The 62,318-nt window shown below is 47.1% G+C and overlaps 3 protein-coding genes and 2 non-coding genes across 5 annotated transcripts; 1 reads left to right on the forward strand and 4 right to left on the reverse strand.

Moving 5' to 3' along the window:
* The first annotated feature begins 18,873 nt into the window (after positions 1-18,873).
* Positions 18,874-21,182, forward strand: LOC125532898 (endo-1,3;1,4-beta-D-glucanase-like). The gene is made up of 7 exons (XM_048696763.2): positions 18,874-19,273; positions 19,375-19,396; positions 19,564-19,687; positions 20,060-20,150; positions 20,409-20,498; positions 20,638-20,738; positions 20,813-21,182. The coding sequence occupies exons 1-7, from the start codon at positions 18,997-18,999 to the stop codon at positions 20,981-20,983; spliced, it is 876 nt and encodes a 291-aa protein (XP_048552720.2). The 5' UTR covers positions 18,874-18,996; the 3' UTR covers positions 20,984-21,182.
* A 256-nt stretch (positions 21,183-21,438) lies between these two features.
* TRNAE-CUC (transfer RNA glutamic acid (anticodon CUC)) lies at positions 21,439-21,511 on the reverse strand. Its single transcript has one exon. It is a non-coding gene; the product is annotated as a tRNA-Glu (tRNA).
* A 1,343-nt stretch (positions 21,512-22,854) lies between these two features.
* On the reverse strand, positions 22,855-24,189 carry LOC125517267 (cytosolic sulfotransferase 5). Its single transcript, XM_048682449.2, has 2 exons — positions 23,646-24,189; positions 22,855-23,442 (listed from the first exon to the last, which is right to left on the reverse strand). Exons 1-2 carry the CDS (start codon positions 24,158-24,160, stop codon positions 22,947-22,949), a joined length of 1,011 nt encoding a protein of 336 aa, XP_048538406.2. The 5' UTR covers positions 24,161-24,189; the 3' UTR covers positions 22,855-22,946.
* A 4,617-nt stretch (positions 24,190-28,806) lies between these two features.
* TRNAE-CUC (transfer RNA glutamic acid (anticodon CUC)) lies at positions 28,807-28,879 on the reverse strand. The gene has a single exon. It is a non-coding gene; the product is annotated as a tRNA-Glu (tRNA).
* A 789-nt stretch (positions 28,880-29,668) lies between these two features.
* Positions 29,669-31,970, reverse strand: LOC125517276 (ubiquinol-cytochrome C reductase UQCRX/QCR9-like family protein). Its single transcript, XM_048682460.2, has 3 exons — positions 31,758-31,970; positions 31,613-31,660; positions 29,669-29,960 (listed from the first exon to the last, which is right to left on the reverse strand). The coding sequence occupies exons 1-3, from the start codon at positions 31,848-31,850 to the stop codon at positions 29,910-29,912; spliced, it is 192 nt and encodes a 63-aa protein (XP_048538417.1). The 5' UTR covers positions 31,851-31,970; the 3' UTR covers positions 29,669-29,909.
* Positions 31,971-62,318: the final 30,348 nt, after the last annotated feature.

Genomic DNA, 62,318 nt, shown 5'->3' on the forward strand with positions numbered 1-62,318 from the left:
CTCGTTAATCAAATAACAACTCTTTGTTCATGGTTAGGAAACATAACCATCTTTGATTAACAAGCTAGTCAAGTAGAGACATACTAGTGATACTCTGTTTGTCTATGTATTCACACATGTATTATGTTTCCTGTTAATACAATTCTAGCATGAATAATAAACATTTATCATGATATAAGGAAATAAATAATAACTTTATTATTGCCTCTAGGGCATATTTCCTTCAGTCTCCCACTTGCACTAGAGTCAATAATCTAGATTACACTGTAATGATTCTAACACCCATGGAGCTTTGGTGCTGATCATGTTTTGCTCGTGGAAGAGGCTTAGTCAATGGGTCTGCAACATTCAGATCCGTATGTATCTTGCAAATCTCTATGTCTCCCACCTGGACTAGATCCCGGATGGAATTGAAGCGTCTCTTGATGTGTTTGGTCCTTTTGTGAAATCTGGATTCCTTTGCCAAGGCAATTGCACCAGTATTGTCACAAAAGATTTTCATTGGACCCGATGCACTAGGTATGACACCTAGATCGGATATGAATTCCTTCATCCAGACTCCTTCGTTCGCTGCTTCCAAAGCAGCTATGTACTCTGCTTCATATGTAGATCCCGCTACCACGCTTTGTTTAGAACTGCACCAACTGACAGCTCCACCGTTTAATGTAAACACGTATCCGGTTTGCGATTTAGAATCGTCCGGATCAGTGTCAAAGCTTGCATCAACGTAACCTTTTACGGTGAGCTCTTTGTCACTTCCATACACGAGAAACATATCCTTAGTCCTTTTCAGGTACTTCAGGATGTTCTTGACCGCTGTCCAGTGATCCACTCCTGGATTACTTTGGTACCTCCCTGCTAAACTTATAGCAAGGCACACATCAGGTCTGGTACACAGCATTGCATACATGATAGAGCCTATGGCTGAAGCATAGGGAACATCTTTCATTTTCTCTCTATCTTCTGCAGTGGTCGGGCATTGAGTCTGACTCAACTTCACACCTTGTAACACAGGCAAGAACCCTTTCTTTGCTTGATCCATTTTGAACTTCTTCAAAATCTTGTCAAGGTATGTGCTTTGTGAAAGTCCAATTAAGTGTCTTGATCTATCTCTATAGATCTTTATGCCTAATATGTAAGCAGCTTCACCGAGGTCTTTCATTGAAAAACTCTTATTCAAGTATCCCTTTATGCTATCCAGAAATTCTATATCATTTCCAATCAGCAATATGTCATCCACATATAATATCAGAAATGCTACAGAGCTCCCACTCACTTTCTTGTAAATACAGGCTTCTCCGAAAGTCTGTATAAAACCAAATGCTTTGATCACACTATCAAAAAGTTTATTCCAACTCCAAGAGGCTTGCACCAGTCCATAAATGGATCGCTGGAGCTTGCACACTTTGTTAGCTCCCTTTGGATCGACAAAACCTTCCGGTTGCATCATATACAACTCTTCTTCCAGAAATCCATTCAGGAATGCAGTTTTGACATCCATCTGCCAAATTTCATAATCATAAAATGCGGCAATTGCTAACATGATTCGGACAGACTTAAGCATCACTACGGGTGAGAAGGTCTCATCGTAGTCAACCCCTTGAACTTGTCGAAAACCTTTTGCGACAAGTCGAGCTTTGTAGATAGTAACATTACCATCAGCGTCAGTCTTCTTCTTGAAGATCCATTTATTCTCAATTGCTTGCCGATCATCGGGCAAGTCAACCAAAGTCCATACTTTGTTCTCATACATGGATCCCATCTCAGATTTCATGGCTTGAAGCCACTTTGCGGAATCTGGGCTCACCATCGCTTCTTCATAGTTCGTAGGTTCATCATGATCTAGTAGCATGATTTCCAGAACAGGATTACCGTACCACTCTGGCGCGGATCTTACTCTGGTTGATCTACGAGGTTCAGTAGTATCTTGATCTGAAGTTTCATGACCATCATCATTAGCTTCCTCACTTATTGGTGTAGTTGTCGCAGAAACAGTTTTCTGTGATGTACTACTTTCCAATAAAGGAGCAGGTACAGTTACCTCGTCAAGTTCTACTTTTCTCCCACTCACTTCTTTCGAGAGAAACTCCTTCTCTAGAAAGGATCCATTCTTAGCAACGAATGTCTTGCCTTCGGATCTGTGATAGAAGGTGTACCCAACAGTCTCCTTTGGGTATCCTATGAAGACACATTTATCCGATTTGGGTTCGAGCTTATCAGGTTGAAGCTTTTTCACATAAGCATCGCAGCCCCAAACTTTAAGAAACGACAACTTTGGTTTCTTGCCAAACCACAGTTCATAAGGCGTCGTCTCAACGGATTTTGATGGTGCCCTATTTAACGTGAATGCGGTCGTCTCTAAAGCATAACCCCAAAACGATAGCGGTAAATCAGTAAGAGACATCATAGATCGCACCATATCTAGTAAAGTACGATTACGACGTTCGGACACACCATTACCCTGTGGTGTTCCGGGTGGCTTGAGTTGCGAAACTATTCCACAATTTTTCAAATGTACACCAAACTCGTAACTCAAATATTCTCCTCCACGATCAGATCGTAGAAACTTTATTTTCTTGTTACGATGATTTTCAACTTCACTCTGAAATTCTTTGAACTTTTCAAATGTTTCAGACTTATGTTTCATTAAGTAGATATACCCATATCTGCTTAAGTCATCTGTGAAGGTGAGAAAATAACGATATCCACCACGAGCCTCAATATTCATCGGACCACATACATCGGTATGTATGATTTCCAACAAATCTATTGCTCTCTCCATAGTACCGGAGAACGGTGTTTTAGTCATCTTGCCCATGAGGCACGATTCGCAAGTACCAAGTGATTCATAATCAAGTGGTTCCAAAAGTCCATCGGTATGGAGTTTCTTCATGCGCTTTACACCGATATGACCTAAACGACAGTGCCACAAATAAGTTGCACTTTCATTATCAACTCTGCATCTTTTGGCTTCAACATTATGAATATGTGTATCACTACTATCGAGATTCATCAAAAATAGACCACTCTTCAAAGGTGCATGACCATAAAAGATATTACTCATATAAATAGAACAACCATTATTCTCTGATTTAAATGAATAACCGTCTCGCATTAAACAAGATCCAGATATAATGTTCATGCTCAACGCTGGCACCAAATAACAATTATTTAGGTCTAATATTAATCCCGAAGGTAGATGTAGAGGTAGCGTGCCGACCGCGATCACATCGACTTTGGAACCGTTTCCTTCACGCATCGTCACCTCGTCCTTTGCCAGTGCCCGCTTATTCCGTAGTCCCTGTTTCGAGTTGCAAATATTAGCAACAGAACCAGTATCAAATACCCAGGTGCTACTGCGAGCTCTAGTAAGGTACACATCAATAACATGTATATCACATATACCTTTGTTCACTTTGCCATCCTTCTTATCCGCCAAATACTTGGGGCAGTTCCGCTTCCAGTGACCAGTCTGCTTGCAGTAGAAGCACTCAGTTTCAGGCTTAGGTCCAGACTTGGGTTTCTTCTCCTGAGCAGCAACTTGCTTGCTGTTCTTCTTGAAGTTCCCCTTCTTCTTCCCTTTGCCCTTTTTCTTGAAACTAGTGGTCTTGTTAACCATCAACACTTGATGCTCCTTCTTGATCTCTACCTCCGCAGCTTTCAGCATTGCGAAGAGCTCGGGAATAGTCTTGTTCATCCCTTGCATATTATAGTTCATCACAAAGCTCTTGTAGCTTGGTGGCAGTGATTGGAGAATTCTGTCAATGACGCAATCATCCGGAAGATTAACTCCCAATTGAATCAAGTGATTATTATACCCAGACATTTTGAGTATATGCTCACTGACAGAACTGTTCTCCACCATCTTGCAACTATAGAACTTATTGGAGACTTCATATCTCTCAATCCGGGCATTTGCTTGAAATATTAACTTCAACTCCTGGAACATCTCATATGCTCCATGACGTTCAAAACGTCGTTGAAGTCCCGATTCTAAGCCGTAAAGCATGGCACACTGAACTATCGAGTAGTCATCAGCTTTGCTCTGCCAGACGTTCATAACATCTGGTGTTGCTCCAGCAGTAGGCCTGGCACCTAGCGGTGCTTCCAGGACGTAATTCTTCTGAGCAGCAATGAGGATAATCCTCAAGTTACGGACCCAGTCCGTATAATTGCTACCATCATCTTTCAACTTTGCTTTCTCAAGGAACGCATTAAAATTCAACGGAACAACAGCACGAGCCATCTATCTACAATCAACATAAACAAGCAAGATACTATCAGGTACTAAGTTCATGATAAGTTTAAGTTCAATTAATCAAATTACTTAAGAACTCCCACTTAGATAGACATCCCTCTAATCTTCTAAGTGATTACGTGATCCAAATCAACTAAACCATAACCGATCATCACGTGAGATGGAGTAGTTTTCAATGGTGAACATCGTTATGTTGATCATATCTACTATATGATCCACGCTCGACCTTTCGGTCTCCGTGTTCCGAGGCCATATCTGCATATGCTAGGCTCGTCAAGTTTAACCTGAGTATTCTGCGTGTGCAAAACTGGCTTGCACCCGTTGTAGATGGACGTAGAGCTTATCACACCCGATCATCACGTGGTGTCTGGGCACGGCGAACTTTGGCAATGGTGCATACTCAGGGAGAACACTTCTTGATAATTTAGTGAGAGATCATCTTATAATGCTACCGTCAATCAAAGCAAGATAAGATGCATAAAAGGATAAACATCTCATGCAATCAATATAAGTGATATGATATGGCCATCATCATCTTGTGCTTGTGATCTCCATCTCCGAAGCACCGTTATGATCACCATCGTCACCGGTGCGACACCTTGATCTCCATCGTAGCATCGTTGTCGTCTCGCCAATCTTATGCTTCCACGACTATCACTACCATTTAGTAATAAAGTAAAGCATTACATCGCGATTGCATTGCATACAATAAAGCGACAACCATATGGCTCCTGCCAGTTGCCGATAACTCGGTTACAAAACATGATCATCTCATACAATAAAATTCAGCATCATGCCTTGACCATATCACATCACAACATGCCCTGCAAAAACAAGTTAGACGTCCTCTACTTTGTTGTTGCAAGTTTTACGTGGCTGCTATGGTCTTAAGCAAGAACCAATCTCACCTACGCATCAAAACCACAACGATAGTTTGTCAAATAGACTCCGTTTTAACCTTCGCAAGGACCGGGCGTAGCCACACTTTGTTCAACTAAAGTTGGAGAGACAGTCACCCGCAAGCCACCTGTGTGCAAAGCACGTCGGGGGAACCGGTGTCGCGTAAGCGTACGCGTAATGTTGGTCCGGGTCGTCTCGTCCAACAATACCGCCGAACCAAGTATGACATGCTGGTAGGCAGTATGACTTATATCGCCCACAACTCACTTGTGTTCTACTCGTGCAAATAACATCAAACCATAAAACCTAGGCTCGGATGCCATTGTTGGGGAATGTAGTAATTTCAAAAAAATTCCTACGCACACGCAAGATCATGGTGATGCAAAGCAACGAGAGGGGAGAGTGTTGTCTACGTACCAACGCAGATCGACTGCGGAAGCGATCACACAACGTAGAGGAAGTAGTCGTACGTTTTCCTGATCCAACCGATGCAAGCACCGTTACTCCGGCACCTCCGAGTTCTTAGCACACGTACAGCTCGATGACGATCCCCGGGCTCCGATCCAGCAAAGCGTCGGGGAAGAGTTCCGTCAGCACGACGGCGTGGTGACGATCTTGATGTTCTACTGTCGCAGGGCTACGCCTAAGCACTGCTACAATATGATCGAGGTGGAATATGGTGGCAGGGGGCACCGCACACGGCTATGGAACGATCACGGGGATCAATTGTGTGTCTAGAGGTGCCCCCTGCCCCTGTATATAAAGGAGCAAGGGGGGAGAGGTGCGGCCAGCCTTGGGGCGCGCCAGGAGGAGTCCTACTCCCTCTGGGAGTAGGATTCCCCCCCCCCCAATCCTAGTTGGAATAGGAATCCTCAAGGGGGGAAAGAGAGAGAGGGGGGCCGGCCACCTCTCCTAGTCCTAATAGGACTAGGGGAGGGGGAGGCGCGCGGCCACCTAGGGCTGCCCCTTTCTCCTTTCCACTAAAGCCCACTAAGGCCCATTTAGCTCCCGGGGGGTTCCGGTAACCTCCCGGTACTCCGGTAAAATCCCGATTTCACCCGGAACACTTCCGATATCCAAACATAGGCTTCCAATATATCAATCTTTATGTCTCGACCCTTTCGAGACTCCTCGTCATGTCCGTGATCACATCCGGGACTCCGAACAACCTTCGGTACATCAAAATGCATAAACTCGTAATAACTGTCATCGTAACGTTAAGCGTGCAGACCCTACGGTTCGAGAACAATGTAGACATGACTGAGACACTTCTCCGGTCAATAACCAATAGCGGGACCTGGATGCCCATATTGGCTCCTACATATTCTACGAAGATTTTTATCGGTCAGACCGCATAACAACATACGTTGTTCCCTTTGTCATCGGTATGCTACTTGCCCGAGATTCGATCGTCGGTATCCAATACCTAGTTCAATCTCGTTACCGGCAAGTCTCTTTACTCGTTCTGTAATACATCATCCCGCAACCAACTCATTAATTGCAATGCTTGCAAGGCTTATGTGATGTGCATTACCGAGAGGACCCCAGAGATACCTCTCCGACAATCGGAGTGACAAATCCTAATCTCGAAATACGCCAACCCAACATCTACCTTTGGAGACACCTGTAGAGCTCCTTTATAATCACCCTTTACGTTGTGACGTTTGGTAGCACACAAAGTGTTCCTCCGGTAAACGGGAGTTGCATAATCTCATAGTTATAGGAACATGTATATGTCATGAAGAAAAGCAATAGCAACATACTAAACGATCGGGTGCTAAGCTAATGGAATGGGTCATGTCAATCAGATCATTCAACTAATGATGTGACCTCGTTAATAAAATAACAACTCTTTGTTCATGGTTAGGAAACATAACCATCTTTGATTAACGAGCTAGTCAAGTAGAGACATACTAGTGATACTCTGTTTGTCTATGTATTCACACATGTATTATGTTTCTGGTTAATACAATTCTAGCATGAATAATAAACATTTATCATGATATAAGGAAATAAATAATAACTTTATTATTGCCTCTAGGGCATATTTCCTTCAGTAGAAGCCCTCCGTGATGACGGCCCTCTCCGGCGGAGCTCCGGAACAGGCCCCAAGATGGGATCTCGTGGATACAGAAAGTTGCGGCGGTGGAATTAGGTTTTTGGCTCCTGTTCTGATCGTTTGGGGGTACATGGGTATATATAGGAGGAAGGAGTACGTCGGTGGAGCACCGAGGGGCCCACGAGGCAGGGGGGCGCGCCTTGTAGGGGGGGGGGCGCCCCCTACCCTCGTGACCGCCTCCGGTACTTCTTGGAGTAGGGTCCAAGTCTCCTGGGTCTTATCCGAGAAGAAAATCACGTTCCAAAAAGGATTTTTCTGTTTGGACTCCGTTTGATATTATGTTTCTTCGAAACACTGAAATAGGCAAAAAACAGCAATTCTGGGCTGGGCCTCCGGTTAATAGGTTAGTCCCAAAAGTAATATAAAAGTGGAAAATAAAGCCCAATATAGTCCAAAACAGTAGATAATATAGCATGGAGCAATCAAAAATTATAGATACGTTGGAGACGTATCAGGCATCCCCAAGCTTAATTCCTGCTCGTCCTCGAGTAGGTAAATGATAAAAAGAGAATTTTTGATGTGGAGTGCTACTTGGCATAATTTCAATGCAAAATTTCTTAATTATGGTATGGATATTCAGATTAGAAAGATTCAAGACAAAAGTTCATATTGACATAAATAATAATAACACTTCAAGCATACTAATAAAGTAATTATGTCTTCTCAAAATAACATGGCCAAAGAAAGTTATCCCTACAAAATCATATAGTCTGGCTATGCTTTATCTTCACCACACAAAGTATTTAAATCATGCACAACCCCGATGACAAGCCAAGCAATTGTTTCATACTCTAACTTTTCAAAACTTTTTCAATCTTCATGCAATACATGAGCGTGAGCCATGGACATAGCACTATGTGGAATAGAAGAGTGGTTGTGGAGAAGACAAAAAGAGGGAAGATAGTCTCACATCAACTAGGCGTATCAACGGGCTATGGAGATGCCCATCAATATATATCAATGTGAGTGAGTAGGGATTGCCATGCAACGGATGCACTAGAGCTATAAGTATATGAAAGCTCATCAAAAGAAACTAAGTGGGTGTGCATCCAACTCGCTTGCTCACGAAGACCTAGGGCAATTTTGAGGAAGCCCATCATTGGAATATGCAAGCCAAGTTGTAAGATGAAAAATTCCCACTAGTATATGAAAGTGACATAACGAGAGACTCTCTATCATGAAGATCATGGTGCTACTTTGAAGCACAAGTGTGGTAAAAGGATAGTAACATTGTCCCTTCTCTCTTTTTCTCTCATTTTTTTATTTGGGCCTTTTCTCTTTTTTTATGGCCTCCTTTTTTCGTCCGGAGTCTCATCCCGACTTATGGGGGAATCATAGTCTCCATCATCCTTTCCTCACTTGGGACAATGCTCTAGAAAATGATGATCATCACACTTTTATTTTTCTTACAACTCAACAATTACAACTCGATACTTAGAACAAATATGACTCTATATGAATGCCTCCGGCAGTGTACCAGGTTATGCAATGTATCAAGTGTGACATGTATGAAAGAATTATGAATGGTGGCTTTGCCACAAATACGATGTCAACTACATGATCATGCTAGCTATATGACAATGATGGAGCGTGTCATAATAAACGGAACGATGGAAAGTTGCATGGCAGTATATCTCGGAATGACTATGGAAATGCCATGATAGGTAGGTTTGGTGGCTGTTTTGAGGAAAGTATATGGTGGGTGTATGATACCGGCGAAAGGTGCGCGGTATTAGAGAGGCTAGCAATGGTGGAAGGATGGGAAAAAGTGCATATAATCCATGGACTCAACATTAGTCATAAAGAACTCATATACTTATTGCAAAATCTAGAAGTTATAAAAGCAAAGTATTACGCGCATGCTCCTAGGGGGATAGATTGGTAGGAAAAGACGATCGCTCGTCCCCGACCGCCACTCATAAGAAGGACAATCAATAAATAAATTATGCTCCGACTTCATCACATAACGGTTCACCATACGTGCATGCTACGGGAATCACAAACTTTAACACAAGTATTCTTTAAATTCACAACTACTAAACTAGCATAACTCTAATATTATCACCTCCATATCTCAAAACAATTATCATGCTTCAATCTTATCTTAGTATTCAACGCACTCAAAAGAAAATTTCACATATCTTGAACACCAAGCATATTTATATTAAGCAGATTACCATGCTATTAAGACTCTCAAAATAATTTTAAGTGAAGCATGAGAGATCAATAGTTTCTTTAAAACAAACCACCACCGTGCTCTAAAAGATCTAAGTGAAGCACATAGAGCAAAATTATAACGCTCAAAAGATATAAGTGAAGTGCATAGAGCAAAACTACATAGCTCAAAATATTTAAGTGAAGCACATAGAGTATTCTATAAAATTTCAATTCAAGTATGGCTCTCTCAAAAGGTGTGTACAGCAAGGATGATTGTGTCACACTAACAAACAAAGACACACATAATACAAGACGCTCCAAGCTCCAAGCAAAACACATATCATGTTGGTGAATAAAAATATAGCTCCAAGTAAATTACCGATGGAAGTGGACGAAAGAGGGGATGCCTTCCGGGGCATCCCCAAGCTTTGACTTTTTGGTGTCCTTGGATTATCTTGGGGGTTCCATGGGCATCCCAAAGCTTAGGCTATTTCCACTCCTTGTTCCATAATCCATCAAAAGAACTCACCCAAAACTTGAAAACTTCACAACACAAAACTCAATAGAAATCTCGTGAGCTCCGTTAGAGAAAGAAAACATAAAACCACTTCAAGGTACTGTAATGAACTCATTCTTTATTTATTTTAGTGTTAAACTTACTGTATTCCAATTTCTCTATGGATTATAAACTATTTTACTAACCATAGATTCATCAAAATAAGCAAACAACACACGAAAAACAGAATCTGTCAAAAACAGAACAGTATGTAGTAATCTGTAACTAGCGCAAACTTCTGGAACTCCAAAAAACCTACCAAAATTATAAGACCTAGATAATTTGTTCATTGATCAGCAGAAATTGGAATCAGTATTTTATCACGTTCTGATGATTTTTAGTAATTCGGGCACTGAATGCAAAGTTTCTGAAAATTACAGCAAGATCAAATAACTATCATCCAAGAAGATCCAATAGGTCTAGCTTGGCACAAACACTAATTAAAACACAAAACCACATCCAAACAGAGGGTAGATGGGTTATTTATTACTAAACAGGAGCAAAACACAAAAAACAAAAAATAAAATTGGGTTGTCTCCCAACAAGCGCTATCGTTTAACGCCCCTAGCTAGGCATAAAAGCGAGGATAGATATAGGTATTGCCATCTTTGGCATTGGGAAAGAAAAGAGCAAATTTCCTTTCTATGGCATTTATTCTCCTATTTTGGGAAAGCACATGGCCATTAATGGATGAAGTAATATTAAGCACGTTACGGGAATTTGCATCTATACTAGATTTCATCTCTTTGATAATTTCGTTTTGATAGAAGCATAAGAGGGTGGTAGATTCAACTTTATCATTCATGGGGTGCCAAATATAGTTTTCATCCTTTCATAAGTATCTATAGCATCCCCTTCAAGAAAACCCTCTTCAAAAATAGAATCTAGCACTTGTTTAAAAGAGGTAGGTAATCAGACATAAAAACCTTTTAAGTAAACCTCAATTTGATATTGTGGTATATAGCTAGCCCTAATCCTTAATAACCTATCCCAAGCATCTTTTAAAGACTCATCAATTAAATAGCGAAAAATTCCAGAGTCATCTTCATCAAGATTATTTAAACTCTCATTGGTGACCCCGGTGGGTCTCTCAATAGCATCATTATTTCTGAGTTTAGAGAGAATAGAGGGATCATCCAGGGTACTAAGACCTTGGAAAGGACCCTTTGTTCTATTTGATTCGACCATGGAAACAGGAAGACACGCGAGAAAAAGGCAAACGGAGAAGGAGGAGGAGAAAGAGAGGGTGAATAAAATGGCAAGGGTGAAGTGGGGGAGAGGAAAACGAGAGGCAAATGGCAACTAATGTAATGCGGGAGATAGGGATTGTGATGGGTACTTGGTATGTTGACTTTTTGCATAGACTCCCTGACAACGGCGCCAGAAATCCTTCTTGCTACGTCTTGAGCTTGCGTTGGTTTTCCTCGAAGAGGAAGGGATGATGCAGCAGAGTAGCGTAAGTATTTCCCTCAGTTTTTGAGAACCAAGGTATCAATCCAGTAGGAGCCCACGCTCAAGTCCCTCGTACCTGCACAAAGTGATAGCTACCCGCAACCAACGCGATTAGGGGTTGTCAAGCCCTTCACAGTCACTTACGAGAGTGAGATATGATAGATAGAATATTTTTGGTATTTTTGATATAAAGATGCAAAGTAAAAAGTAAAAGCAAAGTAAATAGCAAAACAATATAAAAGTGATGGAGATTGATATGATGAGAATAGACCCGGGGGCCATAGGTTTCACTAGTGGCTTCTCTCGAGAGCATAAGTTTTCTACCGTGGGTGAACAAATTACTGTTGAGAAATTGACAGAATTGAGCATAGTTATGAGAATATCTAGGCATGATCATGTATATAGGCATCACGTCCGTGACAAGTAGATCGAAACGATTCTGCATCTACTACTATTACTCCACTCATCGACCGCTATCCAGCATGCATCTAGAGTATTAAGTTAAAAACAGAGTAACGCTTTAAGCAAGATGACATGATGTAGAGAGATAAATTCATGCAATATGAAATAAACCCCATCTTGTTATCCTCGATGGCAACGATACAATACGTGTCTTGCTGCCCCTTCTGTCACTGGGAAAGAACACCACAAGATCGAACCCAAAGCTAAGCACTTCTCCCATGGCAAGAACTACCAATCTAGTTGGCCAAACCAAACAGATAATTCGAAGAGACTTGCAAAGATAACCAATCATACATAAAAGAATTCAGAGAAGATTCAAATATTGTTCATAGATAGACTTGATCATAAACCCACAATTCATCAGTCTCAACAAACACACCACAAAAGAAGAAGATTACATGGAATAGATCTCCACAAGAGAGGGGGAGAACATTGTGTTGAGATCCAAAAAGAGAGAAGAAGCCATCTAGCTACTAACTATGGAACCGAAGGTCTAAGGTAAACTACTCACGCTTCATCGGAGGGGCTATGATGATGTAGAAGCCCTCCGTGATGACGGCCCTCTCCGGCGGAGCTCCGGAACAAGCCCCAAGATGGGATCTCGTGGATACAGAAAGTTGAGGCGGTGGAATTAGGTTTTTGGCTCCTGTTCTGATCGTTTGGGGGTACATGGGTATATATAGGAGGAAGGAGTACGTCGGTGGAGCACCGAGGGGCCCACAAGGCAGGGGGCGCGCCCTGTAGGGGGGGCGCCCCTACCCTCGTGACCGCCTCCGGTACTTCTTGGAGTAGGGTCCAAGTCTCCTGGGTCTTATCCGAGAAGAAAATCACGTTCCAAAAAGGATTTTTCTGTTTGGACTCCATTTGATATTATGTTTCTTCGAAACACTGAAATAGGCAAAAAAACAGCAATTCTGGGCTGGGCCTCCGGTTAATAGGTTAGTCCCAAAAATAATATAAAAGTGGAAAATAAAGCCCAATATAGTCCAAAACAGTAGATAATATAGCATGGAGCAATCAAAAATTATAGATACGTTGGAGACGTATCAAGAAGCCATCTAGCTACTAACTATGGACCCGTAGGTCTGAAATAAACTACTCACACTTCATCGGAGGGGCTTGGATGATGATGTAGAAGCCCTCCGTGATCGATGCCCCCTCCGGCGGAGCTCCGGAACAGGCCTCAAGATGGGATCTCGTGGATACAGAAAGTTGCGGCGATGGAATTAGGTTTTTGGCTCCTTCTCCGATCGTTTGAGGGTACGTAGGTATATATAGGAGGAAGAAGTACGTCGGTGGAGCTTCGAGGGGCCCACGAGGCAGGGGAACGCGCCCTAGGGGGGGCGCGCCCTCCACCCTCGTGACCGCCTCGTGGCTTTATTGACGGAGGGTCCAAGTCTCCTGGATCTTATCTGATGAGAAAATCACGTTTCCGAAGGTTTCATTCCGTTTGGACTCCGTTTGATATTCTGTTTCTCCGAAACACTAAAATAGGCAAAAAAAACAGCAATTCTAGGCTGGGCCTCCGGTTAATAGGTTAGTCCCAAAAATAATATAAAAGTGGAAAATAAAGCCCAATATAGTCCAAAACAGTAGATAATATAGCATGGAGCAATCAAAAATTATAGATACGTTGGAGACGTATCAGTATTTCTTCAACAGGCGGTAAATTAAGACCATGTATTTCTTCAATAGGAGGTAAATTCTTAACATCTTCAGCTTTAATGCCTTTTTCTTTCATAGATTTCTTTGTCTCTTGCATATCTTCAGGACTGAGAAATAGAATACCTCTTTTCTTTGGAGTTGGCTTAGGAGTTGGTTCAGGAATTGGATCAGGAAGTGTCCAATTATTTTCATTGGTCAACATATTATTCAATAGAATTTCAGCTTTATCTGGTGTTCTTTCCCTGAAAACACAACCGGCACAACTATCCAGGTGGTCTCTAGAAGCATCAATTAGTCCATTATAAAAGATATCAAGTATTTCATTTTTCTTAAGAGGATGATCAGGCAAAGTATTAAGTAATTGGAGAAGCCTACCCAAAGCTTGTGGGAGACTCTCTTCTTCAATTTGCACAAAATTATATATTTTCCTTAAAGCAGCTTGTTTCTTATGAGCAGAGAAATATTTAGCAGAGAAGTAATAAATCATATCCTGGGGACTACGCACACAACCAGGATCAAGAGAATTATACCATATCTTAGCATCACCATTTAATGAGAACGGAAATAATTTAAGGATATAATAATAGTGAGTTTTCTCATCATTAGTGAACAGGGTGGCTATATCATTTAATTTAGTAAGATGTGCCACAACAGTTTCAGATTCATAACCATAGAAAGGATCAGATTCAACTAAAGTAATTATCTCAGGATCAACAGAGAAATCATAATCCTTATCATTAACAAAGATAGGTGAAGTAGCATAAGCAGGATCATATTTCATTCTAGCATTTAGAGTTTTTTGTTTCAACTTAGCTAATAATTTCTTAAGATCACTCCTATCATTGCAAGCAAGAAAATCTCTAGCAATTTTTTCATCCATAACATAGCCCTCATGCACAACAGGTAATTCATATCTAGGGGAGAATCTTCATCATCACTTTAATCAATATTATCAGTTTCAATAATTTCATTCTCTCTAGCCCTAGCAAGTTGTTCATCAAGAAATTCACCAAGTGGCATAGTAGTATCAAGCATAGAAGTAGTTTCATCATAAGTATCATGCATAGCAGAAGTGGCATCATCAATAACATGTGACATATCAGAATTAATAGCAGAAGCAGGTTTAGGTGTCGCAAGCTTACTCAAAACAGAAGGTGAATTAAGTGCAGAGCTATGGCGGTTCCTTACCTCCCCTCGTAGTTGAGGGATAAATCTTGGTTCTTGGATCTTTCAAGTTCTTCATAATGATAAGTAGATATAAATCCCAAGTGACTCAAAGAATAGAGCTATGCTCCCCGGCAACGGCGCCATAAAATAGTCTTGATAACACACAAGTATAGGGGATCACAACAGTTTTCGAGGATAGAGTATTCAACCCAAATTTATTGATTCGGCACAAGGGGAGCCAAAGGATACTCTCAAGTATTAGTAGTTGAGTTGTCAATTCAACCACACCTGGATAACTTAATATCTGCAGCAAAGTATTTAGTAGCAAAGTAATATGATAGTAGTGGTAACGATAGCAAAAGGTAACGGTAGCAAAAGTAATATTTTGGGGTTTTGTAATAATTGTAACAATAGCAACGGAAAAGTAAATAAGCGAAGAACAATATATGGAAAGCTTGTAGGCAATGGATCGGTGATAGAGAATTATGCTGGATGCGGTTCATCATGTAACAGTCATAACATAGGGTGACACAGAACTAACTCCAATTCATCAATGTAATGTAGGCATGTATTCCGAATATAGTCATACGTGCTTATGGAAAAGAACTTGCATGACATCTTTTGTCCTACCCTCCCGTGGCAGCGGGGTCCTATTGGAAACTAAGGGATATTAAGGCCTCCTTTTAATAGAGTACCGGACCAAAGCATTAACACATAGTGAATACATGAACTCCTCAAACTATATACGGTCATCACCAGGAGTGGTCCTGATTATTGTCAATTCAGGGTTGTCGGATCATAACACATAGTAGGTGACTATAGACTTGCAAGATAGGATCAAGAACTCTCATATATTGATGAAAACATAATAGGTTCAGATCTGAAATCATGGCACTCGGGCCCTAGTGACAAGCATTAAGCATAGCAAAGTCATAGCAACATCAATCTCAGAACATAGTGGATACTAGGGATCAAACCCTAACCAAACTAACTCGATTACATGATAAATCTCATCCAACCCATCATCGTCCAGCAAGCATATAATGGAATTACTCACGCACGGCGATGAGCATCATGAAATTGGTGATGGAGGATGGTTGATGATAACGATGGCGACGGATTCCCCTCTCCGGAGCCCTGAACGGACTCCGAATCAGCCCTCCCTAGAGAGTTTAGGGCTTAGCGGCGGCTTTGTATCGTAAAACATGATGAATCCTTCTCCCTGGGTTTTTTCTCCCCGAAAGTGAATGTATGGAGTCAGGGTTGAGGTCGATGGAGCGTTAGGGGCCCACGATGCAGGGGGCGTGCCCAGGGGGTAGGGCGCGCCCCCCACCCTCGTGGACAAGTGGAGGCCCCCTGACATGGATCTTTCTTCCAGTATTTTTTTATATTCCAAAATAATTCTCCGTTGATTTTCAGGTCATTCCGAGAACTTTTATTTCTGCACAAAAATAACACCATGGCAATTCTGCTGAAAACAGCGTCAGTCCGGGTTAGTTCCATTCAAATCATGCAAGTTAGAGTCCAAAACAAGGGCAAAAGTGTTTGGAAAAGTAGATACGACGGAGACGTATCAGTGCCGTACCTTCGGTGCTAGGATCGGTCGGATCATGAAAACGTATGAATACATCAACCGCGTTGTCGTAACGCTTCCGCTTTCGGTCTACGAGGGTAAGTGGACAACACTCTCCCCTCTTGTTGCTATACATCACCTAGATAGATCTTGTGTGTGCGTAGGAATTTTTTTGAAATTACTGCGTTCCCCAACAGGATATGAGATACACGGATGTGGACGACGCGATTTGAGAAGTGCCTAGTCAGTGCCCGTGGACGCGCCCAGGCGTCGTCATGGACGAGGGGGAGCAGTCTGTGCTCGCTCTTATGTTGACGTTCCGGAAGGCATAGGAGGAGCAGAGGTACAACATGTTCCTCCTCGAGCAGCATCGGCTGGTGGTGGGCCAAATATACGGCGAGCGTGCAAGCTAGGCGGTCGTGGCCGCCATGGCCTCCGGTGAATCTGCACTTCATTGCGGAGTAGTGGGCGCTCTATGAGGCCTCGCATGCTCAAGGCGCCGCCCACAACGCAGAGCCAGCGCAGACGGGTGCGGCCGCGGTCGCGCACACGGTTGGTGGCGCAGGCGGTCCAGGACCCCAACGCCGCCAGCTATGCGTCCTATGCGTCACCGTCCAAAATTTGGGGCCGCACGTGGCAGACAGTGACAGACCGTCCATGTTCACCATCGATCTCACGTCCACCGGTGCGGCGATGGATAGGTCGCGGACTTATCCGAGGGTGAGTAGGACATGGGAGGTGGTAGGGCATTGTGTCCCAACCGGGCCGGTCCATCTCCCATGTTCTATTCTTCCTCCCGGAGACCGCACCTCCACCCAGGGTCTTGAACCCCGCCATTCTTCATGGAGACGACAGATGAAGGATGTGGTCGCTGATATGAAATGCAAAGGAAGTGGATGATGACCGCCGTCGTAGGATAGATTTAGGGTTGAGTTTATTTTCTTTTATCCTAAATTTTCAAAATGTAATGAAAATCCACCGTGCTTGCATGAATCTCATCTAGTTTATATGAAAATCCGCCGTGTTTGCATTATTTTGTGTCTGTTAGTTGAAACGGTGTCTGAAATGTATCCAGACAATATTAAATGAGTGGCTTCCGATCTATGTCTGCGGACTGGTTTTTTGGTCCGCCGACAAATGCCGGGGCAAATTTATGGGACGGCGTGGAGATGCCCTAAGAGGTTTATTTAAGGCGGCTGCTACAAATCAACCGGCTGATTTCCTGAAGAAATCAGCCGAGTCGCCAGCCATCCGATCTATCTTATCTCAGCCCTTGAAAAACAGTCAACGCACACTCGATGTCCTCTTCCCCGCACCGCATCAGCCACCCCTGCTTCGATCCCCGTCCAGGCCGCCGCTGCAAAAGCATCACGGCTGCCGCCGGCAAAGCACTTTGCAACACCGAAGCCACCGTCAGTCGCTGCATCGCAATTCCAAGAGCTGGGGAGGCTCCATTGGAGCACCATGAGCCGCCGGCGAGCGTTCCATTGGGGCACCAAGCTGCTGCTTTGCAACTTCGAGCTCGCCGACGAGCGCTGCAACGTCGCAATGGGAGCCACCGGCAAGAGCTCCATTGGAGCACCGACGCGCACGGCAGCTTCGAGAGCGTCGGCCGGCGAGATCCATTGGAGCAGCAAGCGCTGCAGCTTCGATAGATGCCGGCGGCAACACAACATCGGGAGGCGGCGGCGAGAGCTTCATTGCAGCACCGCAGCCGGCGAGCTCCACGGGGTCGCAGCACCGCGTGTGTTGCACTGAGAGCGCCGGCGAGCTCCATTGGAGTACCGAGCGCTGCACTGCAGCTCGACATCACACCGACGAGCGCTGCAACGCAGCACCAAGAGCCGCCAGCGAGCGCTCCATTGCAGCACTGCTGCCGACGAGCTCCATGGGGTCGCAACGCCGCTTGTGCTGCATTGCATCTCCGCCGCCGTCGCGAGATCCACAGGGACGCAGCTACCTCCCGCGATGAGCGGCGCCCAACTCCGGCCTCCCCGTGTTCGCTGCAGCACCGGCGACGAGCAGCGCCAGCCTCCGGCCTCCTGCTTCATGTTGTGGCGCCGGCCTCAGGCTCTTTCTCTTGCTTGTGACGGTAGAGGAAAGGGGAAAAAGAGGAGTAGGGGAGAAGGTCTGGAGACGAAGGAAGAGATAAGGCTTTGCTGGTTGCAAATGGTGTGTGGGGTCGGATACGTGGCGTGCGCTGCAGGCGGTTTGCGCAGCGTGAAAATCATCCGGCTTAAAGAGAACGTTTTTCTTTATTTAACGCTAAAAAAAGGTTTATTTAACACCTTGTATCGGCTGTGCGACGTTATTTATGAAGCGGGTGAAAGTGAACGCAACCGAACTGTGCGACGTTATTATGCAAAAGCGTTCGCTGAACAATCAGCCTCTGGCTGCTTATCTCAGTAAGCCAACTCTCAGTCACATCTAATGGAACGCAACCGAACTGAACAAAGTATGTTTGCTCGACCATGGCGTACGTGGCCGTCCCGCGTGTAGCGGCGTGTGGATATCTTTGTACTACTGCTGCCTCGCCCTCCCGCTCCATATAAACCTCGAGCGAGCAATGCCGCACATTTCCTGGCGCGACACACTGCAGTACAAGCGCTCCCGCTTCCATCCGTCATCCGATTGACACGCTGCACCAGCCAAAAAGCCACTGACCTCACAGCCTCGCTCCGCCCGCCATGGCCGCTGCCACGGTGCGGTCGACGTTGCCCCGCTGCCTCCTCCTCCTCCTCCTCCTCCTCCTGTCCACGGCGCTTGCCTCCGCCGCCACCGCGCCGCGGCTCGTGCTCCTGGCGCCGTCCGGCTCGCACACGCCGTGCCTGGACAACCCGCCCGACCTGACGGCCGCGGCCGACGAGGCGGGCGAGCTCGTCCGCGACCTCGGCGGCCTCCCGGCCTACGTCACCGGATCCCGCAGCTCCACGCGCGCCATCGTCCTCGCCTCCGACTACTTCGGTCAGTGCTCAGAGTCACCGAGGCCACTTAGCAAGCCGAAGGAACGTCTCTGTTCCTACTCCAGCGTACGTGACTCCATTAATGAATCTTCTTTTCTGCAGGCTTCCAAGCGCCAAAACTGAGGTACGTACGTACTTGCCACTGTTTGATTGACTTGAAAGAACCACTTTCTGCTTCAAATTGTTTCTCTCCAAACTTGTTTTGTTTCATTCTGCCTGCATTCTTGAGTTTCATCTCGCTTGTGCGAGGCGAATGAATTTAACAATGTGTGTACCGTGTGTGTTCCCAAGGAAAATCTCGGATCAGGTTGCGGATGATGGATACTTGGTCGTGGTTCCTGATTTGCTGCACGGGGACCCGTTCAGGGATGAGGCCAAGATTTCATTTCAAGATTGGCTGAAAACCCACTCTCCGGTTCGTTCATTTTCCGTTCTTATCCTGCTTGTTGTATTGTTTGTAATAGTTGGTCTGTATGACTATAACGGATGGCACAATACTGAAACTCTAGCGCTCTCCCTAAGGCTATAATGGATATGCAGACCACTTGCCATTGGTTTCCCAAGTACATTTTGAAAGAAAAGAAAAAGATGAAATTCTCTCTCCAGCACATTACATCACATGAAAATATTCAGTATCCTACTAAGGGCATCTACCACACTTAACTGTATTTTCATGGAAAGCACACTTAATCACAAGAAATGCTGCAGCTTTTCCATCTGAATGTTTCAGTATCAGGATAGGAAACATAACAAATACTGATTTCTCTCTTGCTCGTTGCTGTTACAGGTGGAGGCAGCTGAAAAGACTAAAGTGCTTATTGCTGCTCTGAAGAAGCAAGGGGTGTCTGAAGTTGGGGTTGGAGGTTATTGCTGGGGTGGTGGGTTAACTCACTTCAACTACATGAACACCGAGCAATCATTGTTTTAATTTTTACCACTCCCTCCGATCCATATGAATTGTTGATGATTTCTAAGTCATCGATCTAAATCATCAACAATTAATATGAATCGGAGGGAGTAGCATTCTTCAACTAACCGCTCCATTGTCTTTCGTAATAGAAAAAATCATCAACAATTAATATGGATCGGAGGGAGTAGCATTCTTCAACTAACCACTCCCTTGTCTTTCGTAATAGCAAAGGTAGCTGTGGAGCTATCAAAGTCTGAAGAAATTCAAGTGGTTGTCATTTCGCACCCTTCACTAGTGACTGTCGATGACATGAAGGGTGTGTGTCTTATTTCCATCTCACTTAATTAGGCTTTCCCTGCTGATTCTTCCTCGTGTATGCTAAAAATTCACTTTCACTAGAAGAATGCGCTGCATGTCCTTTTCTCTAACTCGGTAACTCCATTTTGCATGCTCAGAGGTCAAGCATCCCATTGAGATTCTCGGAGGAGAGCTTGATCAAGCTTCTCCACCGCCGATAGTGCACCAGTTTGAACAGGCCTTGGATCAGAACAACAAGGTACATTCTTCCTAGTAGCTTCATTTCATACTTCGTGAAGATTGACCACTAAATTTTAATCTGCCATTTTACAGATTGACCACTTCGTGAAGATCTTCCCGGGAGTAGCCCACGGTTTCGCTTGCAGATACAACGCCAGCGACGCGTTCGCCGTCAAAACTGCCGAAAAAGCTCGTGCAGACATGCTCAGCTGGTTCAACAAGTATCTGAAGAAGCACCAAGAGCTTTCGCTCCACGAATCTTAGAAACTCGATCGCTCCAAGCTGTTTTGAACAAGTCACCCTTTTAGTTTTGTATAAATCGACGCCTTTTCATTAGTTTAGAAGTACAGAATTAAGGAGCTCTTGCCTTTCTGAATAAATTGCACATCGGTGCTGAACTTTTTAGGCGTAGCTTGGTCGTGTATGCAATGCAATAATAAAATAGTTCCTCTAGTTTGATTCAGCTGTACTTTCTTTTTGTTCTTCTCTGCATGGGAAATTTGAGTATTTGCCTAGCATATTTATGTGCAGAAAAGTAATTGAATGCGATGCAAGTGGTGAATGGCGGATATGAGAAATTACAGATCAACAAGGTGTCTCACACAATGATGAATATATGATATTACATACTACTGTATTAACAAATGGGTTTCTGAAAAAAAAATGAAACTAATATATTACAGATTTACAAGGTGTCACAGACAAAACCAGAAAAAAGTTTCCGTCGCCGGGACTTGAACCCGGGTCTCTCGGGTGAGAGCCGAGTATCCTAACCACCTAGACTACGACGGAATTGCTGTATGACATTAAGAATTCCGTGTAAAGTTAAAGACACAACGGGAGGAGTAGCACCGGAAGAGTAAGGAGATGAGAGGGGGTGCAACGCTGGCGGCATCTCCAACTCCTGGTTGGGTGCGGTGCGAGGAGGCCCAACACATTTGTTGTGGGAGAAACAACCGTGCGACGACCACACGCTCCCTTCCGTCTTCCCTCTCTCCGCCTCCCCCTCTGCTTGAGAGTCGTTCAGGACAACACGGTTTGATCCCATATACATCGTCGGACGGCGATGGCTAAAGAGACGCGTTCGGAATCTCCTTGTATATAATCGTGCAATCGTTGGCCAGGTGTTGCTGTTTGGTGTCATGTCGTTGGGATGCCAACCACTAGAGTGGTGGTGGTCGTCGCCTTCTTCTTCGACTCCATGGTGGAGGGAAGTGGAAGGTGTCGAATCCGGCAGAATTCCCCTCAATAAGCACACGGTGCCATCTCTAAAAAAATTCCAACAAGTACTGGCATTTCATTCATAATAGTAGGCAGAGTATGTACAGTGCCAAAAGGCAAGGACTAACGTAAGAAAAATAAAATAAATTGAAAGAGAAGCTCAGGGAGATCAAGTACATTCCCGAAAGGGCCATGCATGCACTTAGCGCTTGTAGACATCTTCGAGAGTCCTATGTAGCGCCATCTGGAGTAGTTGCGGTAGTATTCCTCTAATCCGTTACAGTGGCAGATGGAATAACGATGGGTTATCCCATAACATGAGAATCGACAGAGAAGATGCAGATGTAGACGGTCCGTTTCACTGAATGTGGACTTGGAGAGCCTATGGCGTCCATAATGGTTGGCTAGTCTTCTCAGGTTTTCGAATATTATGGCCGAATGGCGGCCCCTTTTATTTCCCTGGCCATGATGCCACAGAGGAAGCAGTGCGGCTTCCGTGCGGAGCCTATGGCGTGCAACCCTGCAGAGCACATGGGGCCAAGTGGACTCGTCCCTGGCGTCGACGATCTTAGTTATGCATGGAAGTTGTTTCAGATCTGATTACATTTCCGTTTTGCCTCTTGAGGTTCTTGCATAAACTAGGATCAAGCATTGCAGATTTCATGATACGTTTTCATATTGTTACCTTATTATTTTTAAATGTTTAGCAAATACAGAAATATTACCGTCATCCATATCACCTATCTACCATTATCAATCTCTTCGCCAGACTAGTGCACTTATACAATTGATAATTGTATTAGGTTTGCTTGGAACACAAGAGACTTCTCATATATTGTTGCGGGGTTGCATATGTTATGATTTAAGATCTGGATTGTTTTGGAATAGCAGCACGATATGAAAGACTACAATAGTGCAAAGAACAATTTATTCATAGCGCAATCAACATAAAGAAAATAACATCGGGAACAACGCCATTGCAGAAAAGAAGACTCAACTAGCATCACTAGAAAGTGAAGCCCGACCCACGGAACTTCTCCTCGCATATCGCATCCAGACGTTTAGCCATCTCAGGGGTCAAGTGGTTCACCCAGTCTCCCACCACCCCATTCCTGAAATAGGAGTCATGCGAGAACTTGAAGAACACTCCTTGGGAGCCTTTCTTGTTCACCTTTAAATTTTTAAGATTCTCCAAGCTGCAGAGCTCAACAATCTCTGCAACGACACCGGCCTCCTCCTCTGTGTCAGAGAATGGCCTCCCAAGGAACTGGGCTAGCTTCCTGACTTTGTCCAGCGGATCCTGAAGCATCTGCTCGTAGGTAAGGAAAAGCACTCTGCTTGGCTCTGCATTGCTTGCCCTCCAGTATCCGAGGATGTGATCCCAAAAAGGTCCGCCGTTACTTGTGCCTTCACAGACAGTCTCGAACATCTCTTGGAGTGATATGTCAGGTTGAGCACGATTGATGAAGTGCCACAATGATACCACCATATCCTTTGGATCCCTGCCAACGAGCACCTACGATGTCATCTACTCTTTTTTTAGGGAAAACGCCACCATGGCTTACTGTATTTCATGGTTCAGCAAGGGCTTACCTCATTCACAAGGAGAGCTGGAATAAAATCGTGTGGATTGCATTTTTAAAAGTCCTTTATGTTATATATACTATAACCCACTAAAATTAAATAATTAATACAACAACACTACCTGCAAATGTAGACGATTTTGCAGATGGACGGCGGCAGCACCGACAGCGGCATGTGCGTGCACATGAGCCTCGGCGACGGCAGCGCGTCCAGCACAGCCTCGCGGCCGACGGCGAAGAGCCTGTCCACGAGGGGCACGCAGTCGTGTGGGTTGAGGCGGCGGAGCGGGTGGGCGGGGCTGGCCGGCGGGCACGCGGCGCGGGCCATCGTGGCGAATATCAGGGCCTTGAGCCACGTGGTGCCGCTCTTGGGAACGCTCGCAAGAACCACGTCGCCGGGGCGCGCCGCGAAGCTGCGCTGCATGGCCATGATGCCTGGTGCCCACTCCTCTCGCACCCACACGCCCTGGTAGCAGCGCCGCTTCAGCTTGCTGTTGCTGGCATGGTTCTGGTTCGTCGGGAGGGACGCGACGGCGGCGGCGTACTCCGTGGGAGGGTGCACAGGGATTGTGCCGTCGTCGGCGTCCTTGAACGCCACGGGGCCATGGAGGAGACTAGACGTTTCGCTATCAACCATCTGATCTGCTGAATGAGGTGATGGAAGGGTAGCTACCGCTGGGTTAAGGGCATCTTCATTGCGGACCCTCAAGCCATTCACATACGTTTGAGCCACGCTATTTGGACGTGTTCTGTCAGTCAATATAGATCTGTATTGATTCGTTTGGCGGTCCGGACACATTTTTTTTTCTGCAGATCAAAGATAAAGTGGGGGACTTTGCGGGCGTCCGATCGTTGCCATATCCGTTCCTGACCGCCCTGGCTCACTCAAACACCCCCCTTCGCTCGCGCGCTTTTCCTGCCGCCTCTTCAGAGCATTAGTGCCGCATTCACGTTCGACTAGAGTGGATGCGGCCTCTCACTTCTACTGGCATTGAAGCGGCGCGTCGGCTGAGAGAGCGCCGCATGCGCTGCTTCCCAGTGCATGCGACTGCTTCGCATTCAAACGACACCACGGTTGTATGTCACCCTACATTAAATGAAACGCGGTTTGCCGAGGAACCTACTCAGTTGCTACTCATCCGTCCGTCTGCCATCCACCATTGCCATCCGCCCGCTATATAAACTCCAGCCTTGACCATAGCCGCAGTCATCCTCCTACGGTCCCTTTCTCCTCTCCGCACCAGCCCACCATGGCCTCCTCGCGCTCCAAAGCTCTCTAGGACGGACTCTCATCGGAGCAGAAGAAGAAGATGGCCGTCATTGCTGTCGGCTGGCAGGTCCGCCAGCAGACAGAGACCGCCGCCACTGCAATGGAGGATGATCTGGCGCCACCCTCCTCGCCGGTGCATGCTGGCCTCACCACCAGCGAGGCCCGTGCGCACTACACGGACATGTTGCGGGAGGAGCAAGAGGCCAAGTTTCGACAGGCGCAGGCTAACCAAGCCTAAAACCCCGGCCTCCTCGAGGAGCACCAACGCATCGAGGAGCAACTTGCCATTGGCACGACCATCGTGTAGGGCGTGGACGTGCCAGAGCAGGAGGCGTTGGTCGACTCCTACTGCTTCGCTCGCGACATCCTCCGCGACTGCTGGCGGTACCGCCTCCATCAGGTGGAATTGAAGGCCACCTGCAAGGAGTTTGCCAAGGTGGCGGATGAGATGTGGGGCAAGAGAGACAATGACAAGGACATCGCCAGCTCTGCCCGGCCGCGCCCCGCCACGGCCATGAAGCCGACACGTCTGTGGGCGCTGTCGACAGCAAGGAAGAGTATTGCATGGTAGGTCACCGCCACTCGGGTCCCAAGAGGGCCACCGCCCCTCCCCTCCTGTTGAAGCCAAACTTGGTGGGCTGAACATCCTCAGCCGATTAGCCGCTTGGCGTTGATGTGGAGGCGGACAGCTTCACTTCCCAGGCTTTGGAGGCGGAGGTTATGAAGATGGAGCTGGAGAGCGCCTAGGCGGAACTAAAGAAGGCGAAGGCAAGAGCCAGAGCTTCAGTTCTCGGGGCTCATGGCCAGACTTGGGAAACGGGTGTCTGTGATCGTTTATATTAGGTTTAGAGTGGGATTTAGTACGGTTTATATGAAAAATGTAATGAATTTTATCTGGTTTATATGAAAAAAGTGTGAAATGTAATGAATATCGTCCGGTTTGTATGAAATCCGTCGTGTTTGCATGAATTTTGTCTAGTTAGTTCAAATAATGGTTGAAATGTATGCGGGAAGCATTGGATGATCGGCACCCGCATTCGTGTTCGCAGACTAATCCCCTACTCACTGATAGATGCCGGAACAATTTACAGGTCAGCATTGAAGATGCCCTGATACGTGCATTTTCAGCTTCAAAAGAAAACCTGCATTTTCCTCGACAGCAAGCATCTTTTCTTTCTACTTTCCCGTGGAGTAAGCATCTGATCCTATGGACTCTTTTCTTCCCATATGGGTGTTTGTGGTGTATATTAACCAGGGTTTTCTTTGTGTCCAAAAAGGATCTTCTTTTTGGCCCATATATGGATGTCATCCTCGTCATAATTCGTGTCTCTAGCATGTGTAGCTTTAAAAAAATTAAATTTTTGAACACCCGCAAAAAAAATTAAATTTTTTAACAGAAAACTGTTTCAAATGTCTCCCACATGTCAAGTTTTCAAACAGCTTTCAAAAGTTTTGAATACACACTATTCCAGACTAGCTCTCTAATGTGGATGGTTTTCGAAGCTAAACATATGAACGAGAAAGAGATACTCCCCCCATTTCTTTCTAATTTGCATAAAAACTTTTTTGAAGTCAAACTTTGTAAAGTTTGACCAATTTTATGAAAAAAATATAAGCATTCACAATACAAAGTCAATATTATTAGATGCATCTTAAAATTAAATTTCACGCTCCCTCACAAAAATATATATTAAATTTCACACCATATAACTTTAGTATTATAGATGTTGATATTTTCAAATATAAATTCGCTCAAACTTTGTGTAGTTTGACTTCAAACAAATCTAATATGCAATGTAAAAAAAAAAAGAAACGGAGGGAATCACTCTTAGGACCCCCTCTATTATTATTTTTTGAGAACAACCTCTGTTTTAAAACTGTTGAAGTTATAGATTACGCTAAATCGAAGTTGTTTAAATGTTTATAAAATATGTAAAGATTGACTTGAGAGAAACTAGAACTTTAAACATCTTACAATGGTGTGTGCGGGGTGAGGTGTGGGTAGGGGTTAATAAAGAAAATTGCAACTAAGAGAAACTCTACAAGAGTCGTTATATATTGCATATGGAGCGCAAAGTCGCCATATCTCAGCCTTCATAATATATTTTTTGTTTTCTCATTCAGAAACTTTGATTGACTCCAAAACTAGACGTTTTATCACTTCATTTTAAAAGCAATCATGCAAGAAATAATTTAACAAGTTGCTTGAACAAATGCATTTAACCGGCGACACGTGCAAATCACATGTTGCTGGCATGTGTACCGTCCGCTTCTCCGGATGTGCACTGCTTTCTCGTGTGTGTTGTCCCCTCTCCAGCGTGCACCTTCCCTTGCCCCGGCAGGCCCTAGAATGTATGATCACCATTCGCCTGTCATCTCAAATTCTTGCGCCCTTGGATCCATGGTATTCGAATCCAACATGATGAATCGTTTATCTTCGGCTATCCCTTCATGTCTCGTCTAACACCCCTCGGTTTCAAGCCTACATGAACCCATCTCTTCATGACATCGTCTGCTCTCTTGCATAGTGATGGTGTCCCAGCCCAGGGGTATTTCACCATGTCGGTTCCTGATCTGGTGGATCGGGCTAAGGACCCCTAGGTCGGTTCCGTCCTGGGCCATTTTGGGCAACCCATGACGCGCTACAAAGAAGATTATGGAAGCCTTGACGTTCAAGACAAGTAATCCATATCCGTGGAGTACCCGCCTCCACCGACGTAGCCGATTAGGGCATCTACAACGCCGGGCGCTAGGCCCGGACGCTAGGATAAATATCCTGTCCGATCGGCGGTTAGACTACAAAATCCTAGTGTCTAACTTGGCAGCGACGCAAAAGCTGGAGGCGGGCGCTTTGCCTTTTTTTTCCACAACCATGCATGTAGCGATTGGTTTTTTACTAGTTCTGTGATTAATTAGCGCCCCTCATTAGCGCTTGCCGTTGGGTCAGAAAACACTAAGCTTCTTTCCTATTTTATGAGAATTACCTTTTCATTCATAAGCGTCTACATAGTCGCCCAGCAATGGAGATGCCCTTAGAACTCTTGTAATCCTAGGACCCCGGTGATGGTGTCACGGATTAGGGGGCACTCACCATGGCACCTCCCATCTAGATATCGACATGGCTTCAGAATGCCTGTGACACATTTGGTCTCGACATCTCTGTATGAGCAGGCTAGTTACTGATTTGGAAGATTAATGCATGGCTAGGACTCTTGTAAAGTTGTAATTCTAGGATGTCATGAATTAGGGGGCATTCACCATGGCGCCTCTCATCTACTCCCTCCGTTCGAAATTACTTGTCGCAGAAATGGGTGTATTTAGACATATTTTAGTTCTAGATACATCCATTTCTAAGACAAGTAATTCCAAATGGAAGGGGTAGATGTCGACATGGCTTCAGAATGCCTGTGACACAGCTGGTCTCAACATCTCTGTATGAGCAGGCTAGTTACCGATATGGTAGATTAGTGCATGGCTAGCATTAGACAGCCGTGGGCCTGCCTCGTGCACTGGCAAAGACGAAGGCCTCCCCTAAAATAAAGTGTCTCGCTCAAAAACGGAAATGCCTGTGACACATTTGGTCTCGACATCTCTGTATGAGCAGGCTAGTTACTGATTTGGAAGATTAATGCATGGCTAGGACTTTTGTAAAGTTGTAATTCTAGGATGTCATGAATTAGGGGGCATTCACCACGGCGCCTCTCATCTACTCCCTCCGTTCGAAATTACTTGTCGCAGAAATGGGTGTATTTAGACATATTTTAGTTCTAGATACATCCATTTCTAAGACAAGTAATTCCAAATGGAAGGGGTAGATGTCGACATGGCTTCAGAATGCCTGTGACACAGCTGGTCTCAACATCTCTGTATGAGCAGGCTAGTTACCGATATGGTAGATTAGTGCATGGCTAGCATTAGACAGCCGTGGGCCTGCCTCGTGCACACTGGCAAAGACGAAGGCCTCCCCTAAAATAAAGTGTCTCGCTCAAAAACGAAAATTTATTTACAAAAAATTCCGTCGCCGGGACTTGAACCCGGGTCTCTCGGGTGAGAGCCGAGTATCCTAACCACCTAGACTACGACGGATTTGGCTATTGTTTGAACTTTAGCTTTAAAGAACCGTAACATTAGGCCTGCCGAGCAAACCTAAGTATACTTCGGGTCAAGCAAATGACGAATTTGTGTGCCTGAGCAGAAATATGATGGTTCATCAGCTGAATCAGGTTCACGAGCATATCAAGTTATTGAAAATGCATGTCAAAGAGTCGAGACAAAGTACACGCACTTCGCCACAGATGATACCAAGCATGCAAGGAAAAAGAGATACTGAACCTATTTTGCCAGCAAAACTGGAGTACATTCGGGTCCCAAGAGTGACTAAATAATAGACGTGCGCTAAAATTGAGGAAAATATATTTGCCAAGAAAACTGAAATGTATTAGGGTCCAACAAATAAGGAATTCAACAACAACAACAAAAACAACAAAGTCTATAGTCCCAAACAAGTTGGGTACACTAGAGGTGAAACCCATAATATATCACAATCAACTCAAGGTTCTGGCACATGGATAACAAGCTTCCACACGCCCCAGTCCATGGCTAGTTCTTTGGTGATACTCTAATCCTTCAGATCCGTCCAACAAATAAGGAATTCATGTCCCTTTAATTGAAACATCAAACTTGTTGTCGATAAGATTATCAAGCAAGGCGTGATCATATCAAGTTGCAACAATGGATGTCAACGGATTGAGAGTTGAGAATGTTGCCAACAACTACAGCACACTCTCCTTCAGATGAATGCGAGGAAAATTATATATCAACCAAATATTCATTAGCTTGTCCAAAAGAGACGAGCAACAGCATGCCAATTACATATGAAGCATTAGAAAGGAGTTCAATTCATAATTTGAATGGTATTGAACTGGTTCCAGAGCGACCAGACATAGCAATCACTTTGCTGTGGAACAGATTGGTGCCATAGTGCTCAAAGAGAGTGAATAACACCCAGCAAGAGTTTTACAATATTATTGTGCCAAAAGAAAATGCCAAAACATGGAGCTTTATAAGGTGCCTAATTTCACTTAAAAGATCATGGGAAATCTGGGCTTCAATGTCTTCACTCCTCAACCGGCCTTTGCCCCAGAACTGATATGTCTTGATACCGTTTCTGCATTTCCAAAGAATGACGAATTATAAGCCATGTGGCCTCAGCATTTGAAGCATTTAGCATATGCATTAACTAAGCAACACAAAGTTGTACACAATCAAACTTCTATCTTTCCAGTGCAATGAAACGCATGTCTTCTGCGTTTTCTCGAAAAAAATACTCAATGAGTGAACAATGAGGTTGCTTAACCAAAATACAGCAACAATGAACAAGTATTCTGTAGAAGATAGACCAGCATCCTGTGCTAAGCTAAAATGTGTAGGCACTCGTTTCTGTGGCATTGTAGAAGTATATACAAGAGATTGTGTGTGCATATGAACTATTGAAAGTACACAGAATCAGAAGATGCAGTTCACAGTCAGAAATATAGGCTAATGGGGGGTTTAAGAGAGAACTGCAGAAGGTTTGCTAATTGGTATAATATGATGTTGTGTTAGGTTACTAGTTACTAAAAAAACTACTTACATTCTACTACTACTAAATGAATGTGAAACAAGCATACAAGAGCATGCAAGGACATAAAAGAAAGATTAATTAGCATATATGGTAATCGAAAAACAGTGTGCAAAGCATGTTGTGCCTACACATGGTGAATATGCATCAATATAGTTGTACTTTGGTGATTGTAAGGGCTATGAATACATTTGTGAGCCAAACTCGTCTATTATGTATCCTCAGTCAATATGCTATCCGATATGTATATCTGCATCGAATATGCATTCCTCTCACTCAAATTGTTAATCATATGTGACAAGAATATACTCCCTCCGGTCCTTTTTACTCTGCATATTAGGTTTGTCTGAAGTCAATCTCATCCATCTTTGACCAAGTTTATACAAAAAATTATTAACATTCACATAACAACACATTTGTTATTAGATCCATCTCGGAATATATTTTCATATTATATTTATTAGATGTTATAGATGTTAATACTTTCTAATATAAATTTGGTCAAACTTAGCAAACTTTGACTTCAGACAAAGCTAATGTGAGGAGTAAAAAGGACCAGAGGGAGTATATGATCTGTGGTCCAGGACACTATTAAAAGCCCTACAATAAAGTATGATCATCACACACAATACAAGATAACATAGTTTGCTGAATTTAGCTATCACCAAGGCATTCCACATTGTCAAGAAATTATTGGGGACTTTACACGCAAAATATCATAAATAAGCATCCACATGCAGAGAAATCATGCATTTAACGAGCATGAAATGCTGTGCCTACTCAACCTATACTCATTTTTGCTCAGTGTTACAAGATCACAAAGAACATAAGAAAACCCTGACATTGGAATGAACAATTGGCAGAGCATACCACCTTCAATGCGATTTTCAGAAGAAATTAGAAACCTAATTGAATTTTCTAAACCGCTAGGTTGATCCGGCAAAGATCAAACACAAACTAGATATAGTAAATCAACATAAGTATGAAATGCCCTCATTTCGCAGGAGAAACAATAACCACACAGCATTATTCCTATTTGATCTTGAAAGCCAACAAAATTACGAGAAACATGTCTCTGATCATAAGAATGTGGACTTTGTCCCGTCCTACCCGGATCAGAGATGCAAGATCTAGTATCCCACGGATCACGAAAGGTCAAACGAACAAACGATGGGAAGGCCCCGGAGAGAGAATATTACCCCGACGTTGTTCATCTCCCAGACCTTGTTGACGCCGTAGTCCACCAGCTGCAGCCAAATCAAACGCAAGAGATTAGGAGGCCGAATCGGACACCGCAGGAGGACGCGCAGATCTGAAAATGGGGATCGGGATGGGAGGGGTTACCCGCTCGCCAGCGAAGGCGCCGGCGACGACGAAGGTGACGTACACGCCGTTACGGCGCATCACCACGCGGTACATGGCATCCCAGAGACCCATCGTCGAGGGCGGAGGCGGAGGCGGCGGCGCGCGGGGGGGATGGTGGAGATTCGGTACGCGACGACGGACGAACCAGTTGCGCTTGACGAGCGTTTCTGATGGGAGCTTCTGGGTACCTCGGGCGATTTCTACGGTGTTATCTCTTAGATGGGCCGTCCTGAGCCCATCAGGGCAATCTCGTGTTTTCTGGCCCGTTAGCCGACGTGGAACACGAGCGGCCCACTACCACTGGGTGATTGGGCGCGTGAACTGGCCGAACTTCCCTAAAAAACTAATACAAGATAACTGGGCGAACGTTCAAAGTCGACCGCATTTTGATCACCCAAACACTGATTTGCAACGCCGTCCTTTTTCCAAGACGTGGGAGTGCAATGAAAAAGACGGTGGCTTATCTCATCTCTACCTAGATGTTCTATTATTATTTTTCAGTTTTGTCATATTGATCCTTACGTGACTTGTACTTTAATCTTTATGATATGAATGAGACACATATTATCATGCAAAAAATAAATTCTGACAAAATTGATGAGAATCAACGAAATATGCATTGGTTTGCGTTACTGGTGAGGAGATGGTGGGAATCAATGAAAGATGCATCGGTTTATGTGATGAAAAATGTGCATTCCTAAGAGCAAATACAATAGGATGACATAGGCGGGCTGTAAGCCTTTAAATATTATATTTTGGATGAGTTGGCGTAAAGAGAGGAGGAGAGAGAAGGGAAGCGGGCTACTGATTAACAGCCGGGTGCAGCACGTGCTCCTAGCATGTTGTGAGAGAGGGAGGTGGACCATGTATCAAAAAGTATTACATATTTACAAACAACTATTGTACTTGTCCGCTATAAGTTTGGCTATAGATGGTGTGCCAAAACTATATAGCCAACATCTGACTATACTATTAACCATGCTCTAAGAGCATCTACATTCGACTTGGCAAATCCGACTCCCTATACGTTCGCGGACGCATCCGGGCACGCCCACGGGCGCATCCCGACGGACCCTCATATTTCCGTCCCAGCATCCACATATCTCAAATCCGGACTATCAAATCCATGCAAATACATGCACGTCGATCATACAAGCCAATGTCACACGTAAATAGCAAATGTTGGTACGAAGCACATATAGTGTTTACATAAAATTTATTTTAAGTGCCAAACTCAAGCATTGACTTTTTAGTTGTCATTGTGGGTCCACATGTGCTCCACAAGATCATTGAGTAGCTGCATGTGCACCTGCTGATCTCGAAGATTTGGATGCATATGTAGAAAGTGAAGGAAATATGCCCTAGAGGCAATAATAATGATATTATTTTATTTCCTTATATCATGATAAATGTTTATTATTCATGCTAGAATTGTATTATCCGGAAACATAATACTTGTATGAATACATAGACAAACTAAACGTCACTAGTATGCCTCTACTTGACTAGCTCGTTGATCAAAGATGGTTGTGTTTCCTAACCATAGACATGTGTTGTCATTTGATTAACGGGATCACATCATTAGAGAATGATGTGATTGACTTGACCCATTCCATTAGCTTAGTACCCCATCGTTTAGTATGTTGCTATTGCTTTCTTCATGACTTATACATGTTCCTATGACTATGAGATTATGCAACTCCCGTTTGCCGGAGGAACACTTTGTGTGCTACCAAACGTCACAAGTAACTGGGTGATTATAAAGGAGCTCTACAGGTGTCTCCAAAGGTAAATGTTGGGTTGGCGTATTTCGAGATTAGGATTTGTCACTCCGATTGTCGGAGAGGTGTCTCTGGGCCCTCTCGGTAATACACATCACATAAGCCTTGCAAGCATTTCAACTAATGAGTTAGTTGTGAGATGATGTATTACGAAATGAGTAAAGAGACTTGCCGGTAACGAGATTGAACTAGGTATTGAGATACCGACGATCGAATCTCGGGCAAGTAACATACCGATGACAAAGGGAACAATGTATGTTGTTATGCGGTCTAACCGATAAAGATCTTTGTAGAATATGTGGGAGCCAATATGAGCATCCAGGTTCCGCTATTGGTTATTGACCGGAGACATGTCTCGGTCACGTCTACATTGTTCTCGAACCCGTAGGGTCCGCACGCTTAAGGTTTCGATGACAGTTATATTATGAGTTTATGAGTTTTGATGTACCGAAGTTAGTTCGGAGTCCCGGATGTGATCACGGACATAACGAGGAGTCTTGAAATGGTCGAGACATAAAGATTGATATATTGCACGGCTATATTCGGACACCGGAAGTGTTCCGGGTGATTTCGGAGAAAACCGAAGTACCGGAGGGTTACCGGAAACCCCCCGGGAGAAGTAATGGGCCATATGGGCCTTAGTGGAGAGAGAGAAGGGCAGCCAGGGTGGGCCGCGCGCCTCCTCCCCCTTGGTCCGAATTGGACTAGGAAAGGGGGGCGGCGCCCCCCTTTCCTTCTCCCTCCCCACTTCCTTCCCCCTCCTAGTAGGAGTCCTACTCCTACTAGGAGGAGGACTCCTCCTTGGCGCGCCTATAGGGCCGGCCGGCCTCCTCCCCTTGCTCCTTTATATACGGGGGCAGGGGGCACCCCTAGACACACAAGTTGATCCACGTGATCGTTTTCTTAGCCATGTGCGGTGCCCCCTTCCACCATAATCCTCGATAATATTGTAGCGTTGCTTAGGCTAAGCCCTGCGACGGTAGAACATCAAGATCGTCACCACGCCGTCGTGCTGATGGAACTCTTCCCCGACACTTTGCTGGATCGGAGTCCGGGGATCGTCATCGAGCTGAACGTGTGCTAAAACTCGGAGGTGCCGTAGTTTCGGTGCTTGATCGGTCGGGCCGTGAAGACGTACGACTACATCAACCGTGTTGTGCTAACGCTTCCGCCGTTGGTCTACAAGGGTACGTAGATCACACTCTTCCCTCTCGTTGCTATGCATCACCATGATCTTGCGTGTGCGTAGGAATTTTTTTGAAATTACTACGTTCCCCAACAGTGGAATCCGAGCCTAGGTTTTATGTGTTGATGTTATATGCACGAGTAGAACACAAGTGAGTTGTGGGCGATATAAGTCATACTGCTTACCAGCATGTCATACTTTGGTTCGGCGGTATTGTTGGACGAAGCGGCCCGGACCGACATTACGCGTATGCTTACGCGAGACCGGTTCTCCTGACGTGCTTTGCACAAAGGTGGCTAGCGGGTGTCAGTTTCTCCAACTTTAGTTGGACCGAGTGTGGCTACGCCCGGTCCTTGCGAAGGTTAAAACAACATCAACTTGACAAACTATCGTTGTGGTTTTGATGCGTAGGTGAGATTGGTTCTTACTTAAGCCCGTAGAAGCCACGTAAAACTTGCAACAACAAAGTAGAGGACATCTAACTTGTTTTTGCAGGTGAAAGCACAAGTGCTCCCTAGGTGGTTTTGATAATTGATGACAACATATCTCTTGTTGGACTAACATTTCTATCTAGTATGTTTCAGATAAGTTCAACAATGGAGTGGCATGGACTAAAGGTTGTGGGAACTCCTTCAAGATGCTAAGGACAAAGGATTGGCTAAAGCTTAAAGCTCAAGACTCTTCATTTTACATTTTAGTGATCCAAGATCACATTGAGTCCATAGGAAAAGCCAATACTATTAAGGAGGGATGAGGTGTTGCTTAATGAGCCTCTTGCTTCATGTGCTTAGTGATATGCTCCAAAATCCTCAGCTACTTTCCCACTTCCACATATGACCTAAACCCTAAGCCAAACTCGGTCCTACCGATTCTTCCTATCCGGCGCCACCGAGTTTCACTTGTCATAAGCCACTGCCAAACCCTAATCAGTTCGGTCTCACCGATGGGATCTCGGTCTCACCGAGATGGGCTTGCAAACTCTCTGTTACCCATTGCAATATTCTCGGTCCCACCGAGATATGCAATCGGTCCCACCGAGTTTGCTTGGCCAAATCTCAGTTTCACTTATTACCCAAATCGGTCCCACCGAGTTTGAGTGATCGGTCAAACCGAGTTTTGGATTTACCCTAACCCTAGCGCATCGGTCCCACCAAGTTGATGCAGCCGGTCCCACCGAAATCTCTAACGGTCACTAGGTTTACCTTTTCGGTCCGACCGAGTTTGTTGATTCGGTCCCACCGAGATTGGAAAACTGTGTGTAACGGTTGGATTTTGTGTGGAGGCTATATATACCCCTCCACCTCCTCTTCATTCGTGGAGAGAGCCATCAGACTAAGACTACACTTCCAGCATCCTATTTCTGAGAGAGAACTACCTACTCATGTGTTGAGGCCAAGATATTCCATTCCTATCATATGAATCTTGATCTCTAGCCTTCCCCAAGTTGCTTTCCACTCAAATCTTCTTTCCACCAAATCCAAATCCTATGAGAGAGAGTTGAGTGTTGGGGAGACTATCATTTGAAGCACAAGAGCAAGGAGTTCATTACCTACACACCATTTGTTACTTCTTGGAGAGTGGTGTCTCCTAGATTGGCTAGGTGTCAGTTGGGAGCCTCCGACAAGATTGTGGAGTTGAACCAAGGAGTTTGTAAGGGCAAGGAGATCGCCTACTTCGTGAAGATCTACCGCTAGTGAGGCAAGTTCTTCGTGGGCGATGGCCATGGTGGGATAGACAAGGTTGCTTCTTCGTGGACCCTTTGTGGGTGGTTGCTTCTTCGTGGACCCTTTGTGGGTGGAGCCCTGTGTGGACTCGCGCAACCGTTACCCTTGGGTGGAGCCCTGTGTGGACTCGCGCAACCGTTACCCTTCGTGGGTTGAAGTCTCCATCAACGTGGATGTAGGATAGCACCACCTATCCGAACCACGGGAAAAACATCCGTGTCTCCAATTGCGTTTGAATTCTCCAAACCCTTCCCTTTACATTCTAGCAAGTTGCATGCTTTACTTTCCGCTGCCTATATACTCTTTGCATGCTTGCTTGATATGTATTGTGTATGTTGTAATTGTGCCTAAAAACTCCACTCAAACCAAAAAGGCCTAAAAATTGCAACTTTAGCACTAAGTGTCTAATCACCCCCCCCTCTAGACACATCTACTTCTAGATCCCACAGCAGGGCATGTTGTGATGTGATATGGTCAAGACATGATGCTAAATTTTATTGTATGAGATGATCATGTTTTGTAACCAAGTTATCGGCAACTGGCAGGAGCCATATGGTTGTCGCTTTATTGTATGCTGTCGAATTTCGGGTTCCGGCAGACCCTTGAGGTTCAAACACTGGGGTGCGCGCGGAGATTTCGCCTTCTACCTACCTGCACCCCTCCGCCTCGCTAAGATCTAAGCTATGGAAAGAACAACACAAGAGACACAGGGTTTATACTGGTTCGGGCCACCGTTGTGGTGTAATACCCTACTCCAGTGTGTGGTGTGGTGGATTGCCTCTTGGGTTGATGATGATGAGCAATACAAAGAAGAACAGCCTCACAAGGGTCTGTTCTTGGCTGGGGGGATGAACTGCTGGGAGTAGTTCAATCACCCTTCTCTCTCTCTTCTTGATTCTCTCTCTGATTCGATCTCCTCTCTACTCGATCTTCTCTTCTTCGTCCTTTTTCTGAACCCCCCTACCCTGTGGGTGGCTGGTCCTATTTATAGAGGCCCTGGTTCTCTTCCCAAATATCGAGCGGGAAGGGAGCCAACAATGGCGGGCTAATTTGAAGGGGGACAGCTAGTACCAGCTATCCTGACAAAAGTAGTCTTCGCCTGCACAAAGCTCTGGTGGTGACACCGTCTTGGGCTCCACAATGACCTCCGTCTTGCAGTCCTCCTGGTCTTGGTCTCGTTGCACCGAAATGGCAACCTTTGCCTGACGCCTCGGTACTCCGCGGCTGCGCTTGCCCCCTTTGCACCAAAGGGGAAAGGAAGACACTGCGCGGGCTGGCGCCCGCCTGGCGCCCTTGGTCGTCATGGCTTGCATCACGGGCACCTCGTGAGGTACCCCGCCTTGATCTCTGTAGGATCGAAAGTATGTCTAGAGGGGGGTGATTAGACTACTTGACCAAATAAAAACTTAACCTTTTCCCAATTTTAGTTCTTGGCAGATTTTAGATAATTTAGGACAAGTCAAGCAATCATCACATGATTCAAGCAAGCATGCAAAGAGTATATAGGCAGCGGACAGTAAAGCATGCAACTTGCAAGAATGTAAAGGGAAGGGTTTGGAGAATTCAAACGCAATTGGAGACACGAATGTTTTTCCCGTGGTTCGGATAGGTGGTGCTATCCTACATCCACGTTGATGGAGACTTCAACCCACGAAGGGTAACGGTTGCGCGAGTCCACACAGGGCTCCACCCAAGGGTAATGGTTGCACGAGTCCACACAGGGCTCCACCCATGAAGGGTCCACGAAGAAGCAACCACCCACAAAGGGTCCACGAAGAAGCAACCTTGTCTATCCCACCATGGCCATCGCCCACACAGGACTTGCCTCACTAGCGGTAGATCTTCACGAAGTAGGTGATCTCCTTGCCCTTACAAACTCCTTGGTTCAACTCCACAATCTTGTCGGAGGCTCCCAAGTGACACCTAGCCAATCTAGGAGACACCACTCTCCAAGAAGTAACAAATGGTGTGTAGGTAATGAACTCCTTGCTCTTATGCTTCAAATGATAGTCTCCCCAACACTCAACTCTCTCTCATAGGATTTGGATTTAGTGGAAAGAAGATTTGAGTGGAAAGCAACTTGGGAAGGCTAGAGATCAAGATTCATATGGTAGGAATGGAATATCTTGGTCTCAACACATGAGTAGGTGGTTCTCTCTCAGAACATGTGAGCTGGAATGGTGTGTGTGTTCTGATGGCTCTCTCTTCGAATGAAGAGGAGGTGGAGGGGTATATATAGCCTCCACACAAAATCCAACCGTTACACACAGTTTTCCAATCTCGGTGGGACCGAATCAACAAACTCGGTCGGACCGAAAATGTAAACCTAGTGACCGTTAGAGATTTTCGGTGGGACTGACATGCAACTCGGTAGGACCGATATGGTTAGGGTTTGGGCATAACGTAATCTCGGTGAGACCGGTTACACAAACTCGGTGAGACCGAATTTGGTAATTAGCTAACCAGAGAGTTGGTCAGGCAAACTCGGTGGGACCGATTTGCTCTTTCGGTGAGACCGAGTGGAACCCGGTGAGACTAAAAAGTTACAAAGGGGAAACACTGAGTTTACATTGCAATCTCGGTGGGACCGATTCGCTCTTTCGATGAGACCGAAAAGTTACGAAAGGGAAATAGAGAGTTTGCAATCCCATCTCGGTGAGACCGAGATCCTTATCGGTAGAACCGAATTGCTAGGGTTTGGCAGTGGCTAATGACAAGTGAAACTCGGTGGCGCCGGATAGGAAGAATCGGTAGGACCGAGTTTGGCTTAGGGTTTAGGTCATATGTGGATATGGGAAAGTAGTTGAGGGTTTTGGAGCATATCACTAAGCACATGAAGCAAGAGGCTCATTAAGCAACACCTCATCCCTCCTTGATAGTATTGGATTTTCCTAAAGACTCAATGTGATCTTGGATCACTAAAATATAAAATGAAGAGTCTTGAGCTTTTGAGCTTGAGCCAATCCTTTGTCCTTAGTATTTTGAGGGTTGCACTTTCACATCCATGCCATGCCAATCATTGAGCTTTCCTGAAATAATCATCTTGGAATAGCATTAGCTCAATGAGCTATATGTTGTTATGAATTACCAAAACCACCTATGGATAGTTGCACTTTCAATCTCCCCCTTTTTGGTAATTGATGACAACATATAGATCAAAGCTTCGACAAATGATAATAAGCATGAAATATATCGTCGCTTTGAGAGGTATGTGATAAGTAAGAGCTCCCCCTAAATTTGTGCATATTTAAAATTTGCTTTGGACTGCAAATGCACAGGGAGTTAGAATCATGGGTTACTCTTCCATGTCACATACATCTTGGTGAAGCGCTTAAAATGATAAGAATGAAATACATGCACTCATCACCAAGAATAGTGAATGATCACATAAGATAGATAAGATAATAGCATTCATCAAGCATTAAGTGTAGCTTATGATCAAACACATGATCATCAATGTCTCACAAATAATGACGTAGTATCTCAAGCACTCAAAAGCAAACAAGTTTGAAAAACCACCAAATAAAGCAAGAGAGAAAAAAGCAACACACTCTCTCTCGAAGCCTATGATCTATACATCTTCTCCCCCTTTGGCAATAAGTTACCAAAAAGTTCCTAGAAAATGCATAGCACTAGATTGACGCTCAGGCTTGATCTTCTGGTGGTGGTGGAGTCCGGATCACTCCAAGGACGAAAGCTTCGGTAGATGCTGAAGTAGACGCTGGAGTTGGAGCTGAGGTAGATGCTGGAGCTGGTGGAACTGAGGCTGTGGCTGGTGCTGAGGTGGTGGCTCTTGTGTCAGCAACTGGCATGGCAGACGACCTTGGACCTCTTGGCACTCTGGCAAAGGCATGAGTGGTAGTCCTGCCTCTCCTTTCCTGCATGTCCTCCTGGAGCTGCTCCACTGCAGACTGAACTTCCGTTACTTTGACATCCAAGTCATAGAACTTCTGTTCCATGATTCTCTCTAGGCTCTGCTGATTTTGAGTAAGGGTGGCCAGACTTTGCTCAATCCTCAGCGTGGATGCAATCAAGTAACCAAGCTGCTCTTGTTTAGTCTTCAAGAAATACTCAGATGCCTCCTCTTGAGTAGGCATCTTGGCAGCTTTCTCCTTCCTTGCCTTCTCTTTCTTTGCGTATGCTTGGGCAGATGATGGCTCATTCTCAGTCATGACAACTTGATTGTCCTCAAAATCTGGACGGATGGGCAAATGTTCCTTGTCCAATAAGTATATGCCCGTGCCCATCTTGGAGTTGATGAGCTCCTGAATTTGAGGGGCATATCCGCAACTCCTCTTCTGATCTGCTGCAGTCCTCTTGATTGTTTCCACTATGAGGCTCATCACCTTGAACTTCTGAGGCACATCAAACACATGTAGCAAGTTGATAGCATGGCCTCTGATCATCTTGTGATCTCCAGACTTGGGCAGTAAGGTGTGCCTTAGTATCCAATTGATCGTAGGCAGACCTGACAGAAGATAATGCACTGAGCCAAACTTGAAAGTATCAAGTGCTTCATTTGGGATCTCCTTGTACATATTGGACATTGATTTGTGGTCCATCTTCTTCTTGGCATATACGTCCATGTCATCATCATGCTCCTCTGGGGCATTAATCAATTTTGCCCATTCCTCAACAGTGGATTGGTACCTCGTACCCTCAGACATCCATGTGATCCTCCCATCTGGATAAAAATGTGCCGTGGAGTAGAACTGCATTATAAGCTCCTCATTTCACTTTGTGAGCTTCTGCCCAACAAAGTCAGCTACTCCACAAGCTATGAAGCTGTCTTGCACTCCAGGATAGTGCTCTTTGTTGTCCTTGATATATTGCCAATCAACCCATCGCATATCACAGACAATGGGCTTCTTATCTAGCAGCACTGTCTCATAAAAATCCTGCTGCTCCTTGGTGTGAAATCTGTAGTCCACGGCAGTCCTTCTCCTTGAAGCATACGGGTCTGCTTCTCTCCACTTCCTCAGCTCTGAATCTCTCCTGAGCTTCATATCCTTAGCCACAGGATGAGCATCGTTGTGGTCTGGGATCTTGGACTTTAGCTTTCTCAGGACATTCTCTTCCTCTTCTTCTACAACAGTGTCAGGCACTGGGGCCTTGTTCTTCTCAGCTGCAGGAATGCTTCTTGTGTTCCTCTTTGGCTTTGGCTTTGGAGCTGGCTTGGCCTTGGAAGCAGCTCCCCCTGATTTTATGGCATCTCCCATTAGCTTGGGTGCCTTGGGCGCTGGTGCAGCTACCTCTTCTTCCTCTTCCTCTTCCATGATGGAAGCTTTTCCTAGCACTCTGGCTACGGTCTTCTTGACCCTTTCCTTCCTCTTCTTGCCTTCTGCAGCAACTGGCTCTTGGGGAGTGGGCTTCTCAGTTGAGGCTCTTGCCTTTGACATGGGCTGCCTGCCTGCTGGCCTTTTGATTTTCAGCCCTGGCTTTGTGCCTTGAGCTGGCTCAACTCTCTTGGAAGTGGCCTCTTCCTCTGCCACATAGTCCTCATCCTCGGAATCTGAAGTCCTCTTCTTCCTCTGTCTCGTGGCAGCCTTTGGTAAGTTGCTAGGGGTGCTCCTTCTGCCCTCATCTGAAGAACTTGAGGGACTAGTGCCCTCACTCATGTGCACCTGCTGCTCTGACATGTTTTGGCTATCACTTTGATCAGACATGCTGCAAACTGACTGCTGACCCTGTGAACAGATTATAGATGAGGTAGAAAGGATGAGCATCACAAAATGCAGAGATTTTTGCAAAAGAATGATCCAAAAACTTAGTTTTAGTTTCCCACTGAAATCATCTCGGATCTACCGATTTTCAAACTCGGTGATGCCGAAGCAGTTTTGGAACCTAAACTAGTGAACTTGGTAGGACCGAGTCACAGTTCGGTGGCACCGAGACTGCTAGGGTTTCACAGAGTTCCAAAATCGGTCACACCGATAAGTAATTCTCGGTCAGACCGAGTCTCACTTGTGCAATGGCATAAGCCAAATCGGTGGGACTGAGTTTTTCAACTCGGTGGGTCCGAGATGGTTTCGGCGGAAACCTAACCCTAAAATTTTCGAATCAAACCTAATCTATAAGCGTTTTGACTGGATAGAAGTGTTTCAATCGTGGCAAGAAACATGAAGAACACAATGTGCTAGGAATTGGACGGGGAATAGCACTGTGATCGAGTCCATACCCTAGTTCGGCGGAGACTCGCTACGGCGGCAATGGCGGGGGCAGAATTCCCGTTGACGGCGACGGAGACCAGCTACTGGAGGCGGCTGGCGGCGAGAAGACGATCCGGAGACCACGAAGGCAGAGCAGGCTATCGCGCGGGCGAAGGGGTTCGGAGAAATTTCCAAAATTTTGCCCGTGACTATATATAGCCCGACCCTGTCGGTGTGACCGAGTGGAACAACTCGGTGGCACCGAGATTCATAACTGTGTGCAGTTACTGAAACTCGGTGTGACCGAAATGTTCAAATCGGTTGCATCGAGATCGAAAACCTAGATCAACTTAATGATCTCGGTAGGACCGAAAGTAGGGTATCGGTCAGACCGAGAATCATAAAGAAGTTTTGGAAGTTTAAGTCTATGACGAATCGGGGACTCCGAGCGCTCCTCACACAGAGTGGTTCGAATCTGACTTGATCAAATTTTGTGATGCAGCATGAATAGAATTTGAGACGAGAAAAGCATAGATAGCTAGAGGAGGTTCTTAGGCATTCTTGTCCATCCACTTGGCAAAAAGAAATAAAACCGAACAATCAAAACAACAAGTGGATGTCCTCGAATGAGTAAAATATGCAACCAGCATGCTCACACAATAAGATGGCAAATGAAATATGTGGCAAGGCATGCACAACCAATTCTAGCATCTATCAAGCAATTTGCGATGACTAGGTCATCTATATATGAGTATATTGACTTAGGAATCAAGTGAGAACACTTGATCATAGGTCATACTCATCGTTTAAGCTCAAGTGGGGTTACCACTTTTACATAAAGCATTGTTGTGTTCACATCTTTAGAGTTGCTTTAGCTCAAGTCTTAGAGTAAAGCTCCCCCTATATGTGATATCCCCCCTAAGAGGGATGAACTAACCTTGGATTTTGTCGATGATGACTTCATGTAGATATTGAAGATGTGGATGCTCAATGTTGATGTAGATCTCTTGGAGCTATCCATTTGAGTGAATTGCACTTTCAATACCTATATGGGTTAGTCCCACAAGGAACAAACAAGGATATCCATAGACATAGAGTGATGCACACACAAGATGATGTCCATGAAAACTTTTAGGTTACCTTGTCGCTTGTCTTACCAACAAGAGGGTTTGTGACTCCTTGAACTAGTGCAAGATGTGGAAGTTGATTGCACTTGTTCTTGCCAAAATGATAAGAGTGAAGTATGTTGGCGGAGTCACCCTCGAGAACTCTCTAGTTCTTCTTCTTTTGGATCCACACCATCTTGATGGGAATCCTTGGAGTTGTAGTCGTACTTGATGAAGTGGAACTTGAAGTAGTCTTGGGAATCCACTTGACTAAGGTCTTTGGAGCTTCTTCAAATGCATCAATTTCCTCTTGAAGCTTGTCCTTGCCTTTTTGCTTGTAGTCTTGTGGTGGAAGATCATCTTGAGCTTGTGTCCCCTTGAAAGAAGTATCATACTTCTCTTGTTGAGGAATAAACTTTGTCTTGGGGTATTGATCTTCTTCCCACTCAACTCCATTGGCATTGAACTTTCGTTCAAAACCAACACCTTGATTCTTCCGGTGCATTCCTTGCTTGCGCACAATTTCCTCGAATTGCTTACTCCCGGCAAGGCTTTTGTACACTCCTTTCTCTATAATTCCCTTCAATAAACTATTTTCTTGCTCAAGTGTAACTTGGCTAAGAGAATCATTAGTGGAATCAAGAGAACTACTAGAAGCAACAATATTGGATTTAACATGATCATTGTTACTGCTAGAGGAAGAATCTTTCTTGTTACTAGACTTGACTTGAGGCATGTAAGTGGATAAGAGTAAACGCTTGGCAATGTAAGAAGAACTTTTCTTGCGGAGATCATCATTGATTGCTTTTAAGAACTCATGCTCTTGCTCAAGATTGAGCTTCTCAAAGCGTAATTTCTCATGAGCTCTTAAAAGTTCTCGATGATCTTCGAAGATGGTTTCATGAGCTAACTTAAGAGTGTTTAGTTCTTTAGTTAGGGCCTCAATCTTCTCCTTATCATTGTCATTCGTTTTATCTTGATTAGCATGTTTAATTGACATTTCATCATAGTATTCATCACTAGAGTTGTCAATAAGCAAATCATCACCTAACAAGTCATCTTCATCACTATTGAAATCAACATACTCGGGGTGTGTTACCTTAGGACCTTTGGCCATGAAGCATCTTCCAATTCCTTCATTTGGTGAGTCAAATATGTCGTAGGAGTTGGTTGACACAAGTGCTAGACCGGCAACACCTTCATCTTGAGTATCTTCGGAGTCGGAGTGATAACTTCTTTCGGAGTGGCTGTCGGAGTCGGAGCCGGATACCCATCCACCAACATGAGCTTGATGTCTTCGTCTTGTATAGCTCCTTGATGATTTTTCCTTCCTTTCCGAATCCTTACTTCTCCGTGAGTATCTTCGTTCATAACGATCATCTCTACTCCTCTCTCTTGGTGGTGATCCTTTGCTTCTTCTTTTTGGAGAATCTTCTCTTCTCTTGTAGGGAGACGTACACTCATTGGAATAGTGTCCGGGTCTTCCACAATTGTAGCAATTTTGCTCTCGACTAGAAGATCTTTTGTCATTGTAGGACCTTGACTTGAAGCTTCTATCTTTGCTTCTACTCTTGTAGAACTTGTTGAAGTTCTTCACCATTAAGCTCAATTCTTCATTGAAGTCTTGTTTCTCACTTGATGATGTAGGGGCTTCACATGAGGCTTTATAGGCACCACTTGATTTGTTGTGAAGTTCCTCTTTATCCTTAAGTGACATCTCATGAGCAACAATTCTTCCAATCACCTCCATTGGCTTGAGATCTTTGTAATTGGGCATCATTTGGATCAATGTGCACACGGTATCATATTTTCCATCCAAGGCTCTTAGAATCTTCTTGATGATGAATCTATCGGTCATCTCTTCACTTCCTAAGCCGGCAATCTCATTTGTGATGAGAGCAAGCCTAGAGTACATTTCAGCGACACCTTCACCATCCTTCATCTTGAACTTGTCAAGTTGGCTTTGAAGCACATCCAACTTGGATTCCTTGACGGAGTCGGTACCTTCATGCATATCAATCAAAGTGTCCCAAATTTCCTTTGCATTCTCAAGATGGCTGATTTTCTTGAATTCTTCGGGGCACAATCCATTGAAGAGAATATCACAAGCTTGAGCATTGTATTGCAACATCTTCAACTCATCCGCGGTAGCTTCACGGTTTGGTTCTCTCCCATCAAAGAAGTCACCTTGCAAACCAACACACACAATAGCCCAAACGGCGGGGTTATGTCCAAGAATATGCATTTTCATTTTATGCTTCCAACTAGCAAAATTAGTACCATCAAAGTAAGGACCTCTACGGTGATAATTTCCCTCGCTAGACGCCATACTCTCCTAGGTTGTGAAACCAAGGCTATGACCACCAAAAGCTATGGAGATCAAAGCAAATGGAGACCAAAGCTCTGATACCACTTGTAGGATCGAAAGTATGTCTAGAGGGGGTGATTAGACTACTTGACCAAATAAAAACTTAACCTTTTCCCAATTTTAGTTCTTGGTAGATTTTAGCTAATTTAGGACAAGTCAAGCAATCATCACATGATTCAAGCAAGCATGCAAAGAGTATATAGGCAGCGGAAAGTAAAGCATGCAACTTGCAAGAATGTAAAGGGAAGGGTTTGGAGAATTCAAACGCAATTGGAGACACGGATGTTTTTCCCGTGGTTCGGATAGGTGGTGCTATCCTACATCCACGTTGATGGAGACTTCAACCCACGAAGGGTAACGGTTGCGCGAGTCCACACAGGGCTCCACCCAAGGGTAATGGTTGCGCGAGTCCACACAGGGCTCCACCCACGAAGGGTCCACGAAGAAGCAACCACCCACAAAGAAGCAACCTTGTCTATCCCACCATGGCCATCGCCCAAACAGGACTTGCCTCACTAGCGGTAGATCTTCACGAAGTAGGCGATCTCCTTGCCCTTACAAACTCCTTGGTTCAACTCCACAATCTTGTCGGAGGCTCCCAAGTGACACCTAGCCAATCTAGGAGACACCACTCTCCAAGAAGTAACAAATGGTGTGTAGGTAATGAACTCCTTGCTCTTGTGCTTCAAATGATAGTCTCCCCAACACTCAACTCTCTCTCATAGGATTTGGATTTAGTGGAAAGAAGATTTGAGTGGAAAGCAACTTGGGAAGGCTAGAGATCAAGATTCATATGGTAGGAATGGAATATCTTGGTCTCAACACATGAGTAGGTGGTTCTCTCTCAGAACATGTGAGTTGGAATGGTGTGTGTGTTCTGATGGCTCTCTCTTCGAATGAAGAGGAGGTGGAGGGGTATATATAGCCTCCACACAAAATCCAACCGTTACACACAGTTTTCCAATCTCGGTGGGACCGAATCAACAAACTCGGTCGGACCGAAAATGTAAACCTAGTGACCGTTAGAGATTTTTGGTGGGACTGACATGCAACTCGGTAGGACTGATATGGTTAGGGTTTGGGCATAACGTAATCTCGGTGAGACCGATTACACAAACTCGGTGAGACCGAATTTGGTAATTAGCTAACCAGAGAGTTGGTCAGGCAAACTCGGTGGGACCGATTTGCTCTTTCGGTGAGACCGAGTGGAACTCGATGAGACCGAAAAGTTACAAAGGGGAAACACTGAGTTTACATTGCAATCTCGGTGGGACCGATTCGCTCTTTCGATGAGACCGAAAAGTTACGAAAGGGAAACAGAGAGTTTGCAATCCCATCTCGGTGAGACCGAGATCCTTATTGGTAGAACCGAATTGCTAGGGTTTGGCAGTGGCTAATGACAAGTGAAACTCGGTAGCGCCGGATAGGAAGAATCTGTAGGACCGAGTTTGGCTTAGGGTTTAGGTCATATGTGGATATGGGAAAGTAGTTGAGGGTTTTGGAGCATATCACTAAGCACATGAAGCAAGAGGCTCATTAAGCAACACCTCATCCCTCCTTGATAGTATTGGCTTTTCCTAAAGACTCAATGTGATCTTGGATCACTAAAATATAAAATGAAGAGTCTTGAGCTTTTGAGCTTGAGCCAATCCTTTGTCCTTAGTATTTTGAGGGTTCCACTTTCACATCCATGCCATGCCAATCATTGAGCTTTCCTGAAATAATCATCTTGGAATAGCATTAGCTCAAAGAGCTATATGTTGTTATGAATTACCAAAACCACCTAGGTGTAGTTGCACTTTCAATCTCTCAGCCTCGTCATGGTCTTGGGTCTGTGTTGATGAAGATGGGCCGTGCTGGGCCCCCCTTTGAGCCACGCCGCAGGCCGCAGGCAGGCATGTATGGGGACCCCCGTTCCCAGAACGCCGACAGTAGCCCCCGGGCCCAAGGCGCGCCCGGACTTGGCCGTGCAGGGAGGCGGAAGGGCAAGAGCGAAGCGGCGTGGGCCCTAACAGCCTGCGGCCTTGGGCGCCGCGTGGCGGTTGATTGGACGTGAGCGCCTTAGCAACCGCGTGAGTTGATAAAGGAGCGGCATCCGCCTAGGCTTTGCTTTTTTGCTTTCTCCGGTTGCTGCTCAGATCCCCTTTCTTGCGCCTCTCCTTCCTTCCTCCAAAATTTCCAGATCTACTCCGACCGCGTGACCTAGGAAGCCATGGCGCCTCGTCAGTCCCCGGTCGTAGCTTGGTACTCGTCTGCCCTGGACTCGCCGAACGTGTCGGAGGCGAGCCTCGCCCGGTTGCGCCGGATGGCGGCGGCGCGGGGCATCGACGGGGCGAAGGTGTTCAAGGCCGGCTCCGCCACCCCTGAGGGCCAAGGGAGCACCTTCTATCCGTTCTTCTTAAGCGCCATTGCTGCTGGCCTGGTGCCTCCCTTCTCCGAGTTCTTCTTCTCTGTCCTCCGCCATTATAAGCTACAGGCTCTGCATCTCCACCCCAACTCCGTCCTTCTCCTGGCAATCTTTGCCTATTACTGCGAGGCTCATGTAGGGGTGCAGCCCTCAGTGGCCTTGCTGCGCCACTACTTCTACCTCCGGACCTCTCGCGGTCCTGCTTCTGCGTGCGCGAGCTTCATCGCGTACGGCGGCGCTGCCATTTCGAACCCCGGGAAAAGGATTGAGGGCTTCAGGAGCAAGTGGGTCTTGGCATATGCTGGGCGCATCCACCCTCGGCTGATCTTGCCCACGGAGCAACCCACGAGCTCCAGTGATTGGGGTCGAGCGGAGCTCGCGGACCCCCGCGCGAAGCTGGTGTTGGAGAAGATGGACGCGGATCTGAGGCCGGCCAACATGGCGGCGGCGAAGCTGACCGGCGCATCGCTGCTGAGGGAATTCCTGGAGCACCAGCTGGCTCCGCTTCGACAGTACTCACTTCCAATGTGGAGGCCCCATCCGAGCCCCGCGGCCTTGGCCGACGGAGATCTGGCTGCGGTCCTCCAATCTCTGGTCGGGGGCGATGGGGCGAGGTTGGAGGGCGCTCCTACGCCCTTGTTCCTCCGCGACGACTAGGAGCAGGTAGTGGAGTTCATGCCCGTCTTCAACGGGGATGGGCCCGTGCCGATGGAAACTCCCGAGGAACCGGTGGACTTGCCCTCCGACGACTCCAGCAAAGAGGAGGAAGGAGGGGAGCGGGAAAAAGGGCCTGACTCCGAGGCGACTGACGGAGAGTCGAGGGCTCCCCTCCCCCGGCGCTGGTCCCGCGTTCTCCGCCTCTCTCCGAGCGATGACGACGAGGATGATGACGAGCAGGACGGCGGGAGCTTGCCCCCGATCCCGAAGAAGGACAGGACCGGGTTGATCTCCCGCGGGTCTGCCCCGGCCCCGAGGTGGACCGCAGACGCGCCTTCCGCTTCCAAGCTTCCCAAGGTTGACCCTTCCAGCCGGCTTTCAGGCTTCAAATTTGGCCGGAGGCCGCTTGAGCTCACTGGCGACGACCCGTAAGCGCTTGATTCTTGTCTTTATTTCTTGTTCTGCTTCTGAGGCTTGACGTCCGCATCTCTTGGATAGGCTGGCTCCCGTAGCAAAGAAGCCGAAGGGAGCTCCTGAGGTTCCATCCGTGGCAGCGCCTCTGCCCGCGGAGGAGGGTGATCGCGACGCACGGGCTTCTCCTGCCCGGTCGTCCTCGCGAGGCCTGACTGAGCCGGCTGGGGCGAGCTCAGCCCCCATGGCCCAAGTGGCTCCCGAGGTGCCTTTGCCTGCTGCCGCCACTACAGCCGTTAGGGCGCAGTAGGCTCCGCCTTAGGATGCTGTGGTCGCGCTGCCGCCTTCTCCTTCTACTCCACCGACTGCTGTCTCTCCGACTCTTCCTGCCGTTCTGGATCGTGCTGCTGCTGAGCTGGACCGACTGTGGCAGGATCTTCTTGGAGCCGACCCTCGCTTGGTGGCCGGGCGCTTGGAGCTGGCTTCAGGATGGGTTCGCTCCGACGCTTCGATTCGGGCGGCGCTGGTCCAAGCCTCGACGGCTTGCGATGAGGAGAAGCGGGCCGTCCTTGAGGCGAAGGCTGCTCGTGACGCAGCCCTGAGGGAGGTGGTCGACGTCCGTGGTCGCTGCAAGGCGCTGGAGGACGAGCTGCAAGGCCTGCGGGACCAGCTCGCGAAAGAGGTCCGCCTTCGCCAAGAGCAGGAAGAAGGCGTGAAGGCTCGCGAGGCGGCCGTCAAGGAGAGGGAGGTCAAGCTCAGGAAGCGTCGCGACCGCCTAGGCGCGCTGGAGCGGGAGTTGGGGGCGAGGAAGGCCGAGCTGGACGACAAGGCCCTAGTTCTTGCCGAGGACCGCGTGGCCTTTGCGGAGATGGAGGCGAAGGCTCGCTCCTCGCTGAGGACGCTTTACGACAGCGGCCTGGAGAGCCCGCTGGCTGGCGCCGAGGACGGCCCCGCCAAGCTGCTTCCCTTCCTGGTTCGCGCTCTTGAAGATGTCGCCCTTGGCCTTGGCCCCACGGCCGAGGCCGAGGCGCGTGTCCTGTCTTCTGCAGCGCTGACGCGGGTCCTCACCCACATCTACCTTCGCGATCCCGGCGTCGACCTTGACAGCCTGTTGGAGCCAGTAAGTGGCGAGCGTGCCGCTGCCGCTGCCGAGGCCGTGAAGGGTCGCGCGAAGGCTCTGCTGGGGAAGTTCCGGGCCTTCAGCACCAAGCCGAAGCAAGGCGCTACCGACCCCACTGCTCCATGAGGCGAACCCACTCCGCGCTGCTCCACCGCCGACAAGTGACTCCGTTGTGGCTCCTATCCTGCCTTTAATTCCTGCACATGTATCATGCCTCGGGGAGGCGTTTAAACTTGCATTTGGAATTGAGATAACAGTGTGGACTGTAACATTTTCTTTTGAATTCCTTGAGATTTACGCTTTTCCTTCCTACTTGCTTATGTTCTACGCCGGCAGAGCCCGGCCCCGCGCATACCTCAGCCGCCGTTAGCCCCGACCGGAAACCAGGATGGGACCAAGGAGCGAGGGGCTACGTGACAAGTTAGGCTCCTGAGTCGCGATGCTCAGGAGTCCCCCTTGGCGCACGAACAACAAGTAGGGAGGTATGATGTGGGTGGATCTACCGTTCTACGTCTGCAGAGCCCGGCCGCGCGCATACCTCAACCACCGTTAGCCTTTCGGAACTAAGGAGTGAGGGGCTACGTGACCAGTTAGGCTCCTGAGTTGCGATGCTCAGGAGTCCCCCTTGAAGCTCAAACGGCCTTCGTACCTTGGCTCCGCTCGGGGAGAGACGCGCGACGAACCAGGCCCGGGGGGCCTGGCTGGGCGGCCTGCGTCTGGGCGTGACCCAAGCGCAGCCCCCGTGCCCAGCCCCCTCGCGCGGCACTCCCGAGGGGAGGCGTTATGATGAGGCTAGACACTGAGCTCTGGGCTCCCTGAGGTTGATGCGGCCCGGGGGCCACCCTCAGTTGTTTATCACCGGCGCGGAGCATAGTGCTTCCGTATGTGTACGGGCATAGCCGCTCCTCGGCAGTGTCATCAGCTAGCGCGGAGCATGGTGCTTCCACTGGTACGTGGGAGGGGGCCCCCCTCCGGGAGGAGCCCCCGGGGCGTGTACAGCCCCGCCCTGACACGTGGCTGGCACGGTAGGGCCTGTCGAGGTGTATCTGGGCACCCGTGAGCCAGCGCGGGACTCACGGGGCCCTACCTCTAGGCGGGTTGCACCTGGCACTGGGCCTTATCTTGTGATGTGTCCCTGCAAATTTGGTTAGATGCCGGCACTCTACGTCCTCGGGTCCCAGCCCTCGAGCTGGTCTCAGCCGTCGCTGGTATGCCAGGTCGCGATGCCGTGGACAAGGCCAGAGGGTGAGGGATGGAGAGCCAGTAAGAGCCCTGAGTCGCGATGCTCAAGTACCCCCCCTTTAACGTGCAAGTGGTCGGCATGGAGAAGAAGAGGTGCCGTGGACCGACATCAAATAATCAAGCATGGTGGCTTGAACGCATAACCAGAAATAAACGCAAAAGGGATACATGCCGCTGGGTCTGGCCCGAGCGACTTGGGGATGATGCAGCCCGAGGGGCGCCCCCAACAAAGTAAGCTAACAACATGAAATAAAAGGGATACATGCCGCAGGGACGGACCCACGCGGCCTGGGAATAATGAAGCCCTGGGGGGGGGGGGCGCTCCCAGCTGGAAATGAAACTTGAAAGATGTCACCTGATGATGTTGAGGACGAAGGACTGTTGGTGTAGCAGACTCGGTGGGCTGCGGAAGCCGATCCTCACGAGCCCCCAGGCCTAGGGGCCTCGGGAGGCTCCGGAGGCGCTGGTGGCTCCTCGCGGACCATCTCCATCTCCGCCAGGGCTGCGGGACGCCTGGCCTCTTGTGCCTCCATGATGCCCCTCATGAGGCGCTGGTACGTGGCAGCCGCGTTCGGCAAGCCGTAAGGCATGCGAACGCAGCTGTGGGGTGGACCTCCGCAGCGCCCCACTCGCGAGGGCCAGAGGCGCTCCAGAGAGGCGACTCGATTGAGCCCTGGTATGTCGATGCAGACGTGCAGCCCACCATCCTCGCCTGGATGGGGAGCCACTGCTGGTAGGCGGCGGCCGCCTTTCATGACTCTTGACTCCTGTAGCTCCTGAATGGCCTTGATGACGAACTCCTGAGGGTCTGGCTCTCCTTGCCTTACTCCTTCTTGAGGGAAACGTGCTTCGAAACACGCCTCCATGTGGTGCCCAAGCGCCTCCCTCGTGACCTTAGCCAGGTCGGTGGCCCTCCAGGGGAGAGCCCCCGAGCCCTGCCTGAGGAGGGCGCCGGGCGCGCTTTCCTATGTGATGGAAGGAGGTTCCCCCTGGGCAGGCACGGGTCCAGAGGGGCCTGCCTCCTGAGGGGCCGGGCCGGACGATGTCTTCTTCTTCTTGGGGGCAGTCTCGGGAAGCCTCCTGCTTTCGCGATCCGGGTCTTCCAGTGACGCGGCCTGAAAGGCTCGTTCCAGGGAACACACCGCGTCCTTCTCTTCACAGGGCACCGTGATGACTCCGCCACTTCCTGGCATCTTGAGGACGTTGTAGCCGTGGTGAATTACGGCCATGAACTTGGCCAGCGCTGGGTACCCAAGGATGGCGTTGTACGGCAGGCGAATGTGAGCGACGTCGAAGTTGATGAGCTCGGTGCAGTAGTTGTCGCGTTCCTCGAAGGTGACAGGGAGGCGGACCTGCCCAATCGGGACCGTGGAGCCGTCGGTGACTCCGGAGAAAGGCTTGGTTGGCTGAAGCTGGCTGTAGGGCACTTGGAGATTGTTGAATGTTTCCACGGACAGGACGTTGAGCCTTGCCCCGCCGTCGATGAGGGTCCTGGTGACCACCACGTTGCTGATGATTGGGGAACAAAGCATCAGGAGGACTCCGGCTGTAGCCGCACACTTGAGCTGATCTGCTAAGCTGAACGTGATGGCGCATGCCGAGCACCTGAGAGGGCGCGTGGCTTCGAGCTTGGGGAGGACTGCATTCACTTCGCGGGCGAACTGCTTGAAGATGCGTTGAGAGGCTGGGGCTTGAGCCCCGCCCAGGATGCAGGCGATCGCGCACGGCTCCTGGAAGCCCCCAGCCCCCTCGTCCTGGTGGCGGTCCTTGTTTCTCCTTGGCTGCGGCGGCAGCGGAGGGAGGCCTGCGTTGCCTTGCGGGCGATCCTCGCGAGGCTGATCCCTCCAGTCTCCCTCGCGAGGCGGGTCTTGCCAGTGATCCTCATGAGGTTGATCGCGCCACCCTTGGCGCGGGCCACGGTCTTCCCAGCGTCCTGCGTTCCTTCCTCCTCCTCGACCATAGCCCCGGTCACCGCGGTCGGGGCGACGGCCGATCCTTCCTTCTCGCACGGCTCGGAGCTCTTGACATTCGTTGGTGTTGTGGGTGTGGAGGTCATGGTACACATAGTACCGACTGCCCTTGGAAGGTTCGGGCTGATCTCTGCCCCGCTTGGTGTCTGGTTCTGCCGTGAGCACGGCAGCCCCCTTGCGCTTCACATCCTTGGCCTTGGGCTTCTTCTCTTTTGGGTCTGCGGCAGGCAGCTCGAGGAGGGAGAGACGCCCTTCCTCAGCCCTGGCGCACTTGGTTGCCAAGTTGAACAGCTCCAAGGAAGTGCATAGGTCTTCATGCATCGCCAGCTCCTCCTTCATCTTGACATCGCGCACGCCGTCGGAGAAGGCTGAGATGATGGCCTCCTCAGTCACCTTGGGAATCTTGAGGCGTGCGTTGTTGAAGCGCTGGATGTACTTCTGCAGGGTCTCCCTGGGTTGTTGCTTGATGCGGCGCATGTCGCTCACGGCGGGTGGCCGGTCGCGAGTACCTTGGAAGTTGGCGATGAAGCGGGTGCGCATCTTGTCCCAGGAGGAGATCGTGCCTGGAGCCAGGTTCAGGAGCCAGGTACGGGCCCCGTCCTTGAGCGCCATGGGAAACCAGTTCGCCATGACCTTCTCGTCTCCGTTGGCAGCTTCGATGCCCAGCTCATAGAGCTGGAGGAACTCCGCAGGGTCGGCTGTGTCGTCGTAACGAGGAGGCAGGTCTGGCTTGAACTTGCCGGGCCACACGACGCTGCGTACCTCGATGGTGAAGGCGCGGCAGCCTGCTGTGGCCACGGGAGGCCTTGGGTGACGGAGAGCTTGGTCTTGCATGTCCCCATGCGCTACAGCTGGGAGCAGCGCGGGGTCTTGACGTGCGGGAGCAGGAGCATGGTCGCGATGTGCTGGAGCAGGGAGCGCCCAGGCAGCTTCTTGCGGGCGAGGGACTTCTTGGTAGCTCTGCTCTTGCTGCGCTGGCACCCGACGGAGCGGGTTCCGCCCCAGGGCCACGTGCCTTGGAGCCATGGCGCCTTCTTGAGGAGGAGGCGGCCGGGGCACCGCCGGAGCTTCGTCGCCCGCGCGGGGCGGGGCGCGGTGCAGCGGAACGGACGGCGCAGGAGAGCCCCCTGCGGCGCGGACGAGCTCGGCGACGCGGTCGAGCCATTCTTCGTAGACGTCGTCGACGGGACGACAGCGCAGGAGCTCGTTTGCCGCGATGAGCGCAGCTCGAGCCTCCATGGGTGTGCGGAGCGCGCGGGACGAAGAACCAGCTAGGGTGAGCGAGGGAGTAGCAGTGCGGCCGTCTTGCCGCACGGACGGATACTGAGACGATGCTTGCTGCTCATCCCCCGCCGGGCCGATGGCGACGTTGACGGCAGGTGACGGGGAACGGCGAGGGCGCCCGCCGACAGGAGCCGTCTGGGTGACGCGGGAAGCGAGAGCGGCCCGGCGCTCGGCACGGGCCCGACGAGCGTCAGACATGGGCGCGATGGTCGGAGGAGAACGGGGTGGTGGAAGACGAATTCCGGTGCACCCCTACCTGGCGCGCCAAATGTCGAATTTCGGGTTCCGGCAGACCCTTGAGGTTCGAACACTGGGGTGCGCGCGGAGATTTCGCCTTCTACTTACCTGCACCCCTCCGCCTCGCTAAGATCTAAGCTATGGAAAGAACAACACAAGAGACACAGGGTTTATACTGGTTCGGGCCACCGTTGTGGTGTAATACCCTACTCCAGTGTGTGGTGTGGTGGATTGCCTCTTGGGCCGATGATGATGAGCAATACAAAGAAGAACAGCCTCGTGAGGGTCTGTTCTTGGCTGGGGGGATGAACTGCTGGGAGGAGTTCAATCACCCTTCTCTCTCTCTCTTCTTGATTCTCTCTCTGATTCGATCTCCTCTCTACTCGATCTTCTCTTCTTCGTCCTTTTTCTGAACCCCCCTACCCTGTGGGTGGCTGGTCCTGTTTATAGAGGCCTTGGTCCTCTTCCCAAATATCGAGCGGGAAGGGAGCCAACAATGGCGGGCTAATTTGAAGGGGGGCAGCTAGTACCAGCTATCCTGACAAAAGTAGTCTTCGCCTGCACAAAGCTCTGGTGGTGACGCCGTCTTGGGCTCCACAATGACCTCCGTCTTGCAGTCCTCCTGGTCTTGGTCTCGTTGCACCGAAATGGCAACCTTTGCCTGACGCCTCGGTACTCCGCGGCTGCGCTTGCCCCCTTTGCACCAAAGGGGAAAGGAGGACACTGCGCGGGCTGGCGCCCGCCTGGCGCCCTTGGTCGTCATGGCTTGCGTCACGGGCACCTCGTGAGGTACCCCGCCTTGATCTCTCCGCCTCCTCGCGAGCCAGCCTGGTGAGGCCGTGCCTGAGGAAGCTCCGTGTCGTCCGCCCCGCGAGGCTTGGCCCCTCGCGAGGGTCTTGGATCTGTGTTGATGAAGATGGGCCATGCTGGGCCCCCCTTTGAGCCACGCCACAGGCCGCAGGCAGGCAAGTCTGGGGACCCCCGTTCCCAGAACGCCGACATATGCAATGCAATTGCGCTGTAATGCTTTACTTTATCACTAAGCGGTAGCGATAGTCGTGGAAGCATAAGATTGGCGAGACGACAACGATGCTACGATGGTGATCAAGGTGTCGCGCCGGTGACGATGGTGATCATGACGGTGCTTCAGAGATGGAGATCACAAGCACAAGATGATGATGGCCATATCATATCACTTATATTGATTGCATGTGATCTTTATCTTTTATGCATCTTATCTTGCTTTGTTTGACGGTAGCATTTTAAGATGATCTCTCACTAATTATCAAGAAGTGTTCTCCCTGAGTATGCACCGTTGCGAAAGTTCTTCGTGCTGAGACACCATGTGATGATCGAGTGTGATAGGCTCTACATTCAAATACAACGGGTGCAAAATAGTTGCACACGCGGAATACTCAGGTTATACTTGACGAGCCAAGCATATACAGATATGGCCTCGGAACACGGAGACCGAAAGGTCGAGCGTGAATCATATAGTAGATATGATCAACATAGTGATGTTCACCAATGAAACTACTCCATCTCATGTGATGATCGGACATGGTTTAGTTGATTTGGATCACGTAATCACTTAGAGGATTAGAGGGATGTCTATCTAAGTGGGAGTTCTTTAGTAATATGATTAATTGAACCTAAAGTTATCATGAACTTAGTACCTGATAGTATCTTGCTTGTTTATGTTTGATTGTAGATAGATGGCCCGTGCTGTTGTTCCGTTAAATTTTAATGCGTTCCTTGAGAAAGCAAGGTTGAAAGATGATGGTAGCAATTACACGGACTGGGTCCGTAACTTGAGGATTATCCTCATTGTTGCACAGAAGAATTACGTCCTGGAAGCACCGCTGGGTGCCAGGCCTGCTGCTAGAGCAACACCAGATGTTATGAACGTCTGGCAGAGCAAAGCTGATGACTACTCGATAGTTCAGTGTGCCATGCTTTACGGCTTAGAATCGGGACTTCAACGACATTTTGAACGTCATGGAGCATATGAGATGTTCCAGGAGTTGAAGTTAATATTTCAAGCAAATGCCCGGATTGAGAGATATGAAGTCTCCAATAAGTTCTATAGCTGCAAGATGGAGGAGAACAGTTCTGTCAGTGAGCATATACTCAAAATGTCTGGGTATAATAATCACTTGATTCAATTGGGAGTTAATCTCCCAGATGATTGCGTCATTGACAGAATTCTCCAATCACTACCACCAAGCTACAAGAGCTTCATGATGAACTATAATATGCACGGGATGACTAAGACTATTCCCGAGCTCTTCGCAATGCTGAAAGCTGCGGAGGTAGAAATCAAGAAGGAGCATCAAGTGTTGATGGTCAACAAGACCACTAGTTTCAAGAAAAAGGGCAAAGGGAAGAAGAAGGGGAACTTCAAAAGGAACAGCAAGCAAGTTGCTGCTCAAGAGAAGAAACCCAAACCTGAACCTAAGCCTGAAACTGAGTGCTTCTACTGCAAGCAGACTGGTCACTGGAAGCGGAACTGCCCCAAGTATTTAGCGGATAAGAAGGATGGCAAGGTGAACAAAGGTATATGTGATATACATGTTATTGATGTGTACCTTACTAATGCTCGCAGTAGCACCTGGGTATTTGATACTGGTTCTATTGCTAACATTTGCAACTCGAAACAGGGACTACGAATTAAGCGAAGATTGGCTAAGGACGAGGTGACGATGCGCGTGGAAAATGGTTCCAAAGTCGATGTAATCGCGGTCGGCACGCTACCTCTACATCTACCTTCGGGATTAGTATTAGACCTAAATAATTGTTATTTGGTGCCAGCATTAAGCATGAACATTATATCTGGATCATGTTTGATGCGAGACGGTTATTCATTTAAATCAGAGAATAATGGTTGTTCTATTTATATGAGTAATATCTTTTATGGTCATGCACCCTTAAAGAGTGGTCTATTCTTATTAAATCTTGATAGTAGTGACACACATATTCATAATGTTGAAGCCAAAAGATGCAGAGTTGATAATGATAGTGCAACTTATTTGTGGCACTGCCGTTTGGGTCATATCGGTGTAAAGCGCATGAAGAAACTCCATACTGATGGACTTTTGGAACCACTTGATTATGAATCGCTTGGTACTTGCGAACCGTGCCTTATGGGTAAGATGACAAAAACACCGTTCTCCGGTACTATGGAGAGAGCAACAGATTTGTTGGAAATCATACATACAGATGTATGTGGTCCGATGAATGTTGAGGCTCGTGGCGGATATCGTTATTTTCTTACCTTCACAGATGACTTAAGCAGATATGGGTATATCTACTTAATGAAACATAAGTCTGAAACATTTGAAAAGTTCAAAGAATTTTAGAGTGAAGTTGAAAATCATCGTAACAAGAAAATAAAATTCCTACGATCTGATCGTGGAGGAGAATATTTGAGTTACGAGTTTGGTGTACATTTGAAACAATGCAGAATAGTTTCGCAACTCACGCCACCCGGAACACCACTGCATAATGGTGTGTCCAAACGTCGTAATCGTACTTTACTAGATATGGTGCAATCTATGATGTCTCTTACTGATTTACCACTATCGTTTTGGGGTTATGCTGTAGAGACGGCCGCATTCACGTTAAATAGGGCACCATCAAAATCCGTTGAGACGACGCCTTATGAACTGTGGTTTGGCAAGAAACCAAAGTTGTCGTTTCTGAAAGTTTGGGGCTGCGATACTTATGTGAAAAAGCTTCAACCTGATAAGCTCGAACCCAAATCAGAGAAATGTGTCTTCATAGGATATCCAAAGGAAACTATTGGATACACCTTCTATCACAGATCCGAAGGCAAGACTTTTGTTGCTAAATTCGGAAACTTTCTAGAGAAGGAGTTTCTCTCGAAAGAAGTGAGTGGGAGGAAAGTAGAACTTGACAAGGTAACTGTACCTGCTCCCTTATTGGAAAGTAGCACATCACAGAAACCAGTTTCTGTGACACCTACACCAATTAGTGAGGAAGCTAATGATGATGATCATGAAACTTCAGAACAAGATACTACCAAACCTCGTAGATCAACCAGAGTAAGATCCGCACTAGAGTGGTACGGTAATCCTGTTCTGGAAGTCATGCTACTAGATCATGATGAACCTACGAACTATGAAGAAGCGATGGTGAGCCCAGATTCCACAAAATGGCTTGAAGCCATGAAATCTGAGATGGGATCCATGTATGAGAACAAAGTATGGACTTCAGTTGACTTGCCCAATGGTCGGCAAGCAATTGAGAATAAATGGATCTTCAAGAAGAAGACTGACGCTGACGGTAATGTTACTGTCTACAAAGCTCGACTTGTCGCAAAAGGTTTTCGACAAGTTCAAGGGATTGACTACGATGAGACCTTCTCACCCGTAGCGATGCTTAAGTCTGTCCGAATCATGTTAGCAATTGCCGCATTTTATGATTATGAAATTTGGCAGATGGATGTCAAAACTGCATTCCTGGATGGATTTCTGGAAGAAGAGTTGTATATGATGCAACCGGAAGGTTTTGTCGATCCAAAGGGAGCTAACAAAGTGTGCAAGCTCCAGCGATCCATTTATGGACTGGTGCAAGCTTCTCGGAGTTGGAATAAACGCTTTGATAGTGTGATCAAAGCATTTGGTTTTGTACAGACTTTTGGAGAAGCCTGTATTTACAAGAAAGTGAGTGGGAGCTCTGTAGCATTTCTGATATTATATGTAGATGACATATTACTAATCGGAAATGATATAGAATTTCTGCATAGCATAAAGGGATACTTGAATAAGAGTTTTTCAATGAAAGACCTCGGTGAAGCTGCTTACATATTGGGCATTAAGATCTATAGAGATAGATCAAGACGCTTAATTGGACTTTTACAAAGCACATACCTTAACAAAATTTTGAAGAAGTTCAAAATGGATCAAGCAAAGAAAGGATTCTTGCCTGTGTTACAAGGTGTAAATTGAGTAAGACTCAATGCCCGACTAATGCAGAAGATAGAGAGAAAATGAAAGATGTTCCCTATGCTTCAGCCATAGGCTCTATCATGTATGCAATGCTGTGTACCAGACCTGATGTGTGTCTTGTTATAAGTCTAGTAGGGAGGTACCAAAGTAATTTAGGAGTGGATCACTGGACAGTGGTCAAGAACATCCTGAAATACCTGAAAAGGACTAAGGATATGTTTCTCATATATGGAGGTGACAAAGAGCTCATCATAAATGGTTATGTTGATGCAAGCTTTGACACTGATCGGAACGATTCTAAATCGCAAACCGGATACATATTTACATTAAATGGTGGAGCTGTCAGTTGGTGCAGTTCTAAACAAAGCGTTGTGGCGGGATCTACATGTGAAGCGGAGTACATAGCTGCTTCGGAAGCAGCAAACGAAGGAGTCTGGATGAAGGAGTTCATATCCTATCTAGGTGTCATACCTAGTGCATCGGGTACAATGAAAATCTTTTGTGACAATACTGGTGCAATTGCCTTGGCAAAGGAATCCAGATTTCACAAGAGAACCAAGCACATCAAGAGACGCTTCAATTCCATCCGGGATCTAGTCCAGGTGGGAGACATAGAGATTTGCAAGATACATACGGATCTGAATGTTGCAGACCCATTGACTAAGCCTCTTCCACGAGCAAAACATGATCAGCACCAAAGCTCCATGGGTGTTAGAATCATTACTGTGTAATCTAGATTATTGACTCTAGTGCAAGTGGGAGACTGAAGGAAATATGCCCTAGAGGCAATAATAATGTTATTATTTTATTTCCTTATATCATGATAAATGTTTATTATTCATGCTAGAATTGTATTATCCGGAAACATAATACTTGTGTGAATACATAGACAAACTAAACTTCACTAGTATGCCTCTACTTGACTAGCTCGTTGATCAAACATGGTTGTGTTTCCTAACCATAGACATGTGTGTGTCATTTGATTAACGGGATCACATCATTAGAGAATGATGTGATTGACTTCACCCATTCCATTAGCTTAGCACCCGATCGTTTAGTATGTTGCTATTGCTTTCTTCATGACTTATACATGTTCCTATGACTATGAGATTATGCAACTCCCGTTTGCCGGAGGAACACTTTATGTGCTACCAAACGTCACAAAGTAACTGGGTGATTATAAAGGAGCTCTATAGGTGTCTCCAAAGGTAAATGTTGGGTTGGCGTATTTCGAGATTAGGATTTGTCACTCCGATTGTCGGAGAGGTATCTCTGGGCCCTCTCGGTAATACACATCACATAAGCCTTGCAAGCATTGCAACTAATGAGTTAGTTGCGAGATGATGTATTACAAAATGAGTAAAGAGACTTGTCGGTAACGAGATTGAACTAGGTATTGAGATACCGACGATCGAATCTCGAGCAAGTAACATACCGATGACAAAGGGAACACCGTATGTTGTTATGTCGTCTAACCGATAAGGATCTTCGTAGAATATGTGGGAGCCAATATGAGCATCTAGGTTCCGCTATTGGTTATTGACCGGAGACATGTCTCGGTCATGTCTACATTGTTCTCGAACCCGTAGGGTCCGCACGCTTAAGGTTTCGATGACAGTTATATTATGAGTTTATGAGTTTTGATGTACCGAAGTTAGTTCGGAGTCCCGGATGTGATCACGGACATAACGAGGAGTCTCAAAATGGTCGAGACATAAAGATTGATATATTAGACGGCTATATTCGGACACCGGAAGTGTTCCGGGTGATTTCGGAGAAAACCGGAGTACCGGAGGGTTACCGGAAACCCCCCGGGAGAAGTAATGGGCCATATGGGCCTTAGTGGAGAGAGAGAAGGGCAGTCAGGGTGGGCCGCGTGCCTCCTCCCCCCTGGTCCGAATTGGACTAGGAGAGGGGGGCGGCGCCCC

This window comes from Triticum urartu, chromosome 1A (assembly GCF_056163025.1).
Source record: "Triticum urartu cultivar PI428250 chromosome 1A, HENAU_Tu73, whole genome shotgun sequence".
NCBI classification, from domain to species: Eukaryota; Viridiplantae; Streptophyta; class Magnoliopsida; order Poales; family Poaceae; genus Triticum; species Triticum urartu.

Coding starts and splice junctions, on each gene's coding strand:
- LOC125517267 (XM_048682449.2), bottom strand. CDS start 24,160: ATGGTTGATAGCGAAACGTCTAGTCTCCTCCATGGCCCCGTGGCGTTC. Junction 23,443..23,645: donor AAAATCGTCTACATTTGCAG/GTAGTGTTGTTG, acceptor GCTCGTTGGCAG/GGATCCAAAGGATATGGTGG.
- LOC125517276 (XM_048682460.2), bottom strand. CDS start 31,850: ATGGGTCTCTGGGATGCCATGTACCGCGTGGTGATGCGCCGTAACGGC. Junction 31,661..31,757: donor GCGCCTTCGCTGGCGAGCGG/GTAACCCCTCCC, acceptor ATTTGGCTGCAG/CTGGTGGACTACGGCGTCAA. Junction 29,961..31,612: donor GGGAGATGAACAACGTCGGG/GTAATATTCTCT, acceptor TTGGAAATGCAG/AAACGGTATCAAGACATATC.
- LOC125532898 (XM_048696763.2), top strand. CDS start 18,997: ATGGCCGCTGCCACGGTGCGGTCGACGTTGCCCCGCTGCCTCCTCCTC. Junction 19,274..19,374: donor CCTCGCCTCCGACTACTTCG/GTCAGTGCTCAG, acceptor TCTTTTCTGCAG/GCTTCCAAGCGCCAAAACTG. Junction 20,499..20,637: donor GACTGTCGATGACATGAAGG/GTGTGTGTCTTA, acceptor TTGCATGCTCAG/AGGTCAAGCATCCCATTGAG.